Source organism: Triticum aestivum, chromosome 3A (genome assembly GCF_018294505.1).
Source record: "Triticum aestivum cultivar Chinese Spring chromosome 3A, IWGSC CS RefSeq v2.1, whole genome shotgun sequence".
NCBI classification, from domain to species: Eukaryota; Viridiplantae; Streptophyta; class Magnoliopsida; order Poales; family Poaceae; genus Triticum; species Triticum aestivum.
This window is the reverse complement of record NC_057800.1, coordinates 160,958,650-161,030,738: the sequence shown is the minus strand read 5'-3', so window position 1 is coordinate 161,030,738 and position 72,089 is coordinate 160,958,650. Positions and strand designations below refer to the sequence as shown.

General features: G+C 45.8%; 1 protein-coding gene and 1 long non-coding RNA gene across 2 annotated transcripts; both read right to left on the bottom strand.

The window, feature by feature from the left end:
* Positions 1 to 20,162: 20,162 nt before the first annotated feature.
* On the bottom strand, positions 20,163 to 23,067 carry LOC123060807 (uncharacterized). The gene is made up of 2 exons (XR_006428159.1): positions 22,633 to 23,067; positions 20,163 to 20,472 (listed from the first exon to the last, which is right to left on the bottom strand). It is a non-coding gene; the product is annotated as an uncharacterized lncRNA (long non-coding RNA).
* Positions 23,068 to 23,859: 792 nt separating this feature from the next.
* Positions 23,860 to 25,955, bottom strand: LOC123058173 (probable aquaporin TIP4-2). The gene is made up of 3 exons (XM_044480987.1): positions 25,697 to 25,955; positions 24,681 to 24,931; positions 23,860 to 24,558 (listed from the first exon to the last, which is right to left on the bottom strand). The coding sequence occupies exons 1-3, from the start codon at positions 25,821 to 25,823 to the stop codon at positions 24,190 to 24,192; spliced, it is 747 nt and encodes a 248-aa protein (XP_044336922.1). The 5' UTR covers positions 25,824 to 25,955; the 3' UTR covers positions 23,860 to 24,189.
* Between the last annotated feature and the right edge of the window lie 46,134 nt (positions 25,956 to 72,089).

Sequence of the window (72,089 nt, the reverse complement as noted above, 5' to 3'; positions counted from 1 at the left end):
TCATGTTTTAATTGCATTTTGTTTGTGATCCTAGAAATCTTAAGAAACTCAAGTACCCAAGGAGAGAGTTAGATATTTCATTAATTTCCATATTCGAATTTTCTCAAATTTGAAAAGAGGGATCACTTTTGATTTTAATATTTTTCTCTCCAATTTTTCCAATTTAAAAATAAAAGAGAGAAGATAATATGACTTCTTCAAAAAGAGATGAATATTGGAGGAACAAATTTTAAAATCAAATATATATTTTATTTGGATTTTATTTGAATTAGAAAAATATGCATTTTTAGGCCAGAAAAATGTTCACTTTGTTCTAATTTTTTTATTTAGATGATGAAAATTGTTTTGGCATTTTTAGATTTTTTATATAATTTATTAGGATTTTTATTCAGCGGAATTTTTTTTAAGTTCCCGCCCAACTAGGCCGAAGGCCCAGCCGAGCAGGTCGCGGCCCAGCGCCCTGCGCCGCCTTCCTCCCGCGCGCCGCCGTGCCCGGCACGGACACCGAGGGGGAGTTCGAGCCGGACTCCGCCCCGGGCCGGCCCCTCATCCAACCCCCCCCCCCCTGAGGCCTTTAAAGGCCGAGGACCCCGCTGCCTCCTCCCTCACCCCGAGCCGCCGCAACCCGCAGCCACCGCCGCCAAGCTTCGCCGCCACCGCCGTGCCTGCCACCCTCCACAGCTGCAGCCACCGCCGCATGCACTTGCTGCCGCTGCCGCACGCCGCCTCGCCTCGCCGTCTCGCTGGATCCCACTGTCGTTGCCGCCGGTGACTTTCCTCGGTTAACCGGTAAAAACCACCTCGGTTTTTTTCGGTTTTCGCTTTAGATCGGTTTTATTTTAGGGTTAGGGTTTTTCTCGGTTTTTCTCGATCGGTTTTATTTAGCGAACGTTCACCCGAACGCCTCTGTTCGTGAACGTGTCTGTCCGTTCGTCTCTGTTAGCGAACGTTCATTCGTCAGTCTTTTCTTTTTCTTTTATTTTCAGCCAGCGACCTATCCGCGATTATTTTTATTGCATATTAGCCCCTGATCTTCAAACGCTCGCAACTTTTTAACCGTTTGTCCAAATCCAGTGAAACCAATGCCAAAATCTTCGTATCAAACCCCTCTTTCCAGTTAACCAACTTGAACATGATTTTGACAATTTAAAATTTTGTTGCAAGCAGATTTGAATTTGAATTTCTTTTGACTGCAGTTTGAGTTTCGTAGCTCCGATTTGATTGATTCTTTTTGCAAATCGAAGCTCTTCACTTGTACTTTTAGTTTGGATCTTTTCATTCGAGTTTAACCCTTGCATCTATTGCTTGAGTGCTTATGTATGTTATTGTTTGTTTACGATAGAGTTTCTGAAGTGCGAAGCGTGCTACTACGAGTCACTAGGGTTTTCAGATCGTCAGCAAGGCAAGTAACACTTTGATCATACTTTTTCATACTAGTTTTTATGCATTAGTTTAAACCCTCATACATTTCATGGTTAGGACTTGATTTAACATGTGGGTTTTGGGAAGTAGTTGTTGAGGTAGTACCTATTGCCCTTTTCATTCAAACCCTGGGAGTTACTTCTATGTTATGTTTGTACTGCTATGCTAGGCTCATAGACATGGTTTGGTTTGAGTGATTCATGACAGTTGTGAGTATTATTATGAACTAAGGGTTTATTTAAGGTGGCTAATTTAACACACCTCTGGGTGGATTATTTCTGGGCACCTGGGGCAATCTAGTGTTGTCCAAGGAGATATTGGGGAATCCGTGTGATCATCCTATGGTCCGCCCACCCAAGCTCAAAGGGATCATATTGTTATTCATGCTGGAAACTTCCGTGTGCAGCCACAAGCCATTATGGGCTCTGGCATAGTTGAGTAGGTTGTGTGACTTCTTTCAGTGGTAAACTAGCAGATGTAGGGGATGTAGGTGGTACGGTTTACCCGTCGAAAGGGCTAATGCTTCTAAAAGACTGTGTCTCGGTCATCCGTTTCTCAAACATCATGTAGTGTGAGAAATCAACGGAGGAGATCGAGTCTTGTGGGGAAAAGTGCGCAAACCTCTACAGATGTACAAACTAATCATGATTAACCGTGTCCCCGGTTATGGACATCTTGAGTATATCGTGCTTGAATTATTATGTTGATCTCATCACTTTATTTAATTAACTTGTTGGGTTAATGATTACTTTAATTGGGATTGAGATGGGGTTAACATTCTCAATGTTTTCAACAAAATTTGTAGTTAAATAAAATATATTCCTTTGTTGTAGGGAAAAACTAGCTTTATGCAAAAATGATCATAAAGCCTCCATCAGCCAAATATGCATATAGTTATAGCTGCTACTTGTTCATTGCTCTACAGTGTTATTTTGCCAGCATATTCCATGTGCTGACCCGTTTCGGGCTGCAATGTATTATGTTGCAGACTTTTCAGACGAAGAGTAAGGTGCGCTAGGTCGTTGTCTTGCACTCAGCCATGCCATTGGAGTTGATGGACTCATTTTTTAAAGTGCTAGTGATCGACTAGAGGGGGGTGAATAGGCGATTTTTATGGAAGTCTTCAAAACATCGAAGTTTCGAAGACAAACGATAGAAATAAACCTATTACCATGCAGCGGAAGGTAGACTACACTAGGCAAACCATAGTCAAGTATTTAATGGAGTGAAAGCGAAATGACTAATAGCAGCTAGGCAGTAAAGATCAGGTAGGAAGATATTGTGAAGCCAATCAGAACAAGCAGTCACTCAGTGAAGACAAAAGATAAAGCAATCATACAATGACTTCACAAGGACCAACAGTAAGTAAAGGGAAGGGAAGGATAAAACCAGTGACTCGTTGAAGACAATGATTTGTTGGACCAGTTCCAGTTGCTGTGACAATTGTACGTCTGGTTTGGGAGGCTGAGATTCAACTCAGAAGACCTCGTCTTCACCTTATTCCCCTTGAGCTAAGGACACCCAGTCCTCGCCCAATCACTCTGGTAAGTCTTCAAGGTAGACTTCCAAACCTTCACAGACTTCGTTCACCGGCGATCCACAATGACTCTTGGATGCTCAGAACGCGACGCCTAACCGGCTGGAGGATTCACAGTCCTCAAGTGTAATAAGTCTTCAGATCACACAGACAGGAAGACTTAAGTGATGCCTAACACTCTTTGGCTCTGGGTGTTTAGGGCTTTATCCTCGCAAGGAATTCTCTCTCAAAGGCTTCGAGGTGGGTTGCTCTCAAACGACAAAAGCCGTGCACTAACTCTGAGCAGCCAACCGTTTATGGTTGTAGGGGGTGGGCTATTTATAGCCACTAGGCAACCCGACCTGATTTGTCCGAAATGACCCTTGGTCACTAAGGAACTGACACGTGTTCCAACGGTCAGATTTCAAACACACACGGCAACTTTACTTGAGCTACAAGCAAAGCTGACTTATCCAACTCTGGACAAGATTTGCTCTCATAGTCTTCACTCGAAGACATAGGATTTTGGTTAAGCATCACTTCAGTCATTCTGACTGGTTCACTTGGACCCCACTTAACAGTACGGTGGTTCCTATGACTCAACAAAGAAGAAAAAGAACGACGAAAGAACTAAGTCTTCGCGCTCCATAGTCTTCATGCGATGTCTTCTCTTGTCATAGTCTTCAATGTGAATGTCTTCACATACCACCTTTGACTTCAATGTCTTCTTACATTTTTAGGGGTCATCTCTGGTAGGAAAACCGAATCAATGAGGGACTTCTACCTGTGTTATCCTGCAATTCTCACAAACACATTAGTCCCTCAACCAGGTTTGTCGTCAATACTCCAAAACCAACTAGGGGTGGCACTAGATGCACTTACAATCTCCCCCTTTTTGGTGATTGATGACAAACTAGTTGAAGTTTTCAACGGGGAATAAAATATGTGAAATTGTAAAGGATAGGTTATTGTCTTCATAAGTGGCAAAGGCTCCCCCTGAAGATGTGCATATAAGTAATTTGCTTTTGGTATGCAAATGCACATGGCAGGTTGTACTTGTGGAGATCCTCTTCAACTTATGATGACAATTCATCATGCATGAAAAGTATGTGAAGATAATGACATGCATAATGAAAAATGGACGTCTGCAAAATGATCTAAGTGCGGAATTTATCGTCGCACATGCGGAATTTATCATCGCATCACAGAAAAGCAAATAAGTAGCAGACGACCATCGAGTTTGAGTGTTACAACTCAAAGAACCAAATGTATCAAAACGCGAGAGTTGTAAACACTAGGCAAAATATAAAACCACCGCCCATATGGACCCGCTTGAAGACTATCAAACTCATATGCTTCTCCCCCTTTTGTCAGTAAGGACCAAAAAGGTTTGAAGACATAGAGCACCTACTCGTTCCCATGAGGAGTTGGTGAAGCAGCAGGGTCGTCGGAGTTGGTTGGCGGTGCAGACGAACTCGGTGCAGTGGTGATTCGCGCCGAAGGTGGTGAAGTAGCATCGTCTTCATCATCGATGACACGTGCATTCACTGTTGCAGCAGAGGAGGAGAACTCAGAGTCTTCAAGAGACGGAGTACGCCGCAGCAAGGTCCTTCTTGGAGGTGTTGAGTCAAACTTGAAGCGTTCAGAGAAACCATCCTCTTGAAGATCATCTTCAGAACACATAAGCGTCAGCCCTTTCCATGTACGCCGACAAGTTTCATGGGCGACAAAGGCATTCTTGGTGGCAAGGTTGCGAATCCTGTTTACGTCCACCAAGAGGCTTTGCATTTGGCGCTTCAGCCAGTCATGATGCTTATCCTGTTTCTGATGAAGGGCAACCAGAAGCTCTCGGTCATTGAGAACACGGGATCGCTTCTTGGGCCGTTGTGCAATGGTGCTTTCAGTGGCTTCAGTGAGGGCACGATGAGGTGCACGGGTAGTACCAGCCAGAGGATAAACACGAGTGACTGCTGGGTCGCCTTCAATGTGTTGAGAGAAACTTTGCTTATCAGCATTCTGAAGACTAAGGGGCTCCTTGGCAGGCTCTGGATAGATGGCTTCAACTGACATGTCGACGTCAGGCAGAAAAATCCGATGATTGCGAGCAGAGGGCTGATAGGTGACAGCTGAGTGTAGTTTGATCAGACGCATAATCCATGGGGCGTAAAACTTCAAGCCAAAGAGATCAGATCCGGATGCAGCAAGTTGGCGGATGAAGAAGTCTTGTGCATTGAAGCTTTTGCCGTGAAGAATATGGAAGACCAAAGTCTTCATTGCACCTTCCAGCTTTGCATGTGGAGAATGTCCTTTGATGGGCCAGAGAGTTCGCCTTATGATGTGATAGATAGTGCGTGGCAGATACTCAAGGTCTTCAACAAAGAACTCCTTAGGATATTCAGCATCTGGAGGCAAAGGCTTCATCATGCTAAGCATCTGACTCATGTTGGGTTCAGGCTTGTGAAAAATGCTTTCCATAGCAGCACTGTGAAGCTGACAACCAGGTTCATAAAGATCTCCTGGAGTGGGCAGGCCAGTGAGCTCAATGATATCAAAGGCTTTGGCTTCGTGATGAACATTGCCTGTCATCCACTCAAGGACCCAAGTCTTCGGATCCCTGTTGTAGCCACGAATATGAAGAGTGGCATAGAATTGGAGCAGCAATTCTTCGTTCCAGTGCTCCTTGTCAGTGACGAACTGCAACAAACCAGATTCTCTGAAGCAATCCAGCGCTTCTTCCAAACAGGGCAGACCAGTTATGGCTTCAGTGTCAAGACGCATATGGGGAAAAATGCGACCTTGATTGTACAAGATGCATGAGTAATAACTGCGCTGCTGATAGCTCCAGAACCGATCAGAAGATATTCTTGCCTTTGAGTAGGGGTTCTTGGCGCTATTGAAGAAGGTGTTGTGTGCTTTGAAGCCATTGATATTGAACGATCCGGGTGCAGATGCAGTGCCTGGAAACCTAGGCAGCCTTGGCATTGGCTTCTGAACCTGAGGCCTGCGCTCGACGTGATAGTCAAATTGGGGACCAGCAGCAGGTGGAGGAACAAGAAGAGGCCATTTGACAGTGATGAGCTGACCATAGTTGTATGCTTGCTCAATAGTATGTGGCCTTGGTGGCGGAACAGGAGCAGTGGCATCAACAGAGGCGTCAGGCTGCACATCTGTTGCAGGTGCATCATTGGCTTCATTGGCCTCTGGCACAGTGTTAGGTGCAGGCTCCACAGTGTCTTCAGCCATGACCACGTCATTGGCTTCAGTGGTGTTAGTGGTGGCAGCCTCAGGATTCTCAACCTCCACTTGAGGAGCTGGAGGGTCGGGCACTGACACGTTCACTTCAGGAACAACTTCTTCAGTGATGGGGAAAGTAGGGACACGTTCTTCTGCTTGTTTTTCTTCGGCTGATGCAGCCGGATTGTCTTCAGCAACTTTAGCTTCAGACTCGGAAACGTTCACAGTAGGAGTGGCTTCGGGGAACACCTGACGTGCAACAGATTGGTGGTGCACTTCTCCTTCTGAAACGCTCGAAAGAGGGACTTGGGGCCTTGGTCCTTTGCGAAGCCTGCGTAACGCTGGCGACGCCTGTGAAGATGGAGTTGGCTGGGCCTCAAAGTCATCCTCTTCTTGCACTGATGGGGTTGCTTGCGGTTGGGGAGAGCTTGGAGTGTCTTGTCTCTGTGGGTGATCAGCCCACGATGCATCCTGAGCAGTTGGCGTCAGAGGACGACCAATGCTGATGAGTTCGCTGTGCGTAAGCACAGGCGATGATACCAATTGGTGCTCGATCTGAGGAAGGACTTCATCATCTTCAACATTGTCATGGTGACCAATGTCTTCAGCAGCGGTGGGGTCAACTGCTGGAATGTCTTCAGCTTCAGGAGCCTCTGTGGAAGCAGGCTCATGAATTACCATCCGTCGTTCTTGATGCGAAGAGGCAGGACGAGCAACCGAGATGGGCTCAACAATAAGGGGCTCTGTGGGAGCAGCCCGATCTTTCTTGGTTTTGCGCTTCTTCTTGGAGGGAGCGACATCAGAAGCTTCAGGATGTTTCCTCTTTCTGGCTTCAGCCTCGGCAGCCCTTGTCTTCTTTAATTCTGAAGCCACTGTGGGGACCTTAGGCTTCGAGCCTGTCATACTGGCTGGGAAGACAATGGGATGTGCTTCCTGCCTTGTTGCTTCGGGTTCGGCCACAGCTGGCTTCTTCTTCTTCGTTGCAGCCATCCTGGGATCGATGCCAGGACGCCCAAGAGCCTTGCGCTTTTCAGCTTCATTGTAGGCTTGCACGCACTTGTCAGCCAGACTCTTCATGCGCTCACGAGAACCTTTAGCTTCTTCGCGTTTCTTGAGAAAGGCTTCCTTGAGCTCGTGCAGCATAGTCTTGAAGTTCTTGACATCTTGCACGCTGAGCTTTGCCATGTGCTGCTTGAACTGAGCTTTCTCATAGTCGATCTTTTGCTTCAGTTCAACGATGCGCTGAGCTAGAGCTAGCTCAGAAGCAATGGCGCCAGTGAAAGCGACGCTGAGGCCAATTGGAAGTTGCAGATCATCAAAGCTGAGATTGGGGGTTTCAAACCACTCATCAATGAAGTTGTGAAGGATTGCTACGTCAAAGAGAGGCAAATCATTGAAGATTTCTGCTTCTTCTTTGCTCTTGATCAGTTGCTCAAGAGCGTCATCTGCAAGATCTTCATCGCTGGACAGATCAATGGCGTCGTTGCGCAGAATAGCAGCAGCAGTCAGTTCTTGGCTGGTGGGTTGCAAGGGCATCTTTACTCTCGAGGGCTTGGAGATGCGTGACAAATCTTCAGACTGCACACTGTGTTCAGGAGGTGCAGTGGCCAGAGGCTTCGCCTGTAAGACCTTTGGTGCAGGAGCAGGCTTTGAAGCTTTAGGCTTCTTCAGTTTCTTTGGCTTCGGCGGTGCAGGCGCTTCATCAGATTCAGCGTCATCTGCAGGCTCATCCACGGCTGTCCCTTGAACCATGATATGAGTGATGAGACCTTCCAGGTTGTAGAAGGGCCCAACAAGATTGGGTTCAGCTTCGCGTGTGCCATCAGCACGAGGAGCAGAGGGGCCTGGATTGAAGTCTAAGCCTCGTGACTTCTTGTTCTCTTTGGCCGAGTTCCTGGCAAACTGAAGGTTGCGCTTGAACAGATTATCATCGCGGCACCACAGTAATGAAGATGGGTCTGCATCCGCAGGCTGCGGTCCATGGACCATGCAAGGATAGAAGCCTTGTTCAATGGCTTCAGCTCTGGACTTGGGTTGAAGATTTCTGTATAGAATGTCTCCCCATGGTCGTTTGATGGCATTCTTCTCAGCATACTCCTGGGTCACGAACCTGTACTTGAACCACTGTTCTGCCCAATATCTTCGAACCCATTGGATTCGAGTTTTTCGCTGATTGTAGTCCTCCTCTGGATCTATCTTGTACAGCTCATAGAGGTCAGGAGGCAAATCTCTTGAGGTGTTGCCACGATGCTATCTGCCACCCTTTCTTGTAGGTTTCTCTGGTGCCATGAATCTTAAACTGAAGGGCTTCAACACGTTTAAAGGCTTCAAAGGCTTCCGCTTTCTAGTCAAACAGGAACTAGCTTCGGGAGAGTTAATGTGATGCTATACGAATTTTGTAAACGAATGCAGACTATGAGAACCAAGGGATTCTCCCAAAGACATGTACCTGTGACAGCATTAAGGTGCGAGGGAAGGGGAAGAGGTCATATGCATTCTCAGAAGATTTTGAAGATAAATCAGTTTAGAAGACATTGACCTCATAGTGCGAAGACATTCACTCATAGATAGAGAGTTGGTTCCAGATTTGTACGAATCCACGAATAAGTACAAGTGAGGAATCTAACTACTTTGTGAAGCATAAGTGAACATACTAGGCATATTATGAGATGCAGTATGAAATAGATCCAACTTGTGTGAACAGAAACTGCTTGTGGTAGAAAGTGATGAATCTATAGGATCAAAGGGGCCGTAAAAAGGAAGTTTTATTTACCACACGAAGAACTGCTAGACGGAGTGGGAGAGGAGGCCGAGCAGTTCGATCGTCCGTGCCCTAACTTGGCGACGGAGGACACCTACGGCGACGGCGGAGAAGACGATGTCCGCGGCCGGCGTGAAGACGGCGTCGGTGAGGTCGCGGCAGCTAAGCGCTTCGTCGCCGGCGTCGTCGAGGGCTAGCGGTGGCGCTAGGGTTTGTGCGAGAGTGGAAGAAAGGATAATGACTGTGGTGAGGCGTGTATTTATAGGGACAGGGACGGCACAGTGTTATTACACAGGTGCCCCTGGCGATTCACATCTGAAGGACACGTGGCCATCATGCAACATATCGGAGGTTGTTCCACGTTCCCACGCACGCCTGGATTGTCGGGTGGTCGTTCCCACTTCTCCGGGTTTCAGGTGAAGGAATTAGCATTGAAAACGGACTTAATGTTTGTCTCTGTATCTTCTGCTGACTAGGACGCAGAGAAGACATTCGACAGTTTCAATAGAATGCATATGATTTGGACAGATAGAGTTTGAGATAGAAAGCATAGAGAGATTAGGGTCCGATCACATTCACTTAGTTCAAAAGATTCAACAAGGAAGACGTAGCTATAAGTGAATGTTGTAGAGGACAGAACACTAGTATGTATATATCAGAAGACAATCAAGTCAACATAGTGAAGATAATCATGAAGACAAGTTGAAAATGAAGACAAACAAAATGTGAAGACATAGCACATGTAACGCCATGGGTAAAACACTTCAAACAGAAGAATTTGGTGGTGGCGTTACCCACCGTATAGGAAGTATTAGACCCAGACACGGCGCACAATTATCGTGGCGCTCCGAAGTCAAATTCCACGTTAATGTATTCACACTCAGAATGTAAGTCTTCATTGATTGAAGATATACTTTACTTCGTGTGTTGCACATCTAAGTCATCAACGTGCATAAGTGTTAGGATGTGTGCCTGATCACAGGACATTTGAGGATTCCAAGATATTTAGCTCACACCGTAACTTGCAAAACCTCTTCTCATCCAAGGGCTTGGTGAAGATATCTGCCAATTGCTCTTCAGTGTTGACGTGTATGATATCAATATCTTCCTTCACAACATGATCTCTGAGAAAGTGATGACGAATTTCAATGTGCTTTGTCTTCGAGTGCTGAACTGGGTTGTTGGCAATCTTGATGGCGCTTTCGTTGTCGTAGTAGAGTGGTACTTGCTTCAGGTGAATGCCATAGTCTTTGAGTGTTTGCTTCATCCATAGAAGCTGAGCGCAGCAAGATCCAGCAGCAATGTATTCAGATTCAGCAGTGGAGAGAGATACACAGTTCTGCTTCTTTGAAGACCAACATACAAGTGATCGTCCCAGAAAATGACATGTGCCTGATGTAGACTTGCGATCCACCTTGTCACCAGCATAATCAGCATCCGAGAATCCAACTAGATCAAACTCTGAGCCCTTTGGATACCATAATCCTAGTGTTGGGGTGTGAGCCAAATATCTGAGAATTCGCTTCACAGCTAAGTGATGCGATTCCTTTGGTGCCGCTTGGAACCGGGCACACATGCAAACACTAAGCATGATATCTGGCCTAGATGCACATAAATAAAGTAAGGAACCAATCATGGAGCGGTATACCTTTTGATCGAACTCTTTACCATTGTCGTCGGGACCCAGATGATGTTTGGCTGGCATTGGCGTCGTGTAGCCTTTGCAATCTTGCATTCCAAATTTCTTCAGGCAATCTTTGAGGTATTTCTCTTGAGATATAAAGATGTCGTTGCGTTGCTGACGTATTTGAAGACCAAGGAAGAACTTCAGCTCACCCATCATGGACATCTGATATTGCTCTTGCATCATATATCCAAACTCATCAGTGTATTTCTGATTGGTGCAGCCGAAGATAATGTCATCCACATATATTTGGCACACAAACAGTTCACCATCATATGTCTTCGTGAAGAGAGTGGGGTCGAGGGAACCAGGTTTGAAGCCTTTGCTCTTCAGGAAGTCTTTGAGTGTGTCATACCAAGCCCTAGGGGCTTGTTTGAGGCCATACAGTGCCTTGTTGAGCTTGTACACCATATCAGGATGTTTTGGATCTTCAAAGCCAGGCGGTTGTGCAACATACACTTCTTCGTCAATCTTGCCATTGAGAAAAGCGCTCTTCACATCCATTTGATGCAGAAGAATGTTATGATGATTTGCATAGGCCAGCAGTATGCGTATGGCTTCAAGTCTAGCCACAGGAGCAAATGTCTCATCGAAGTCAATCCCTTCAACTTGAGTATATCCTTGAGCAACGAGACGAGCTTTGTTTCTGACAACTTGACCATGCTCATCTTGCTTGTTGCGATATATCCATTTGGTGCCTATTATATTGTGCTTGTGAGGATCAGGACGCTTAACCAGTTCCCATACATTATTCAGCTCAAACTGTTGAAGCTCTTCTTGCATAGCTTGAATCCATTCAGGTTCCATGAAGGCTTCATCAACTTTCTTGGGTTCAGATATTGAGACAAATGCGAAGTGCCCACAGAAATTTGCTAGCTGTGTTGCCCTTGAACGAGTGAGTGGACCTGGTGCATTGATGCTATCAATTATTCTCTCAATCTGTACTTCATTTGCAACACGAGGATGTACAGGACGAAGATTTTGCTCTTGCTGATCATTGTCATCGTTAGAAGGATTGTCTTCAGGCTGAGCATTGTCTTCAGGTTGATCATTGTCTTCAGGTTGATCAGGTGCGGAGATGATAAGTTCCTCTTCAGGCTGAGCTTCAGAAGGTATGATTTCTCCAGTTCCCATAAGTTTGATTGATTCACTGGATGGAACTTCATCTAGCACATTTGGCAGGTGCTCTCTTTGCGAGCCGTTAGTCTCATCGAACCGCACATCCACAGTTTCAACCACTTTATAGTGAAAGAGGTTGAAGACTCTGTAGGAGTGCGAATCCTTTCCATATCCAAGCATAAAACCTTCATGTGCTTTTGGTGCAAATTTTGAAGTGTGATGTGGATCCTTGATCCAGCACCTGGCACCAAATACTCTGAAATAACTGACATTTGGTTTCTTGCCAGTAAGGAGCTCATAGGATGTCTTGTTTAGAAGCTTGTGAAGATAAACACGGTTGATGATATGGCATGCAGTATCAATGGCTTCAGGCCAGAATTTTCTTGGAGTCTTGTATTCATCAAGCATCGTCCGAGCCATCTCAATAAGTGTTCTGTTCTTGCGTTCGACGACGCCATTCTGCTGTGGCGTGTACGGAGCTGAGAATTCATGTGTGATGCCCAAAGTATCAAGATATGTATCTAGGCCAGTGTTCTTGAATTCAGTGCCATTGTCACTTATGATGTGCTTTATCTTGACGCCATAGTTGTTCATTGCTCGATTGGCGAAGCGTCTAAAGACATCCTACACTTCAGTCTTGTAGAGGATTATATGCACCCAAGTGTATCTTGAATAATCATCAACAATGACAAAGCCATAGAGACAAGCAGTAGTAGTAAGAGTTGAGTAATGAGTGGGACCGAAAAGATCCATGTGGAGCAGTTCGAAGGGTTGAGTCATTGTCATGATTGTCTTCGAGAGATGCTTGGCCCTCGTCATCTTTCCTGCTTCACAGGCACCGCATAAGTGATCCTTCTTGAACTTGACGCCCTCGATGCCTATGACATGCTTCTTTCTTGCAAGAGTGTGCAAGTTCCTCATGCCAGCATGCCCTAGCCTCCGATGCCAGAGCCAGCATTCTGAAGCTTTTGCTAGAAGACATACGGCAAGCTGTGGTCCTGCTGAGAAATCTACCACGTACAAATCATCTTTCCAATACCCTTCAAACACTAGAGACTTGTCAGATTCCATTAGAACAAGGCAACGATATTTTCCAAACATCATAATCATGTTTAAATCGCAAAGCATTGAGACAGACATTAAGTTGAAACCAAGGGATTCAACAAGCATGACTTTATCCATGTGTCGATCCTTTGAGATTGCAACTCTACCTAGACCCAATACCTTACTTTTACCAGTGTCAGCAAATGTGATGTGACTTTTGTCAGATGGACATAAGGTTGAGTCCATAAGAAGGCTTCGCTTGCCAGTCATGTGATTGGTACACCCACTATCAATAATCCATTCTGAAGCAGCTGGTGTCATACCCTTGGCACCGCGTGCCATGAAGCAGTAGGTAGGAGCGGAGTAGTCATTGTCATTTGCATCGGTGTCGGTGACAGAGTCATTATCTTCAGTGTTGAAGATGGACTTGGCAACATATGCTGTAGCCAGACTCGCAACGCCAGAATCGGACTCCTCCTCAGACTCCACCTCCGCCTCCTCAGAAGCGGACTCCTCCTCTGAATCCATTTCCTTGCCAACAAACACACGTGCCTTGCCAGATGATCTCTTCTTGTGTGATGAAGACTTTGAGGAGGACTTGGAAGAAGACTTTGAGTATTTCTTCTTCTTCTTGTCGTCAGAATCATACTCCTTGCTCTTCTTTTTCTTCTTGTTCTCATTATCCCACTGCAGACACTCAGAGATGTAGTGGCCAGGTTTCTTGCACTTGTGGCATGTTCTCTTCTTGTAGTCATGAGCAGAAACTTCATCATTCCTTGAGCTTGATCGTGAGGACTTTCTGAAGCCTTTCTTCTTGGTGAATTTTTGGAACTTCTTCACAAGCACGACAAGCTCCTTTCAATGTCTTCAGGATCATCAGAACTGCTGTCAGACTCTTCTTCAGATGAGGAGACAGCTTTTGCCTTCAAGGCACGAGTTCGCCCATAGTTGGGACCATAGATGTCTCTTTTCTCAGAAAGCTGAAATTCGTGTGTGTTGAGCCTCTCAAGTATGTCAGACGGATCGAGTGTTTTGAAGTCAGGACGTTCTTGAATCATCAGGACTAGGGTGTCAAACGAGCTGTCAAGTGATCTCAGGAGTGTCTTGACAACTTCATGTTTGGTGATCTCAGTGGCGCCGAGGGCTTGAAGCTCATTTGTGATGTCAGTGAGTCGATCAAACGTGAGCTGAACATTCTCATTGTCATTTCTCTTGAAGCGGTTGAAGAGGTTGCGAAGGACACTGATTCTCTGATCTCTCTAGGTTGAGACGCCTTCGTTGACCTTGGAGAGCCAGCCCCAGACTAGGTTAGATGTTTCCAAAGCACTCACACGACCATACTGTCCTTTGGTCAGATGACCACAGATGATGTTCTTGGCAGTGGAGTCCAGTTGAACGAACTTCTTGACATCAGCAGCGGTGACACCTTCACCAGCCTTGGAAACGCCATTCTTGACGACATACCATAGGTCGACATCAATGGCTTCAAGATGCATGCACATCTTATTCTTTCAGTAGGGATATTCGTTTCCATCAAAGACTGGGCACGCAGCGGAGACTTTGATTATCCCTGCAGTCGACATAGCTAAAACTTCAGGTGGTTAAACCGAATCACACAGAACAAGGGAGTACCTTGCTCGGATACCAATTGAAAGTGCTAGTGATCGACTAGAGGGGGGTGAATAGGCGATTTTTATGAAAGTCTTCAAAACATGAAAGTTTTGAAGACAAACGATAGAAATAAACCTATTACCATGCATCGGAAGGCAGACTAACTAGGCAAACCATAGTCAAGTATTCAATGGAGTGAAAGCACAATGACTAATAGCAGCTAGGCAGTAAAGATCAGGTAGGAAGATATTATGAAGCCAATCAGAACAAGCAGTCACTCAGTGAAGACAAAAGATAAATCAATCATACAATGACTTCACAAGGGCCAACAGTAAGTAAAGGGAAGGGAAGGATGAAACCAGTGACTCGTTGAAGACAATGATTTGTTGGACCAGTTCCAGTTGCTGTGACAACTGTACGTCTGGTTAGGGAGGCTGAGATTCAACTCAGAAGACCTCGTCTTCACCTTATTCCCCTTGAGCTAAGGACACCCAGTCCTCACCCAATCACTTTGGTAAGTCTTCAAGGTAGACTTCTAAACCTTCACAGACTTCGTTCACCGACGATCCACAATGACTCTTGGATGCTCAGAACGCGACGCCTAACCGGCTGGAGGATTCACAATCCTCAAGTGTAATAAGTCTTCAGATCACACAGACAGGAAGACTTAAGTGATGACTAACACTCTCACTACACCACAACACCTAATTGGGGGCAATTAACTACCGGGAGAAATAGTAGAATAAGGGCAAACCATATGCCGGGAATTTTAGTACTGCCGGTAGAAGTACTTAAGGGCTGAATAACTGCCGGGAGAAGATGAGCAACGAGGGCACCTAAACTGCCAGCAATGACAAACGCTTCTTAGGTCACTCTATCTGCCGGGAGAAGTACCCCTCGGCCCATTATCTGCCAGGGATTGAGTGGCGCGAGATATTGGGCCTAAACGCGCGCTAGCCCCAAGCCCAATTTCCCTTCCCCAAATCCCTCCACCCAGACCCACCGCCGCCACCCAACCACTCCACCGCTGTCCCTTCCGAACCCTAGTCCTAGCCACCCCGTTCTTCCTTTCCCTGTGCGCCGCCGCCCCTACCTCTCTTCCTCCATTGACCTCCAATTCGGTGGAAGCAGCCCAGCCTAATCATGGCCGGATCTAGCCACACTGGTCATCGGTGCTGCCAGATCTGGTCGCCTCCGGGCCTCATCAACGCCGCCCCGGTTGTTCACCTCTCCACCGCCACTTCCCCCATCGCATCTCATCCGTCTCGCCCAGATCCATGAGAGGGTAAGACCTGGAGAGTAGCCGCCTGTCTCTCGAGGAGCTCGTCCCCGGCGGACCCTCCATGGACTTCCTCCATCGTGGCAGATCGACCACGAGCTACATCGACATCGAGCGACATCGAGCGTTCCTCTTCTTCATGGGGCGTGCACCTTCTGGGGGTCTAGGCATGCAACACCTGCTGCTATGGAGGACGGATGGCGCAGTGCTTCTATCATCATCGTCGGGCTTAAATTCCTGTATGTATGGATCAAGATGTCATCCCCTGTTTTTTCCCTTCCATTTCTGTTTATAGAGTACATCAAGGACACACTCACATTCAGAAAGCACCAATTAAACCTTGTGTATCAAATAACCATTATTGTAGGAGAATTATGAAGTAATTTTCATTTACAAACTTATCTAGTATTCTGATAACGTAATGGAACTTTTACCTTTAATTAACCAATATACATAGCAGTACGCATGGTTTAAGCCTTGAGCATTAGTTCAGTTATGCGTACATTCTGTGAAGGTTTGTTGCTCCAATTTGCCATATGGTGGAGAAACCATATAGTTGAGTTTGTCCTTATCAGCTATAATAGCAAAAGTATATGATCCTATTTCAGCTCAAATAGCCAGTTCTATTTCAGGTCAAAGAGTCAGTTTTAAAAACAAAACAAGAAAAGGGTCAGGTATAGTATACGAGGTGAGATGGAAGATTCCTAGAATGTAGGCCATGTTTCGTTTAAAAAAGAAGGCTATGCTACTGATATTTACTTTCAGTTCTTATCCATCTCTCGAAGATAAATATTGCGGGTGAGATTGCCGCCCAAATATGAACAGTTCGGAACCTTCGAACTTGTGCAATGTTCTTCTGCTAACAAAATCTCGAGATTTGGCAATTTTCATCAGTTGTTTCGATTATGCTACATTATTCAATTTTTTTTGTCTTTGTGATATGTAATCTCGCACCTCATCGGCTTTCTTCTGATACAGAATGGCATGTATTTATATGTGTCTTTGAGAAAAATATTGCATCATCATTATTATATCAGTATATGCCACCGGAGAAAACATAAGGTGCAGTTGAGAATTAAAACAAATATTTTACATTTTGTATTGTATTCGATTGTCGAAGACTAAAAGTATAAATACCAACTACACTTTACTCGTTCTGTTGCTAACCAAGTAACCATCATTACAGAAGTTGGCATGTTCATTTGAAAAATAGATAAAAGAGGACAAGGGGATACTAGAAGATACAAGCATGTAAGCAATAGTTCTTGTGATTATATTTACCAATGAACATTATGGTTGATTGCTTAAAAATCTTTGCTTCTAATGAAGCTGGAAGTGGATTCTAAGCGTATGGCAGAAGCAGCAATGCGACCAGAAGCAAGGTGGGGTAATAAGCCTTGTACTCACTTACCTCTTTACATTGTTTAGATCTGTGGCTGTCTCACCCCTTGTAAAGTAGTAATTTTTGAAACCGGTTTTCTCCAAGGCATTAGTTGCACCTTTCTTGTACATGTGTATCCTGTATATTAGCAAAAACTGTGAAATAGCATAATGCCGTGTTGGAAACTTGGAATTCACGATTGCACTTAAAATGGTCGTTATCTTCATGATAGCTCCAAGCTTTATTCTAGAAGCGTACTTTAGTTAGATACTGTCAGCTCATGTTGATTCGGAACTTGAGTGTAGCATGATGAAAAATCGGAAGTAGTATGCTACTTTTGCTTGGTAGAAACATGACTTGTCCTCTTGGCACAGTATACATCTCATTGTACTGCCAGTGCATTTAATTGATTGATTGATTCCAAGGCATTCCTAGTAAATAGTATAGCAAAGCTTAATCACCAAATTGGCACACTGGCGATCAATGTTGATTATGAAGGTAGATTTATTTCAATCTGAAAGAAGAACCTTGCATTAATTGAAGCATCATATGCAGCCTCTGAACTATGGCAAAGTTCACAGTTTTTATTTATGCCTACACTAGAAAATTACTTCACTGGTTATACACCATCAAACCATAATACAGTTATATCTTGCAGCAATACTTATATCAGTAATGACATCACTCAGAATTAAGTGATGGCTATATGTCTCGTGACAAGTTTGACAATGACCTCAAGATCAGCAATATGCTCCTGAACTGGTACCTTATGCATGATTCATAAGTAACATAGATTGGGGTTTACCAACACAGGTGGTCAATTCTTTGCTCGATGAACTTCTCGTGCATACTTTGTTATTTCTTTGCAATTTCACCCTTCTTGATGTAATCAGATTGGTATTGTATATGAGCCAAAGTTGAAAATTGTTTTTAGTCATAAACAGAGTTGATATATTTGCTTTTACTTCTCTGAGTTACTTTGATGCCAGCTTTCATGGTACTAATTGATCTATTTCTTTGCATAACTATATCATGTATAATACTCCCTCCATCCCATAATATAAGAGTTTTTTTAACCTCTTATATTACGGGATGGAGGGAGTAGCTTATAAGATGCATTGATTTCTGTTCTTGTAGCCAGCTATGACCAATGTATGCATAGGTCCAGAATTTGTGAATACTATAAAGAAAACTATAGTATCTTGTCTACAAGATTATATATTGTAATTCTTATGTATATTGTTGCAGGTTTCTCAAATATACACAAGTTTCTGGACGTTTGAAGATCTACAAGTTGTTGGATGTTTGGACGATCTAACAAGTTGGTGGAGTGATAATATATATTACCTTCATCCCAAATTACTTGTCTTGGACTATAACGTGTCTAGATACATCCGTATCTAGACAAACAATTTGGGACAGAGGGAGTATGTAATATGCCTTGTTTGTTGAGCCTGGAGATGTTGTTATGTTTCACTTTGCCATTTTGGTGGTTGTTTTGGCACATAAGCCAGAGAATTCTCATTTTGATTGTGCCACAATTTCTTTTCCTAGAAACCGATGTACTTTGCATTGTGGCACAAGGTTATGTATTTGATTCGTTAATGTTATTGAGTGAGACCTTGCATGTAACATTGATTAAAGTGTATGTATAACTTTTGTGGTCTGTCCTGATTTGCCTCAACATACTGATTGTGTATTAAAATTAGGGATGTGTTGCACAGCTTGTGAAACAACACGTGTGATGGCAGAATACACTGGTCACGGCAGGCAAACTGCCAGGTAAACGTCTTTGCATAGGCAGTCAAACTGCCGATAAGATGTAGTTCCTACTATGTGAATAACCTGTCGGGAAAAAACAAACTGCCGGCAAATACACTAGTCATGGCAGACAAACTGTCGGGAATTGTTTATCTGCCGGGAGAAGTAATCCCCGGCAGCCGTTCTTGTGGCAGTTCTATCTGCCGGGAGAACCACTGTCCCGGCAGTTTGTCTGCCCTTTAAAGAGCCTTCTCCCGGCAGTTTTACTGTCCTTACATCAGTGTTGTGGTGTAGTGTCTTCGGCTCTGGGTGTTTAGGGTTTTATCCTCGCAAGGAATTCTCTCTCAAAGGCTTCGAGGTGGGTTGCTCTCAAACGACAAAAGCCGTGCACTAACTCTGAGCAGCCAACCGTTTATGGTTGTAGGGGTGGGCTATTTATAGCCACTAGGCAACCCGACCTGATTTGTCCGAAATGACCCTTAGTCACTAAGAAACTGACACGTGTTCCAACGGTCAGATTTCAAACACACACGGCAACTTTACTTGAGCTACAAGCAAAGCTGACTTATCCAACTCTGGACAAGATTTGCTCTCATAGTCTTCACTCGAAGACATAGGATTTTGGTTAAGCATCACTTCAGTCATTCTGACTGGTTCACTTGGACCCCACTTAACAGTACGGTGGTTCCTATGACTCAACAAAGAAGAAAAAGAACGACGAAAGAACTAAGTCTTCGCGCTCCATAGTCTTCATGCGATGTCTTCTCTTGTCATAGTCTTCAATGTGAATGTCTTCACATACCACCTTTGACTTCAATGTCTTCTTACATTTTCAGGGGTCATCTCTAGTAGGAAAACCGAATCAATGAGGGACTTCTACCTATGTTATCCTGCAATTCTCACAAACACATTAGTCCCTCAACTAGGTTTGTCGTCAATACTCCAAAACCAACTAGGGGTGGCAATCTCAAGTCCAGGGAGGCGACAAACTGCAGGGGTATTATTTCCAAGTAGTAGCTCATAGGAACGGAATGATCTTACACCTGCATTCCACCGGTTTATTTGTATGAGCATGTAAAAGTACTCCGGTTGGTTTCAAATCTCCAGTTGCCGTTTATGTCACCAAAATGCATTTCTGTATTGTTTCAGCCAAACAGGACTTTACAAGCAGAAACAATTACAAGGGAATATTCGAAAGTTCTGTTGGTGGCCGGTAAAATACCTTTGTAAAAAGTTTACATGGGTATATACTTCCAGAGCTCACAAGCTCTCAGTTAGATCATTTCTGACGTCCACACACCTTTCTTTTCTTGTTTCAATGATGACAGATATGTGGATGACTCGGTAAAAAGGACAATGTAACAAGATAACATGAATTTTTGTTCACCCATCTAATAGGGAGAACGATTCAAGTCGAGCACAGGCAAGTCAAGAGGGATACTCACGAGGATAGAAAAACTACCAAAATAGGCCATTGCCGCCTCAAACTACTTGACCTCCTCTTTTCATATTAGAGGATTTTGAATGGCCACATCGACCATTGCAAGAACATCTATGCTGGTTTGACCATGCAGATTATAGCGTAAAGGCCCACACCAAGCTCAAACCATAGGCGACGAGCCTAACATTCTTCAAAAATCTTCGATAACTAGCTCCTGACCTGAAAAACCAAAAACAAATTTTGTGAACAGAATAAACTTTTCTACAAAGTTTAACATGCATATAGCCCAGAGTTCACATTCTTTGACTAAGTTGTCCTGTTGGAAATTCAACTAGGAGTATATGTATTCATAATATCTTCAAGTAAATTCAGTTGCAGGCACAGAAAATTGCTAGGTGGGTTTAAGTTCATATACAAGAACTTCTAGAAAGCTCGCTAGAACTCATGATGTAGGCGCAAAACCATCCCTCAGAAAAAGAAAAAACACAGCTGTGGGCGTAGCATGCGCTGGACAACTTCACAGCTCTACCATGATTGAATGGACAATGAACCAACTTTAGTCAGAAAATTGTGTTAATAACACCATGAAATTCACTACTTGCAAACATGACCACTCGGGCAACAAGAAACACTGTAGAAATGAACTAACAGAGCCAGTGCCACAGGCCTATATAGGGACTTATTTTAGACGGGAACGCATACAAACATGGCCCAATATAGGAAATGTAATAATGCCGTCACAAGTGGATGCCTAGGGTCGCCTCACGCTGCATTCTGCCCCTACCTCATATGGTGCCTTTTGCATTGAGGTGTCCCCATGGGTGGTGCGATCTCAATAGTTGGTGTGGCTTACATTTGTTTTGAATATATGCCATACAGGAAACAGCAAGCACAAGCATACTCTTCCAATAAATCCAAGATGTAACAAGAGATTTGAATAAATCCATAAGATGTAACAAGAGATACTGAACTGGTACTTACGCTGCAAGTTGAGATGCCGAAGATGACTCGACATTTATCATGGTTGCCCTGGTCGAAGAAGTTTACATGGACCTTATAGAAGAGATCACTAATACTGACCTCATGTAATTGATATTTATTGAGGGCATGCCAGTTTTGGGGTAGCCTATTTTCGCAGCAGCAGCATGATGACATGGAAGTAAGCACCCCCCCCCCCCCCCCCCACCACCACCACAAACACACAAGCATCGAACCACTTAAGGAACAGATTTTTCCATCTTGAGAAGTGAGCAAGAACATATCAAAACATACATCCCAGAATGGAGATTAATCCCCACCCCTTCCCGGTTCAGTGAAACAACAACAGATATTTCATATTTGAGTACTAAGATCGATGTAGAAGTCCAACATCAGGTTACTTCTTGAGCATTGACTCAAGGAGAAGAGACAAAGTGGGCAGTTTTGGCCATCTAGAGATATAACCAAGACAAAATTAATTCAAAATATATATTTGAGAATTGAGAAATTTTTACCATGTCCAAGAATACACTTTTTATCAGTAGAACCAAATTTTTTAACTTTTAAAATTTGGATAAGAATTCTAGCATTCACTTGAGAAGGTGAGGCGCGATGGGCCCATTTTGGCCACTTAGAGAAGCAATCAAGAGAAACACAAGTCAAAACATAAATTCAAACATTCAGATTAATGTGGAAATCCAGCATCACATTACTCCTTTTAAATTAGTAGAAGCATGGTTTTTTTTGTATCAAAATTTGGATCAACCTCAAGCATTCACAAGGCGAGACACAATAGGTCGGTTTGGCTATTTAGAGCGTAACCAAGAACAAAACAAGTTAAAACACACATTTGAGAATTGAGATTAATGCCAGGTACAAAGATTATGTTACCAGTTGAACCATGTTTTTTTTTACTTTGAGATTAGGGTAGGAGACCTAGCATTCACTCAAGAAGGAGAGCCGGGCCAGGTAAGGTTTGACCAGTTAGACAAGTAATCAAGGAAAACAAGTCAAAAACATACATGTAAGATTAATGCCAGGATCCAAGACTGCAATTAGAATACTTAATTTTATCAGTTGAGCCATGCTTTTTGTATTTTGTGAAATTTGAATCGGTCTTGCGTTCACTCAAGGAGGCAAGGCGTAGTGATTTGGGATTAAACTCCGGTGATGTCTCATAAATCAGCTGAACTATAACATCCTAACAAAAAAGGAGCCCGATATTATTGGGCGTAGCCAGGCTTGGGTGGAGACAGAGAACTCCACCATAAGCATTACTGAGTGTTCTAGCAGCAACCTGACACATGAGACATTCAATCGCCCACGTGCGGAAACAACATAAATTCCATGGGGACATTCATCAATTGAATGAACAGCACAAGAAAACTTAAGAGTACGTACCGAGATAGGTCCGGCCGCCGGAGCGGCGGCGGCGGCGGCGGCGGCTGCTGACGGAGCAGGCGCATGCAGGAGTTCTCCTGATCTGGCCAACGGGTGGTAGGTTTTCTTGAGAAAGAATCGCAGGGGGCCATGGCTAATCGACCGATGGGCGTACAAACTACGGTTCCCTGTGAACAAAGCGGGCTAACAAATCTTCGACTCCTCAGAAAGTTGACGTGGGTGTTGTTGGGATGGATCGAATTGTCTGTGCCGCTGCAGATTAATCATACGCGAAACTGAACCTGACCAATAATCCGCCTGCTAGTGGAGCTCCAGTCGTATTAGAATGCCGGATTTGTATCAAGCACGAGAACAGTGGCCATGCCCGCCGCCGCCGAAGGAGTGGGGAATTGGCGAGGGCATATTTCCTGGTTGCGCCAGGTCTCAACTGCTTTCTTTTATTTTTTGAGGAACGACAGGTCTCGACTGCTAACTGGGCCTAGGAGGAAAGTCTGTACAATAAAGTGCTGACAGGGCTTTGGGCCGAACAAATCAACAAGGTGCGGTGCCCAAGAGATAAAAAAACCTGTTGATACTCTTGTAAAGATAACATGGTATTGTCTAAAAAAAAGATAACATGGTAATCACCTTGCAATAAAAAGTACTTTAATGTCAAGAAAAAAGTAGTCGTCTGGTAAAATTGAAGGGAAAATGTTCTCCAGAAACATAGCTGCATCTAATGATCATATGGCAATTTTACGAAAAAAACTGCGTTTCGTAAATTCCTGGAATTTTTTTTTGTAATAGCCACATGGAAAATTAAGGGGAAATAGTTTCTCAAAAAGCATGATTTTTTGAAAATTTGCTTGTAGTCATCACATAGCCATATTTACCAAAAAAATGTTTTCATAAGGCAATGACAAAAAAATACAGAAAAATGTGAAATAGTCACATAATTAGTCTTGGTATGTTAAAAAAATTGTCATGGCTCATCGTTGTAAGATTGACGAAATCACCACTGGCACCTCCGTAGTCGGTGGGAACGTGTCCTCTCAGTAAACGAACATCACCGCTAAGTTTAATTAAATCCAAAAAAATGCGAGCACCAACGCCAAGTCTAGGCTTAGTTCTCGGGTGTAGCCTCTAGTTAAAAAGAGTATTTTGGTCACAATACGTAGTTGACTAGCTACATGAATAGATTAGAAGTTTTTTCGTAAAAAGAAGGATACAAAAAATTATATAACGAGATAGTAATAACAGGTATGTATATTCCACGTATATTTCCATGCACGGGGAGGCCTTATACACTTACAAACTTACGGTGAAAGAAACAATGTTGTTACTTCCACGGCTCATTGGCCGAACGAAACATTGAGACGCACATGCGTGCACGCACGCATATTCTTCACACGACCCATCACGCACAAATCAAGCCAGCCCTCAAACACGCGGGGCAAACACACTTGAACACTCGATGTATCATATACCGTAGATAACAGCTTTTGTCGGAGCGGTTGATCATCCAACGGCCCACAACTTACCGAGAGGCGAGAGCTTCCCCAGGAGAACGAGCTCCTTTCACTCCACCGTTGGAAGTTGCTGGTGCGTCGCCGGGACGGTGAAGATGAACTCGTAGACGGCCACGGCGAGGGGCCCGCCGGCGAGCGGGCCGACCCAGTAGACCCAGTGGTTGGCCCAGTTTCCGGAGGCCAGCGCCGGCCCGAAGGACCTCGCGGGGTTCATGGACGCGCCGGTGAGCGCGCCGCCGGCGATGGTGTTGGCACCGACGAGGAGGCCGGTGAGCAGCGGGCCGAACCCTGGCGCGGAGCTCTTGGGGTCGAGGATGGCGGCGTAGATGGTGAAGAGCAGCGTGAAGGTGAAGACGACCTCCGCCACCACGCCCTGGATCGGGCCCACGCCCGCCGCCAGCGCGTGCACCGGAGTGACCTGCAGCGTGACACGCCGGAGCGTGCACAGATCGTCAACAATGGCACTTACTATTGTGGTAGTAGCTTGAGGTTGTCAGGCTGGCATGCATGTGACAGGTAGGAGGAACGACGGCGACGTACCAGTCCGCCGGTGAGGGCCCTGAGCAGGATGCAGGCGAGGGAGGAGCCGAGCATCTGGGCGAGCACGAAGAAGCCGGCGCGGATGAGGGTGATGTGGCCGCCGACGGCGAGGCTGAGCGTGACGGCTGGGTTCATGTGGGCGCCGGAGATGTGGAACCCTGCGGTTGCGAACACCGCCACCACCAGCGCATGGCCCAGCGCCACCGCGATCAACGCCGCCGACGTGTCGCCTCCGGCTGCGACTGCTTGTCCTGATTAACAATGCACAAAAGAAATCAGCAGCCTGCGGATCCTGAAACGCTGGTTCAACACTGCATTTTCTCAAGACGATCGTGCCATCAAACGGCAAATGCGGGTGATATGGAAGGAACATAATGGAAGGGTATCTTCACGGGAGCACTGGACTGGACATGACAAATCTGAAGCTCTAGGTGGTCGCGACATATCTCTCGATCAGGTGTTCTCTTGATTGAAGTCTATACAATACAGTGCCGCATCACCGACCCAGGAGGTGCTTCAAAGCGAGATGACATGCATGCCAGTACTTTATTAACTGAAATTAAGCTTAATATTAACTTTTTTTTTGCCGCAACAAAGAGGGAGAAGAAACTTGACAACTCAATAATCCACATGGTGACGTGCGAGCTTCGTAAACCAATATAATATGCAAGCATTGGTGCTGTAAATTTTGAGACTTCGACGTGGCAAGGAACCCACCGCTCACAACCTACTGGTTCTACTCTGTCACTTTCTATCTCAACCGATTCCTCAGACGCCTTCTTTGTCATTTTTTTACGATATCCAAACTTCGCGCAGGTGTTTCCATTTTTCTAGGGGCAAAACACACGTGTCGTCCTGTAATTGGTAGGTGTGTGTGCCCCACCTAGTTGTATAACCAACTAAACAAAGTAATAGAAAAATATTGAACGGTTGATTCAGGGGCTGTGCACAGCATGCACGGAACGAACGGATGTAGCCGGCATTAAAGTGGGCGGAGGAGCACTGCCCGCACGTACCTCCGACGATGGCGGAGCCCACGCCGACGAAGACGAAGAGGAAGGTGAGGACGAGCTCGCCGAGCACGGCCCGGAGGCAGCCGGGGTCGGACGCCTCGCGGCGGTGGCCCAGCGCTATCTTCGGCATCTTCGATCGATCCCTGGGGGGAGGCGCCTGTCGATGATCTTATCAGCGGATGGCCAAGACAGAAGCAATCGATCGGTGGATGCCGAGCGCGCTGGATGTTTGTGTGTTTGTGTGTGCTCGTTCACTGGGGGACGCCGGCTATATATAGGCAGGATATATTTTTGTACGGGGGATTTAATTTGGCAAGTCAAAAGGCTATAATGGCGCGCCTCAAATATTCTTCTTCCATGCGGTGCAAAAGAGCTGTGCACGTACGACGTCAGCTGGAGCATGCAGGTGCACTGCACACAGGTCACGCCTGGTGTCTTCCCTGTTGCAGTTGCAGATCACAATGGTAAAAAGTTTTTTTTTTTTGAAACTACAATGGTAAAAGTTTGGAACACGTAGGTCCTCCTCTCCGGCCAGCCCGTTTGATTTGTAAGTAACTAGTACAAAAACATGTACATATTTTTTCTGTCAAAAAATACCATTGCAAGGTAGGGCGTGACTGTACTTTGCACACGGGCCAACCAACTTAACATGGTGAATTGATCGTTGCTCAGATGGTCGGTGGAACCAACCCATCAGATTTCAAGTTCCTAGACTTTACTGGTGCTCGCATTTTTTTGGATTTATTTTTAAGCTTTCTGGTGAGGAGGAGACGTTTCCTTCGACTACGATGCGTATTTGGTGACTTTATCGATTTCAAAATGTTGTGTCGGTTCAGTATCTTGAAGGTGCTCATAGGAGTGTAGTGTGCATGCTTACTTTCATAGGGGGAGTGTGTGTGCGTGTATGTGATCATTTGCGATTGTATTGTGTAAACAAAAAACTTAACATGAAAACACAAATTATTTGTTTTCTCAAATTTATTCCCTCCGTTCACAAATATAAGATATTTTGAACTACGTAGGGACCAAAATGACGAATAAACACCTTAACATGTGTCTATATACAACCGATTCATAAAAAGGTTAGAACATCTTGTGGACTGAAATAAGTAGTTTTTTTAGTATAATTATGATTTTATTCCCCTCTTGTATGTTTTCCACTTTGAAAGTCTAAGATATTCAGTGAAGTTTGCGAGTTGTTCCTGATTCTTTCACGAAGTATCCTATTTTTCTTCATGTTTCCCATTTTCAATTCAATTTTTGGGAATTTATAGAATAAAATTCACTGGCTATCCACTACATGTCTGGATTCACCCCCACAGCAAACTCCACCTTGTAGTACTCAGCAATAGCCTTCCTTGAGGGCGCTAAATGTCAATGACGGGCGACCTCCATGGAGGTCGTTGAAAAAAAATAAAAAACATATTTTAAAGTTTTAAAAATATCTTTAAAAATCATACATGTTTACATGAATGTATTCTACATGTGTGAAATTTTGAAGATGAAATACATTACGGTGAGAGATACGCAAAAAGACAAATCGTAATTGTCAAACGGATGAATAGTATACACTGTTCACTATTATAAATGCAGGATTTCCTCTTTTTGTGTAGCTCTCACCACAATGTATTTCATTGTGAAATTTTATACACATGTTTAATATATCCATATGAATGTGTAGATTTTTTTTCAATTTTTTTAAACTCCAAATGTGATTATCTAATTTCTCAAAATAACCACATCCATGAAGGTTGCCCGCCAAAAGCCACACTCGAGGGCTCTAAATGCCAATCGCGGGGGACCTTCATGGAGATATGGTATCATATATGTGGTTAGTTTACGATCTTTGCTAAAAACTTGATTACCAGTTAAGCTTAGTTAACCATTATTAATACCAATGGTGTTAGGCACCCTATCCGCTATAATTAAATTCAACGGGATAATATGCCGTCGACTGTTATTAATACCAATGGTGTTAGGCACCCTCCCAGTTGTAATTAAACTCAACGGGATAAATATACGACCATTATTGATACCAATGCTGTTGGGACGGCCGGCTATATGCATCGTCTCGACATGGTGAGTCGATCATGGACCAAGAAATAGCCGATGGCTCATCATCGGCTTGGCATGGTGAGCAAAGATGACAGCTGACAATACCGTCGCCTATTGTAGTAACGGTCGACCGAGCATCACCGATGGGAGATTACCGATGGTGCTGTCAGGTATAGTCATAGCGGACGGTATTGTTCAAAAAAAAAACCTATTGAACAACGTGTGCAACCCAATCATTCAAAAAAAAAACCACGTGTTCTTCCTCTAGTGCAACTAAACAATATCTATTGAACAATCTCGCGTTTTTAGCCTCCATAAATCTCAAAATGCAATGTAATTCCAATCCTATATATTTGTTAGTTTTGCGTTTAGAAAAACATGTAAACGAAAGAAGCTCGTAGTGGAAGGCCATGTTCCCCCGTCAATAGCAAGTCTTTGGTGACCCCCCCCCCCCCCCAATCAAAAAACATTTTTGGTGGACATGTATGAGCGTACTCCTTTCATACGGAAATACTTGCCCTAGAAATGGATAAAATGGATGTATCTATAACTAAAATAAGTCTAGATACAATCATTTCAAGGACAAGTATTTCAGACGGAGAGAGTACACACGTGTGTGTGCGCACGTGTTGTACTTCCAAAACAATAAGATGTTGGAAAATTGGCCTTTTCGCTTAGAGGTTACTTGCTCCATTAGCAAATACTTGTCATTTTATAACGTGTGCAGTCAAATTTAGCAAAAACTCACGATATGTGTATGCAAGAACGTGAAGATTAGACAGGTGAAAATAACACCCTTGGTTTTGTTATGGAGAATATTTCCATAACAATGTATTTTACAACTTTTGCGAACATATATGATATAACATGAAGTGGTCAAAGTTGCATGTCGAAGAACTATGTTTTTCCTTAAAACGACATGAAACTTCCGAAATGCAAGTAATTTCTGAAAGCCTGATTCCAACATCGGAGGTACTTGTGTTCGTGCAAATTGGAACATCGTTGGTGTTATAGGGTTGGTCCACATTTGTGTTCAGCTCAAATAAACTTAGGATTTGTCTCCATACAAGTATATGAAATCAAACATTGTAAGTCTGACCAACTTTATAGAAACAAATAGTATCAACATTCATAATATGAAATCAATGTCATGAGAGCAATTCCAACGCGCTGACCCATTTCGTACGCGCGCGTCCGTTTGGGTCGGCACGGACAGAAAAATCGGCCCAATGTGTCGACTCAAACGGACGTGCGTCCGCTTTTCGTCCGCCTGTCGACCAATTTCTGGCCCATTTTTAAGCCAGATTTACGTCGGCGCGAACACGAGACTGACGCGCGTGCGCACCCGCCTACTCCTCCCCCTGGCCCGTTGGTCGGTGGCACACTCCACCATTTTCCTCCACTTTTCCCAAAACCCTCCCGCCCGCGCGCGTTCCCACCGCTCGCCATGGACGACGACCTTGATGCCGACGCCAGCCTCGATGCCACCGCCGGCCTCGCCTCCCTTGCCTCGGCCGGCATCACGTCCACCCCCTCCGGCAAAGGCAAGCCTCGCGCCCCCCGCAAGACCGTCGTCGTGCCCAAGACGAAGAAGAAGCTGACGCCCGAGGAGCGGGCAAGGGAGTCGGCAAAGAGAAAGGGCCGGAGGCACGCGGCGGACGCAAGGGAGGAGGCCATCGCAGCTGCCGCCATCGCCGCCGCCACACAGCGGGAGGCCACGAACGCCCGCGTCGCGGAGGCAACGTGGGAGGCGCTGATGTACCTAGGGTTAAACCCTGGCCATCACAGCCTCGTCAACGCCGCCGTGGCCGCGGCCAGCACCGGCTCATCTGCGTTTCCTCGGATGGTGCTGCCCTAGTCGCCCCGCGCGTCGGCGATGCAGTCGATGCCCGGCTTCCATGTCTACCCGCAGGCCTCCGACTCTCCGGGAGTGCTCGCCCGAGGTGAGCATGGTGGCACCTTCCACGCCCACGCCCATCGACCTTAACGCCACAACGGTGGTAGGTGGCTCGTCATCTGGAGGGGCGAGGAAACGCGCGCGACACATGCCAGCCGACATGCTGCCGGACACACGCAACCTGTTCGATGGAATACCGGCCTCCGGCGACGGTGACTACATGCATAACATCATCTTCGAGGGTGGTGTGGCGGCAGCTGGCGGTGCCGCCGGGGCTGGCTACGATCCCGAAGAGACACAAAGCCAGGATGGCCGAGGGGCGTTCACGCCGTCCACCTTTGATCAAGATCAGGTCGCCTTCATGCATGATCAGGTCGGTGTGGACCTGGACGGCTTCCCGCTCGATCACGTGTTTTCGGAGGACTACATGCTGGAGGAAGAGGATGAGTTGGACATCGATGGGAAGCCATTGTTCCAGGACGAGCTCGCCAACCAAGCCGCCGAGGGGAAGCCGAAGCGCAAGAGCAGGCGGACGAAGGCATACACGACGGCCGAGGACAAGCTACTTTGTGAGTGTTGGAGGGACATTGGGCAAGACCTGAAGATCGGCGCCGAACAAAAGGCATCAACGTTTTGGACTCGTGTCCATCGCGAGTTCCATGAGCGCAAGAAGTTTCTGCCGTACCAAATGCAAAGCACGCGCGGGTGAGTGTCCATTTCGAAGCGTTGGAAGATGATCCAACAAGAGTGCAACAAGTTTTGTGCCACTCTTGAGATCATTGAGGCATGCCCCGTGAGTGGCATCGGCATGCAAGACATGGTATGCTAGCAAGCGGCACTCTTTGTGTCATTCCGTTTATGCTTGCATGTCCATTTCCATATCCATTTGCCAATATGCTTGCATGCAATTCATTTGTAGGCATTCCAAGCTTTGGAGGCATTCAAGGTCCAACACGATGGCAAGTGCTTCAACCTCTTCCATTATTGGAGGGTCATCAAAGACGAGAAAAAGTTCAAGACGCAATATGCCGCCCTCATGTCGCGTGGGGGAAAGAAGGCCGTGGAGGAGATTGGGGACGACGAGAAGCAACGGCCAAGGGGGAAGACCAACTCCAAGGAGGACAAGCGGGATGGGGCGTCAAACACCTTGATCGCAAGCGTGGAGGACATGATGAGTAAGAAGGACTCAAAGGAGGAGCAGCGCCGATGATACAATGAAGAACAATGTGTTGGAGAACGTAGTAATTTCAAAAAAATTCCTACGCACACGCAAGATCATGGTGATGCACAGCAACGAGAGGGAAGAGTGTTGTCTACGTACCCTCATAGACCGGAAGCGGAAGCGTTATAACAATGCGGTTGATGTAGTCGTACGTCTTCACGGCCCGACCGATCAAGCACCGAAACTACGGCACCTCCGAGTTTTTGCACACGTTTAGCTCGATGACGATCCCCGGACTTCGATCCAGCAAAGTGTCGGGGATGAGTTCTGTCAGCACAACAGCGTGGTGACGATCTTGATGTTCTACCGTCGCAGGGCTTCGCCTAAGCACCGCTACAATATTATCGAGGATTATGGTGGAGGGGGGCACCGCACACGGCTAAGAGATCAATGATCAATTGTTGTGTCTCTGGGGTGCCCCCTACCCCCGTATATAAAGGAGTGGAGGAGGGGGCCGGCCAAGGAGGGTGGCGCACCCAAGGGGGGAGTCCAACTCCCACCGGGAGTAGGACTCCCCTTTTTCCTATTAGGAGTAGGAGAGGGAAGGAAGAGGAAGGAGGAAGGAAGGAAAGGGGGCCCGACCCCCCTCCCAATTCGGATTGGGCTTGGGGGGGGGCGCCCCTCCCTTGCTCCTTTCCCCTCCTTTCCACTAAGGCCCAATAAGGCCCATATACCTCCCGGGGGGTTCCGATAACCTCCCGGTGATCCGGTATTGTCCCAATCTTACCCGGAACCTTCCCGGTGTCCAAATATAGTCGTCCAATATATCGATCTTTATGTCTCGACCATTTCGAGACTCCTCGTCATGTCCGTGATCACATCCGGGACTCCGAACAACCTTCGGTACATCAAAATATATAAACTCATAATGAAACTGTCATCGTAACGTTAAGCGTGCGGACCCTACGGGTTCGAGAACAATGTAGACATGACCGAGACACGTCTCCAGTCAATAACCAATACTGGAACCTGCATGCTCATATTAGCTCCTACATATTCTACGAAGATCTTTATCGGTCAGACCGCATAACAACATACGTTGTTCCCTTTGTCATCGGTATGTTACTTGCCCGAGATTCGATCGTCAGTATCTCAATACCTAGTTCAATCTCGTTACCGGCAAGTCTCTTTACTCGTTCCTTAATACATCATCCCGCAACTAACTCATTAGTTGCAATGCTTGCAAGGCTTATAGTGATGTGCATTACCGAGTGGGCCCAGAGATACCTCTCCGACAATCGAAGTGACAAATCCTAATCTCGAAATACGCCAACACAACAAGTACCTTTGGAGAGACCTGTAGAGCACCTTTATAATCACCCAGTTACGTTGTGACGTTTGGTAGCACACAAAGTGTTCCTCCGGTAAACGGGAGTTGCATAATCTCATAGTCATAGGAACATGTATAAGTTATGAAGAAAGCAATAGCAACAAACTAAACGATCAAGTGCTAAGCTAATGGAATGGGTCATGTCAATCACATCATTCTCCTAATGATGTGATCCCGTTAATCAAATGACAACTCATGTCTATGGTTAGGAAACATAACCATCTTTGATCAACGAGCTAGTCAAGTAGAGGCATACTAGTGACACTCTGTTTGTCTATGTATTCACATATGTATTATGTTTCCGGTTAATACAATTCTAGCATGAATAATAAATATTTATCATGATATAAGGAAATAACTTTATTATTGCCTCTAGGGCATATTTCCTTCAGTCTCCCACTTGCACTAGAGTCAATAATCTAGTTCACATCGCCATGTGATTTAACATCAATAGTTCACATCACCATGTGATTAACACCCATAGTTCACATTGTCATGTGACCAACACCCAAAGGGTTTACTAGAGTCAATAATCTAGTTCACATCGCTATGTGATTAATACCCAAAGAGTACTAAGGTGTGATCATGTTTTGCTTGTGAGGGAAGTTTAGTAAACGGGTCTGCCATATTCAGATCTGTATGTATTTTGCAAATTTCTATGTCAACAATGCTCTGCACGGAGTTACTCTAGCTAATTGCTCCCACTTTCAATATGTATCCAGATTGAGACTTAGAGTCATCTGGATCAATGTCAAAACTTGCATAGACGTAACCCTTTATGACAAACCTTTTGTCACCTCCATAATCGAGAAACATATCCTTATTCCACTAAGGATAATTTTGACCAATGTCCAGTGATCTACTCCTAGATCACTATTGTACTCCCTTGCCAAACTCAGGGCAGGGTATACAATAGGTCTGGTACACAATATGGCATACTTTATAGAACCTATGGCTGAGGCATAGGGAATGACTTTCATTCTCTCTCTATCTTCTGCCGTGGTCGGGTTTTGAGTCTTACTCAACTTCACACCTTGTAACACAGGCAAGAACTCATTTTTGACTGTTCCATTTTGAACTACTTCAAAATTTTGTCAAGGTATGTACTCATTGAAAAACCTTATCAAGCATCTTGATCTATCTCTATAGATCTTGATGCTCAATATGTAAGCAGCTTCACCGAGGTCTTTCTTTGAAAAAACTCCTTTCAAACATTCCTTTATGCTTTGCAGAATAATTCTACATTATCTCCGATCAACAATATGGCATACATATACTTATCAGAAATGTTATAGTGCTCCCACTCACTTTCTTGTAAATACAGGCTTCACCGCAAGTCTGTATAAAACTATATGCTTTGATCAACTTATCAAAGCATATGGTCCAACTCCGAGATGCTTGCACCAGTCCATAGATGGATCGCTAGAGCTTGCATATTTTGTTAGCACCTTTAGGATTGACAAAACCTTCTGGTTGCATCATATACAACTTTTCTTTAATAAATCCATTAAGGAATGCAGTTTTGTTTATCCATTTGCTAGATTTCATAAAATGTGGCAATTGCTAACATGATTCGGACAGACTTAAGCATAGATACGAGTGAGAAACTCTCATCGTAGTCAACACCTTGAACTTGTTGAAAACCTTCTGCGACAATTCTAGCTTTGTAGATAGTAACACTACTATCAATGTCTGTCTTCCTCTTGAAAATCCATTTAATCTCAATGGCTCACTGATCTTTGGGCAAGTCAATCAAAGTCCATACTTTGTTCTTATATATGGATCTTATCTCAGATTTCATGGCCTCAAGCCATTTCGTGGAATCTGGGCTCATCATCACTTCCTCATAGTTCGTAGGTTCGTCATGGTCAAGTAACATGACCTCCAGAATATGATTACCATACCACTCTGGTGTGGATCTCACTCTGGTTTACCTACGAGGTTCGGTAGTAACTTGATCTGAAGTTACATGATCATCATCATTAGCTTCCTCACTAATTGGTGTAGTAGTCACAAGAATAGATTTCTGTGATGAACTACTTTCCAATAAGGGAGCAGGTACAGTTACCTCATCAAGTTCTACTTTCCTCCCACTCACTTCTTTCGAGAGAAACTCCTTCTCTAGAAAGGATCCATTCTCAGCAATGAATATCTTGCCTTCGGATCTGTGATAGAAGGTGTACCCAACATTTTATTTTGGGTATCCTATGAAGACGCACTTCTCCGATTTGGGTTTGAGCTTATCAGGTTGAAACTTTTTCACATAAGCATTGCAAACTCAAACTTTAAGAAATGACAGCTTAGGTTTCTTGCCAAACCATAGTTCATACGGTGTCATCTCAATGGATTTAGATGGTGCCCTATTTAACGTGAATGTAGCTGTCTCTAATGCATAACCTCAAAACTATAGAGGTTAATCGGTAAGAAACATCATAAATTGCACTATATCCAATAATAGTACGGTTATGACATTCGGACACACCATTATGTTGTGGTGTTCCAGGTGGCATGATTTGTGAAACTATTCCACATTGTTTTAATTGAAGACCAAACTCGTAACTCAAATATTTGTCTCTACGATCAGATCGTAGAAACTTTATTTTCTTGTCATGATGATTTTCCACTTCACTCTGAAGTTTTTTAACTTTTCAAATGTTTCAGACTTATGTTTCATCAAGTAGATATACCCATATCTACTCAAATCATCTGTGAAGGTCAGAAAATAACGATACCCACCGCGAGCCTCAACATTCATCGGACTGCATACATCAGTATGTATTATTTCCAATAAGTCAGTTGCTTGCTCCATTGTTCCGGAGAACGGAGTCTTAGTCATCTTGCCCATGAGGCACGGTTCGCAAGCATCAACTGATTCATAATCAAGTGATTCCAAAAGCCCATCGGCATGGATTTTCTTCATGCGCTTTACACCAGTATGACCTAAACGGCAGTGCCACAAATAAGTTGCACTATCATTATTAACTTTGCATCTTTTGGCTTCAATATTATGAGAATGTGTATCACCACGATCAAGATCCAATAAACCATTTTCATTGGGTGTATGACCATATAAGGTTTTATTCATGTAAACAGAACAACAATTTATTCTCTTACTTAAATGAATAACCGTATTGCAATAAACATGATCAAATCATATTCATGCTCAATGCAAACACCAAATAACACTTATTTAGGTTCAACACTAATCCCGAAAGTATAGGGAGTGTGCGATGATGATCATATCAATCTTGGAACCACTTCCAACACACATCGTCACTTCACCCTTAACTAGTCTCTGTTCATTCTGCAACTCCCGTTTCGAGTTACTACTCTTAGCAACTGAACCAGTATCAAATACCGAGGGGTTGCTATGAACACTAGTAAAATACACATCAATAATATGTATATCAAATATACCTCTGTTCACTTTGCCATCCTTCTTATCCGCCAAATACTTGGGGCAGTTTCGCTTCCAGTGACCAGTCCCTTTGCAGTAGAAGCACTTAGTCTCAGGCTTAGGACCAGACTTGGGCTTCTTCACTTGAGCGGCAACTTGCTTGCCGTTCTTCTTGAAGTTCCCTTTCTTTCCCTTCGCCCTTTTCTTGAAACTAGTGGTCTTGTTAATCATCAACACTTGATGCTCTTTCTTGATTTCTACCTTCATCGATTTCATCATCATGAAAAGCTTGGGAATCGTTTTCATCATCCCTTGCATACTATAATTCATCACGAAGTTCTACTAACTTGGTGATGGTGACTAGAGAATTCTGTCAATCACTATTTTATCTGGAAGATTAACTCCCACTTGATTCAAGCGATTGTAGTACCCAGACAATCTGAGCACATGCTCACTACTTGAGCTATTCTCCTCCATCTTTTAGCTATAGAACTTGTTGGAGACTTCATATCTCTCAACTCGGGTATTTACTTGAAATATTAACTTCAACTCCTGGAACATCTCATATGGTCCATGACGTTCAAAACGTCTTTGAAGTCCCGATTGTAAGCCGTTTAAGCATGGTGCACTAAACTATCAAGTAGTCATCATATTGAGCTAGCCAAACGTTAATAACATCTGCATCTGCTCCTGCAATAGGTTTGTCACCTAGCGGTGCATCAAGGACATAATTCTTCTGTGCAGCAATGAGGATAAACCTCAGATCACGGATCCAATCCGCATCATTGCTACTAACATTTTTCAACTTAGTTTTCTCTAGGAACATATAAAAATTAAATAGGGAGAAACATCGCGAGCTATTGATCTACAACATAGATATGCTAATACTACCAGGACTAAGTTCATGATAAATTAAAGTTCAATTAATCATATTACTTAAGAACTCCCACTTAGATAGACATCCCTCTAATCATCTAAGTGATCACGTGATCCAAATCAACTAAACCATAACCGATCATCACGTGAAATGGAGTAGTTTTCAATGGTGAACATCACTATGTTGATCATATCTACTATATGATTCACGCTCGACCTTTCGGTCTCAGTGTTTCGAGGCCATATCTGCATATGCTAGGCTCGTCAAGTTTAACCTGAGTATTCTGCGTGTGCAAAAACTGGCTTGCACTCGTTGTAGATGGACGTAGAGCTTATCACACCCGATCATCACGTGGTGTCTGGGCACGACGAACTTTGGCAATGGTGCATACTCAGGGAGAACACTTTTATCTTGAAATTTAGTGAGAGATCATCTTATAATGCTACCGCCGAACAAAGAAAAATAAGATGTATAAAAGATAAACATCACATGCAATCATAATATGTGACATGATATGGCCATCATCATCTTGTGCTTTTGATCTCCATCTCCAAAGTATTGTCATGATCTCCATCGTCACCGGTATGACACCATGATCTCCATCATCTTGATCTATATCAATGTGTCATCACATGGTCGTCTCGCCAACTATTGCTCCTGCAACTATTGCTATCGCATAGCGATAAAGTAAAGTAATTATTTGGCGCTTGCATCTTATGCAACAGAGAGATAACCATGAGGCTTTTGCCAGTTGCCGATAACTTCAACAAAACATGATCATCGTATACAACAACTTATATATCATCATGTCTTGACCATATCACATCACAACATGCCCTGCAAAAACAAGTTAGACGCCCTCTACTTTGTTGTTGCAAGTTTTACGTGGCTGCTACGGGCTTAGCAAGAACCGTTCTTACCTACGCATCAAAACCACAACGATAGTTTGTCAAGTTGGTGCTGTTTTAACCTTCTCAAGGACCGGGCGTAGCCACACTCGGTTCAACTAAAGTTGGAGAAACTGACACCCGCTAGTCACCTGTGTGCATAGCACGGCGGTAAAACCAGTCTCGCGTAAGCGTACACGTAATGTCGGTCCGGGCCGCTTCATCCAACAATACCGCCGAACCAAAGTGTGACATGCTGGTAAGCAGTATGAGTTATATCGCCCACAACTCACTTGTGTTCTACTCGTGCATATTACATCAACGCATAAAACCTGGCTCGGATGCCACTGTTGGAGAACGTAGTAATTTCAAAAAAATTCCTACGCACACGCAAGATCATGGTGATGCACAGCAACGAGAGGGAAGAGTGTTGTCTACGTACCCTCATAGACCAGAAGCGGAAGCGTTATAACAACGCGGTTGATGTAGTCGTACGTCTTCACGGCCTGACCGATCAAGCACCGAAACTACGCCACCTCCGAGTTTTTACACACGTTCAGCTCGATGACGATCCCCGGACTCCGATCCAGCAAAGTGTCGGGGATGAGTTCCGTCAGCACGACGGCGTGGTGACGATCTTGATGTTCTACCGTCGTAGGGCTTCGCCTAAGCACCGCTACAATATTATCGAGGATTATGGTGGAGGGGGGCACCGCACACGGCTAAGAGATCAATGATCAATTGTTGTGTCTCTGGGGTGGCCCCCTGCCCCCGTATATAAAGGAGTGGAGGAGGGGGCCGACCAAGGAGGGTGGCGCGCCCAAGGGGGGGAGTCCAACTCCCACCGGAGTAGGACTCCCCTTTTTCCTATTAGGAGTAGGAGAGGGAAGGAAGAGGAAGGAGGGAGGAAGGAAAGGGGGGGCCGACCCCCTCCCAATTCGGATTGGGCTTGGGGGGGGCGCCCCCTCCCTTGCTCCTTTCCCCTCCTTTCCACTAAGGCCCAATAAGGCCCATATACCTCCCGGGGGGTTCCGATAACCTCCCGGTGATCCGGTATTGTCCCAATCTTACCCGAAACCTTTCCGGTATCCAAATATAGTCGTCCAATATATCGATCTTTATGTCTCGACCATTTCGAGACTCCTCGTCAAGTCCGTGATCACATCCGGGACTCCGAACAACCTTCGGTACATCAAAATATATAAACTCATAATGAAACTGTCATCGTAACGTTAAGCGTGCGGACCCTACGGGTTCGAGAACAATGTAGACATGACTGAGACACGTCTCCGGTCAATAACCAATAGCGGAACCTGGATGCTCATATTAGCTCCTACATATTCTACAAAGATATTTATCGGTCAGACCGCATAACAACATACGTTGTTCCCTTTGTCATCGGTATGTTACTTGCCCGAGAATCGATCGTCAGTATCTCAATACCTAGTTCAATCTCGTTACCGGCAAGTCTCTTTACTCGTTTCGTAATACATCATCCCGCAACTAACTCATTAGTTGCAATGCTTGCAAGGCTTATAGTGATGTGCATTACCGAGTGGGCCCAGAGATACCTCTCCGACAATCGAAGTGACAAATCCTAATCTCGAAATACGCCAACCCAATAAGTACCTTTGGAGACACCTGTAGAGCACCTTTATAATCACCCAGTTACGTTGTGACGTTTGGTAGCACACAAAGTGTTTCTCCGGTAAACGCGAGTTGTATAATCTCATAGTCATAGGAACATGTATAAGTTATGAAGAAAGCAATAGCAACAAACTAAACGATCAAGTGCTAAGCTAACGGAATGGGTCATGTCAATCACATCATTCTCCTAATGATGTGATCCGTTAATCAAATGACAACTCATGTCTATGGTTAGGAAACATAACCATCTTTGATCAACGAGCTAGTCAAGTAGAGGCATACTAGTGACACTCTGTTTGTCTATGTATTCACACATGTATTATGTTTCCGGTTAATACAATTCTAGCATGAATAATAAACATTCATCATGACATAAGGAAATAACTTTATTATTGCCTCTAGGGCATATTTCCTTCACAATGAACGCCTTCATGGAGATCCAAAAAAGGAGGCTTGAGATGGAGGTGGAGAAGCAAGCCAAGATGCTTGAGATGGAGGTGGAGAAGTAACCCAAGATGTTAGAGATCGAGGCCGCCAACGCCAAGACCAAGGCGAAAGAAGTGGCTCTCGCAAGCATGATGACGGGGGTGAAGATCATGAAGGTGGATCTCAACACCGTGTCGCCAAGGAAGAGGTCGTGGTTCAAGAAGATGCAGGTCGACATGCTCAAGTTTGACGATAAGTGATCTATGGCGGCGAGCGCCATCCTTTTTTGTATGCCGGCAAGTGTGCTGGCATGACCACGGCCGCGATGGCGTGGTCGAACTCCCGCCCCTTTTTGTGTGTTGTCATGTGTGCCTGCCGTTGGCAAGTGCGCCAGTTTGACCTGTGTGGCTTTTTTCTGAAACTGGCATTGTATGCCGGCGCTGGCATGGTGCCGGCATGAACTTTGGGCGACAACATGGCCGCTGGCATGATCTATAGCCGCGTGCCTTTTCGAAATTTGCGTGGGGACATGAAATGAGTCGCGGCTGTTGGGCTTGTTACCGGCCCAAATCTTAAAAAGGACGGACGCCGAGCGGCCGGCCGACCCAAACGAACAAAAGGCGGACAAATACGTCGTCCGTTTGGGTCGACGTGTTAGAGTTGCTCCGAGATGCATCATGAATTTAATTTTCATATTAAATAACTTTAGTATTGAAGATGCTGCTATTTTTTTCATATAAATATGATCAAATTTTACAAAATATAACTTCAAACAAACTTTTATTTTTTTTGCATGGAAGACAAATCTTGTATCGAGAGTAAAAAGGACCAAAGGGAGTATCATTTTGTTCGAAAAAAGGCAGCATCATTGTTTTTTTTGCGGGAACAACATAGGTATCATGTCCATCGTCGAAAACAAAAACATAGGGCATCATGTCGTGCCAACTTGCAAAAGACCCCACGTAGATAGTTACCCCTAGAGTGTAGCGCGAGTTTCCCCTTTCCAACAGCAGGTTAAGCTCAGCAAGCTCTGTATTTTGCGGGCTGGCCAAATCCAGGGCGAGCCGGCAGACGTGACACCCAGTGGCCCGCCTCCGGAGAAAAACAATCACGCCGGCGTATGTGTCGATCCAGGGTTGGAGCGCGTCCATCCAACTCCGTTTTATTCTTTTCTGCATAAGTTGCTCTGCATTTGCCCTCAGTTCATGAGCAACCAATTAACAAATTAGATTCCAAACTGCTCCCCGAGGCCCGTGGACGCACTCGATCGCTGTCGCTGAAAAGGCCAAGGTGAATAATAGGCAAAAACTGGCCACTTGCTTGCTCTCGCACGGCTCGGCTGCGTTGTCGCTCCCTGGCACCGCCTCCACATCAGGGCGCGCCGGGCCGCCAATGGCGTCGCCGGGACCCAACTGCTGCTCCCCATCATCACCAGCAAACTAGCATATCTTGAGGAGCGCTGGAACGATTAAAAAGAACACATGTTAGGAGGAGGAAAGCGTCCGCGCGGTCCATTAACTGGCGATTTTGACCATCCGCGCCAGGAAAATATTGCAGCCGCCGAGGGATCGGGTTTAGTTAGCTGGTGACGAACTCTGGTCGGCGTTGGAGTCGTACCCCCCCCCCCCCCCCCCCCCCCCCCCCTTCCTGTGTCGGCGTGACGTGACCCGTCATCGTTGCGTTGCGTGGGCTTGGACTTTGTGTGAGCTTCTGATAGCTCGGCTGTGAACTGCCACTCAACTGCTGGACGTGAGAGCTTCGTCTGTGGCTCTAGGTCAACCTTTTTTGCGCACGGCTTAAATTGCTTGTGAAAGACAAAAAGGAGCAGCAATAAAGAACGGAGCTTTAGGTAGTGGAAAGGAAATGTTTTCTTTTGTGTGTGTAAGTACCATCTGTTTTCCTTTCTTTCAAACAATCCATATTTGTTTTCGTTTTCATGTACCAGCTGCTACAATGATGCCTCGGCTGGGCATCACGTTGTCATGAAATGGTGAGTTATTTATCCAAAATAACCACGCTTGTGGTTAGGGTAACAATTTAGTACTAGATTTGAACTAGCGCACAAAAACCAACAAAACTGCGTCTAATGCGCAATTCGGAGCACTGATGTTGGAATTTGGTCGTGAAAACAGCAAAACCGACAGGTGGGTCCCGCCTGTCAAGCCGACGTGGCAAAGACTAATCCAAGTCGATGTTTGACCCGCTGAGGTGGACGGGGGACCCACTGGTCAACCACTTATCGTCTTACTCCTCTTATTTTCTTCTTCCTCCTTTCTTACTCTGCCATGTGGCGGCTGGTCCGGAGCGGAGCTAAGCGCATGGGCACGTTAGTGGGAGCTGGTCTTCGAGAGAAAAGGAAGGAGGGCGGGAAGGGCCCGCCAACGGTAAGGTGCTAGCGTGGCCAGTAGCGTTGATGACGGTGAGCTGGGCGGTGGCAGAGCTCGGGCTTGCGCGAGCATCGAGTTACAACTTGTAAGCAAGCGAGCTAAGTCGCTAGATGGCCTCACGGGAGCTCCAGGATCTCAGTACAGTGCTCGGGCATGATCAATTCGTGCTCAAATGATGATGGCGGAGAGGCACGGCGGCCGGAGCTCTCAGGCATGGCAGAGGAATTAGTTTCGGCGCGAAATCGACAACGGGGGAAAGGGTTAAAAGGAGAGGGGCTCATGGCGATTCAGTTGAGCAGGCCAGCGAGGTCAGGGGTGCTCTGAAGGTGGTGAATTCGATGGCGATGGCCGGCGGCTTGAGGTTGAAGACGTGGTTGATTCGGTCGTTCTGCGACGTCTCGGCTCTTGTTCGTCGTCGAGGATGACAGCGTGAGGAGGCAAAGCTCTAGGACACTGTGTCTCGGCGAAACTACGGTGGTGGCCACGTTGGTGCGGAGTGGCGTAGATGGCTAGCTCTCGGACGACAACGGGGAGGGGGTTGGAGGATGTGAGCAAGCTCTAGACGAAGGGAAAAGAGAGAGGTGGATCTGGACGTCGACTTAGGCTGCACCAAGCTTGAGCAAGGGCTCGACTGCCATGGCCATGGACCTCTTAGTTCGCACGGACACGGCCGCTCACAAGCTGCTCAACACAATGCTCCATAGGAATAGTGTAACGCCCTCGATGCGGCTATATATCCCACGTGTCGAAGCACGACTTAGAGGCATAACCGCATTGAAAGCAATGTGGCAAGTGAGGTAATCTTCACACAACCCATGTAATAAAATAGGGGAAGAAGATACGTAGTTGGCTTACAGTCGTCACTTCACACAATTACATGAATAAAGCATTACATCATCCAAATACAAACAAGGTCCGACTACGGAACCAAAATAAAAGAAGAACCCCAAATGCGACAAGGTCCCCGATCGACCCCAACTGGGCTCCACTACTGATCAACTAGAACGAAACACCACAAAGGACAAGATCTTCATCGAGCTCCTCCTGAGCTAGGTTGCGTCAACTGCACGGTCTCATCGGCACTTGCAAGCTGGTTTTGGAAGTATCTGTGAGCCACGGGGACTCAGCAATCTCGCACCCTCGCGATCAAGACTATTTAAGCTTATGGGTAAGGTAAAAGGTATGAGGTGGAGCTGCAGCAAGCGACTAGCATATATGGTGGCTAACATACGCAAATGAGAGCGAGAAGAGAAGGCAAAGCACGGTCGAGAAACTATGATCAAGAAGTGATCCTAGAACAACCTACGTCAAGCATAACTCCAACACCGTGTTCACTTCCCGGACACCGCCGGAAAGAGACCATCACGGTAACACACGCGGTTGATGTATTTTAATTAAGGTAAACTTCAGGTTTTCTACAACCGGACATTAACAAATTCCCATCTGCCCATAACCGCGGGCACGGCTTTCGAAAGTTCAAATCCCTGCAGGGGTGTCCCAACTTAGCCCATCACAAGCTCTCACGGTCAACGAAGGATATTCCTTCTAGCGGGAAGACCCGATCAGACTCGGAATCCCGGTTACAAGACATTTCGACAATGGTAAAACAAGACCAGCAAAGCCACCCAGATGTGCCGACAAATCCCGATAGGAGCTGCACATATCTCGTTCTCAGGGCACACCGGATGAGCCAGACGTCGGGTAAGCCAAGCCAGAGTTGCCCCTGGTAGCCTCGGACATCGCTCAGTTGGACCAACACTTAGAGAAGCACTGGCCCGGGGGGTTAAAATAAAGATGACCCTTGAGCCGGCCGACTCAAGGGAAAGAAAAGGCTAGGTGGCAAATGGTAAAACCAATGTTGGGCCTTGCTGGAGGAGTTTTATTCAAGGCGAACTGTCAAGGGGTTCCCATTATTACCCAACCGCGTAAGGAACGCAAAATCCGGGAACATAACACCGATATGACGGAAACTAGGGCGGCAAGAGTGGAACAAAACACCAGGCATAAGGCCGAGCCTTCCACCCTTTACCAAGTATATAGATGCATTAATTAATTAAATAAGAGATATTGTGATATCCCAACAAAATATCCATGTTCCAACATGGAACAAGCTTCAATCTTCACCTGCAACTAACAACGCTATAAGAGGGGCTGAGCAAAGCGGGAACATAGCCAAACAATGGTTTGCTAGGGCAAGGTGGGTTAGAGGCTTGGTTTAACAACATGGGAGGCATGATAAGCAAGTGGTAGGTATCACAGCATAGGCATAGCAAAAGAGCGAGCAACTAGCAAGCAAAGATAGAAGTGATTTAGAGGGTATGGTCATCTTGCCTGAAATCCCACAAGGAATAAGAACGAGTCCACGAAGAAAACAAACGGACGTAGTCGAACGGGTCCTCACAAATGCAACGCTATCGGAACCAACCCGAAGAAGCAACACCGGAAAGAAGCAAACAATCATGGTAAACAACCATCACATAACATGGCATGATGCGCAAAACAAATATGATGCATGTCCGGTTTAAATATGCATGGCATGGCAAAGGGCACAAACAAAACTACAAGTTAAGTGGAGCTCAATATGCAACGAGTTGCATATTGATGGAACACCACATCACTTATTTAGTTCATTCTCGGTTAGGTACTCCACAATATTAAATGTTGGTTAACATGGCAAGAGGTGAAGCATAACAAAACTTTATCATCTAAACAATTAAAATGGGGCCGGATATAACAAATAACAAATCCGGTAAGTCCCCATATGCATTAGCAATTTTTAAAGCAACAACAAATTTTAACCATCTTAAAGTTGTTAACATGATGCGGATGACATGTTCAAGTTTATGCAATTTTTATTAAAGTTGACAAGAGCAATAAGAAGCATTTGTCACCGTGGTGGAAAGAAAAGGGGTGCCACGGCAACGATAACGAAAACGGTGCCACTGCAATGTTCCGGTTCCGGTAACTCGATTGAGATGCCGATGCAAAGGAGAAGTGTGTGGATGCGTACAAAAGATGGTGGGGCACTCCCAGATACCGGGTGTCCCATGAGTTGGCGACAAGGAAACGAGTGACCATTTGGACATGGTGCAAACACGAGCATCTCAAACATCACACATGCATTCGTTCACGGGCGTCGTCTCGATGGTTATACCTTCGAAGTGTGCAAACGGGCCGGTTCTCGTTCGGTGCCAAGTAGAGGAAGTATACGTTCTCGGGACGTGGTGGAAGTAGGGGGTACACGACGATGGTAGAGGTACTCGCGACGGTAGTGGTACGCGTTTTCGTAGAAGGACTTGATGAATCCGAGTCACTTGGGGTCGACGGTAGTCGTTCACGTTTCGAGGAGGAAGTAGAGGTTCTCGCGATCTCGGCGATGGTATTTGTTCACGGCGGTAGTGGAACTTGACGGATCCGATGCCTCCGGACGTAGTGGTACATGTTCGGTTTTCTTCGGAGAGGTACATGGCATTCTTCGGTCATAGGTACTTGACGTTTTGCTACCCGGGTCTTCGGCGACGGTGTTGTACACAAGACGTTGGGGTACTTGTCGGTCCGGTCTTGATGGAGTAGATGTACACGTCGGGGCTTGTCGCATCACCGGGTGTAGTCGTACACGTACGGAGCGGAACTTGGCGTCCTGGTTCGGTGGTGAAGCTGGTACTTGTCGATTCAGGGGACGTCGGTAGAGATACTGGACGCGACACTGTGTACTCGTACACTTGTCGGAGAGGATTTTTCCACGAAGCCCAAAACGAAACAGCCACCATCGGAGGCAACAGAGGCGGAGGCGCACGAGGGTAGCGAGGCGGTGGTCGAGGTGACATGCGCTCGGGCAATGGTACCAAGCGGCAACGGGGCAAGGAGTGGTCCAGCGGGACATGGAGGTCGCCGAGAACCATAAGAGCAGCGGCAAGATGGCGCGGCGGCGGCCTCTACTCGCCGGCGTCGGAGGAGAGGCTGCAGGGGCGCCGGAGTTGGCGCGGTCGGAGGGGCTTGCCTCTGAACTGCAGCAGCGGGGCTGCTGACGATGGCTTGTAAGGGAGGCCGGCGCCATGGAGCTCGGGGTCACGGGGAAGGAGCCGTGCAGAGAGGCGACGCTCGGCGGCCGGGCCGGCGTCAAGGAGAAGGTTCGGTGCGGGGGCGGACCGGACAACGGGCAGGAGAGCAGCGTGCGTGGGGAGGAGATGGGATCGAGATCTCTCTCCTGTGCACGGCGCGCGATGAGGATGGAAGGGATATGGGATCTGGCACGGGAAAGAGCGGTGGGGCGGCAGCCGGCAATAGCTCCGGTGGCCGGCCGGTGTGACGTAGCTGGAGGCGCCAGGCGTGGCTCGCTGGTATTGAAGATCGAAAGGGAGGAGCGAGGGGGTTCGAGCGAACAGGGATGGGGGTCGGGTAACTCCCTGGCGGCGTGAGGAGGAGGGGATCGAGGGAGAGAGAGGGTGTAGCGGCTGGGCCTTGGGCCGGCTAGGTCAGGCCGCAGGTGGGCCTTAAGCAGACTGGCTCGACCTAGATGGGCCGTGGGGATGGTTGGGCCAGCTTGGCAGGAGGTATCTCTCTCTCCTCTTCCTATTTTCTTTAGCAGAAAACAATTAAGGGGAAGAAAAAGGAAAGAGGGAGGTTAGGAAAAGAATTTGCGCCGGAGGTTAATTTCCCCGGACACAAAAAAATGAGCTTGTTCCCAGAAAATAGGAAAGAGCACACGTGTGAAGTTTGAATTCAAACTCATTTGAATTTAAATCAAATGAGTGTGAGAAGGAAGTCGGTATGCGATAGGTCCAAAAATGTTGGGAATTTTGGAGGAGCCCCGGTAAAAGGGAAAAGAATTATTGGGCAAGGTTTGGGGATCAACTCGAAGCACAAAAGGCATGGGGTTATTTTGCAAGTGTGTTCCGGTGAATTCCAACAAATGGAATATTTAATATAGCTCCCTACTATCGGGAGGGTATGTTATAAAGAGAAGTCACCGGGTGAATTCCCTCAGTTTAAATGGATCAAAGGTCCATGCCATTTATTTAGTTGAGTTAAGAAAGAAATGACATGATGGCATGATGACATGGTGCAATGCACATGATGCAATGATGAATGCAAAGAACCAAACAAAACACACGACGAAACCCGAAAACATGGAAGGCATCTGAAGCTCCGGTCTTGGGGCGTTACAACACTCCACCACTACGAGAGGATCTCGTCCCGAGATCTAGAATGGCACCGGAGGGAAAAACGGAAGAGAAAGAGAAGAGGTAAGGCTAAGTTGCTTCTTTGACAAACGAATGAAACCAAAGAACCTTGAGAGGTTGAACAAATTGAAAGAAATAATACAACAAAGATGAACGAGGTTGAAAACACTTCGTTAGAAAGGAGGAACATTACGGGAACCTTGTGGGTTGAAAGACATAAGAAAAGGTTACAATGGACAAGAAGTAGATGCAAGCACTCCGATTGAAACAAGATGCAAGACTTTATAAGACGAAAAGAACTTGAGTAGATGACACAACACTCCGGTTAAAACAAGACAGAGAAGGCATAATAATGATATAATTTGGACAGCACTTCGACTGTAAATGGAAGAAATTGAACATAATCTTGACAAACCGAGATGAGGAGTGAAAAGAGCAACAACACTAGACCTCCGGGAGAAAGAATAGAATAAAGATAATTGAGACAAAAGAATGTAGAAGAAAATGCCAACTTCTGCTACAAAAGAGCTTGAAAAGGTATCCTTAGGAGAAGGGTCGAACGGAGTTGTTGGAACACCAACAACGAAAAGAATAATTTGATATGGTCTTATGGAATACATCTCAAAATTATGAGGTGACAACCTGCCACTCACGGGAAAAAGAATTGGATTGATAAGAACAAGGAGACGAGGAAGTATTTCACCGGGAGGATAAAGAAGAACTTGGGTCCTTTATAAGCGCCATACGTAGCAACAAACCTTAGGGAAGGCTTTAGGTGAAATATAACCCAAGATAATTCCAATGAAGAGATTGATGGATTTAAAATATCTCATTCTTGACAAGATGTGAATCATGAAACACGAACTCAAATTATCAAGAATGACATAATACCACCTCTATTGATACGGAAGAAAGAATTGCACTCCGGATTGCAAGATGAAGAAAGCTTGAGCTCCTTTGAAAAGAATCTCAAAGAACACTTGGAGAAGGAATTATTTCTTTGATGAACCATCATGTAGCACCTTGATGAAGAACTCCGGTAAACAAAAGGATGACGAAAAGAAAGGGAAGTTGAAAACACAAGGTGAAACCTTGTAATGATTGGATGAAGCTTTGCGACGAGATAAAGTGGAACTTGGGGCTCCGGAAGGAAAGATAACACATCTCTAATCGAGAATGTGATATGATGAACCACTCCGGAAGGCAGAAATTGATTTTACTTGATGAAACAAGAATAAGAATTACATTATGCTTATCCTTCACCAATTTAAATTGATGACAAGCAGCGGATTTGGCATATTACTTATTCTTGTAGAGAGGATTAAGATAGATATTGCAAACTTGAAGAGGCCTTCAATGATCCACCGGTAGGATTTGAAAGAACGAAAGAATGGATATGATAATGAAGGAAGAAGAATCTTGATCAAACCACCGCAAGAATTAAAAATGAACGAAGTAAAGATAAAGAAACACCGGGAAGAATTATGAAATGAACAAAGATACTTGTGAGGATTTAGATCCATGAGAACGAAGAGATTACGAGCTGATTAAAGAATATTGAATGATGCACCGGTGAGATTTGGGGAACGAGAGCTGAAAACTGAGAATGAATAAACCTGAATTGAAGGACTCCGGATAAAAAAACTGAGAAGACTCTTGAATTTGCTCCGGATAGTTGAAAAGAATTCTCACAATCCAAAAACAACTATGAGAGGATGGCAACAAGCTAGAATCACGAATCTTGAAGAGAATGGAGCAAGATATGGAGGAAAAAAATTCTTCTTCGGTCTTCAAGTGTTATGAAAGACGATGAGAGACACCACCATGAATTATTGAGGCACTCCAGAAGAAACAAAAGCGAAGAGGTTGAGCCAACTATGAAAAGAATTTGAAAGATCTTGGAGAAATACATATGACTGATGATGAATCATTCTTACGTCAAACTTGGAAAAGAATTACAGAATAACTCCGGAAAGATTAGAAGAGTTAGGTAAGATCCTGGGAAAAGACCTATGGGTTAGGTCCCACTCAAAAGAAACACCGTAGAATGATTTAAAAGAGAGGTAGCACTGGTTGAATTAAAAGGCTTGAATGAGATAAACATCCTCAAAATAGGATTAACGGATCTTGAATGACAAGACGATCCTTCTAAGATATCTTCAGCACTCCGGAACAATTGAATAGCGAGAGGTGAATGATTAAGAAATGCACCGGCATGAGAAAACATTGAAATGAGGAAAGGATATGATCAACAAAGCTTGACTTGAAACCACCATAGATGAAAATAATGAAGAATGACGAACTTGAAGCTCCATTAGAATCTTCCTGAGAATCACCGGATAAGAACATTGATGGAAAAGGAATGGAGAGACTTCACGAGAATATAAAGGATACTTGATTAAAACAACGGATTCCTTGAAGAAAAAGGGTGGGTGGGCGGGAAAAACAAAGGCAACTTGGAGACGGATGAAACAAACACCATTGAGAAGAACTGATACTTGATCTAGCGGATGTTGAAGTGATCGGATCCACTTGAAGAGAGACACACCGGTTGAAAAGGATTGACATGACAGACTCGATGATCGAGAAGGATTAGTATTCACATCGGAGTATGAGAACACCATTTGGGGAAGGTATGGAATCAACATTTGACTTCGAAGCAACTCGAATACCACAACTCAAAACAAAACAAAGGATTGGCTTGCGAAATAAGCCGGAACAAACATATGATAGAGATTTCGTCCGAAGTTTTCGTGGTGGGGCCTACACGGGCTCGATCGTACAACACCATCATGTACAAGGCAGTGCACATGACATACGAAGCGTCCCCGAGTCGGCATAGCCAAGGACTCTTTAAGACACAACGAGACCACTGTAAAACCAACCGTGGATAGGCGGACCACTAGACGTCGAACCCCAATTTCGTATCATATATCTGTTGGAAAGATATCCTAAGAGCTACTTGAATTCCCACTTATAAACTCCCGAAACTTTCCGGTTATGCAATCAGGTGTTGGGGATACAGGGGAAGCATAATATCTCACCCAAACTAGCAAATCCTACATCCAGCTGTATCCATCCTTCAACACATAACCAAGAAACCTTCGGAAATCATCTACCTCAACCTTCGAAAAAGCATCCGTTATACGAGTTATGGCAATACTCCCGAACTCCCGCCCCAGTACTGGGTGGCGTCGAGGTTATCTCACCAACAACTGCATAAAAGAGATTTTCGATGTCGGCGAACTAAACTCAGGTATTCCAGAACTGCAACGATAAAATTGTGACGACAACACCTCAGAGCTCAACTCCCCGGGACACTTCCACAAAACCCCTGACAGGAGGCACCAAGACAATGTTCTCGTCACAAAACCATCGGAACGATTCCAAGATACCCGCGTGATCCTAAATTTTTTTTAGTGAAATTTGAGAAGAGAAGAGTCAAAACTCTACGTCAGGATGCCTTACCAGAGCGATGAGGAGACTGGGAAGTAAAAAGAATTCCTAAACTCTCCGATATATAATTCCTAAATGACTCAAAACATTTTTCTAGACACAACTCGGCTGCTAATAACGATCAAGCAATGGGGCTCCTAAGGTCGGGGAAGGCTCCGATTACCAACTTGTAACACCCTCGATGCGGCTATATCTCCCACGTGTCGAAGCACGACTTAGAGGCATAACCGCATTGAAAGCAATGTCGCAAGTGAGGTAATCTTCACACAACCCATGTAATAAAATAGGGGAAGAAGATACATAGTTGGCTTACAATCGCCACTTCACACAATTACATGAATAAAGCATTACATCATCCAAATACAATCAAGGTCCGACTACGGAACCAAAATAAAAGAAGAAACCCCAATGCGACAAGGTCCCCGATCGACCCCAACTGGGCTCCACTACTGATCAACTAGAACGAAACACCACAAAGGACAAGATCTTCATCGAGCTCCTCCTGAGCTAGGTTGCGTCAACTGCACGGTCTCATCGGCACTTGCAAGCTGGTTTTGGAAGTATCTGTGAGCCACGGGGACTCAGCAATCTCGCACCCTCGCGATCAAGACTATTTAAGCTTATGGGTAAGGTAAAAGGTATGAGGTGGAGCTGCAGCAAGCGACTAGCATATATGGTGGCTAACATACGCAAATGAGAGCGAGAAGAGAAGGCAAAGCACGGTCGAGAAACTATGATCAAGAAGTGATCCTAGAACAACCTACGTCAAGCATAACTCCAACACCGTGTTCACTTCCCGGACACCGCCGGAAAGAGACCATCACGGTAACACACGCGGTTGATGTATTTTAATTAAGGTCAACTTCAGGTTTTCTACAACCGGACATTAACAAATTCCCATCTACCCATAACCGTAGGCACGGCTTTCGAAAGTTCAAATCCCTGCAGGGGTGTCCCAACTTAGCCCATGACAAGCTCTCACGGTCAACGAAGGAATAGACCTTCTAGCGGGAAGACCCGATCAGACTCGGAATCCCGGTTACAAGACATTTCGACAATGGTAAAACAAGACCAGCAAAGCCACCCAGATGTGCCGACAAATCCCGATAGGAGCTGCACATATCTCGTTCTCAGGGCACACCGGATGAGCCAGACGTCGGGTAAGCCAGCCCAGAGTTGCCCCTGGTAGCCTCGGACATCGCTCAGTTGGACCAACACTTAGAGAAGCACTGGCCCGGGGGGTTAAAATAAAGATGACCCTTGAGCCGGCCGACTCAAGGGAAAGAAAAGGCTAGGTGGCAAATGGTAAAACCAATGTTGGGCCTTGCTGGAGGAGTTTTATTCAAGGCGAACTGTCAAGGGGTTCCCATTATTACCCGACCGCGCAAGGAACGCAAAATCCGGGAACATAACACCGATATGACGGAAACTAGGGCGGCAAGAGTGGAACAAAACACCAGGCATAAGGCCGAGCCTTCCACCCTTTACCAAGTATATAGATGCATTAATTAAATAAGAGATATTGTGATATCCCAAAAAATATCCATGTTCCAACATGGAACAAGCTTCAATCTTCACCTGCAACTAACAACGCTATAAGAGGGGCTGAGCAAAGCGGGAACATAGCCAAACAATGGTTTGCTAGGGCAAGGTGGGTTAGAGGCTTGGTTTAACAACATGGGAGGCATGATAAGCAAGTGGTAGGTATCATAGCATAGGCATAGCAAAAGAGCGAGCAACTAGCAAGCAAAGATAGAAGTGATTTCGAGGGTATGGTCATCTTGCCTGAAATCCTGGAAGGAAGAAGAACGAGTCCATGAAGAAGACAAACGGACATAGATCGAACGGATCCTCACAACACGACGTATCCGGAATCCAACCCGAAGAAGCAACACCGGAAAGAAGCACACAATCATGGTAAACAACCAACACATAAACATGGCAAGATGCCAAAACAAGTATGATGCATGTCCGGTTTAATTATGCATGGCATGGCAAAGTGCACAAACAACACTACAAGTTAAGTGGAGCTCAATATGCAACGGGTTGCATATTGACGGAACACCACATCAATTATTTAGTTCTCTCTCGGTTAGGTACTCCACAATATTAAATGTTGGTTAACATGGCAAGAGGTGAAGCATAACAAAACTATATCATCTAAACAATTTAAATGGGGCCGGATATAACAAATAACAAATCCGGTAAGTCTCCATATGCATTAGCAATTTTTAAAGCAACAACAAATTTTAACCATCTTAAAGTTGTTAACATGATGCGGATGACATGTTCAAGTTTATGCAATTTTTATTAAAGTTGACAAGAGCAATAAGAAGCATTTGTCACCGTGGTGGAAAGAAAAGGGGTGCCACGGCAACGATAACGAAAACGGTGCCACTGCAATGTTCCGGTTCCGGTAACTCGATTGAGATGCGATGCAAAGGAGAAGTGTGCGGATGCGTACAAAAGATGGTGGGGCACTCCCGGATACCGGGTGTCCCATGAGTTGGCGACAAGGAAACGAGTGACCATTTGGACATGGTGCAAACACGAGCATCTCAAACATCACACATGCATTCGTTCACGGGCATCATCTCGATGGTTACCTTCGAAGTGTGCAAACGGGCCAGTTCTCGTTCGGTGCCAAGTAGAGGAAGTATACGTTCTTGGGATGTGGTGGAAGTAGGGGGTACACGACGACGATAGAGGTACTCGCGACGGTAGTGGTACGCGTTTTCGTAGAAGGACTTGATGAATCCGAGTCACTTCGGGTCGACGGTAGTCGTTCACGTTTCGAGGAGGAAGTAGAGGTTCTCGCGATCTCGGCGATGGTATTTGTTCACGGCGGTAGTGGAACTTGACGGATCCGATGCCTCCGGACGTAGTGGTACATGTTCGGTTTTCTTCGGAGAGGTACATGGCGTTCTTCGGTCATAGGTACTTGACGTTTTGCTACCCGGGTCTTCGGCGACGGTGTTGTACACAAGACGTTGGGGTACTTGTCGGTCCGGTCTTGATGGAGTAGATGTACACGTCGGGGCTTGTCGCATCACCGGGTGTAGTCGTACACGTACGGAGCGGAACTTGGCGTCCTGGTTCGGTGGTGAAGCTGGTACTTGTCGATTCAGGGGACGTCGGTAGAGATACTGGACGCGACACTGTGTACTCGTACACTTGTCGGAGAGGATTTTTCCATGAAGCCCAAAACGAAACAGCCACCATCGGAGGCAACAGAGGCGGAGGCGCACGAGGGTAGCGAGGCGGTGGTCGAGGTGACATGCGCTCGGGCAATGGTACCAAGCGGCAACGGGGCAAGGAGTGGTCCAGCGGGACATGGAGGTCGCCGAGAACCATAAGAGCAGCGGCAAGATGGCGCGGCGGCGGCCTCTACTCGCCGGCGTCGGAGGAGAGGCTACAGGGGCGCCGGAGTTGGCGCGGTCGGAGGGGCTTGCCTCTGAACTGCAGCAGCGGGGCTTCTGACGATGGCTTGCAAGGGAGGCCGGCGCCATGGAGCTCGGGGTCACGGGGAAGGAGCCGTGCAGAGAGGCGACGCTCGGCGGCCGGGCCGGCGTCAAGGAGAAGGTTCGGTGCGGGGGCGGACCGGACAACGGGCAGGAGAGCAGCGTGCGTGGGGAGGAGATGGGATCGAGATCTCTCTCCTGTGCACGGCGCGCGATGAGGATGGAAGGGATATGGGATCTGGCACGGGAAAGAGCGGTGGGGCGGCAGCCGGCAATAGCTCCGGTGGCCGGCCGGTGTGACGTAGCTGGAGGCGCCAGGCGTGGCTCGCTGGTATTGAAGATCGAAAGGGAAGAGCGAGGGGGTTCGAGCGAACAGGGATGGGGGTCGGGTAACTCCCTGGCGGCGTGAGGAGGGGATCGAGGGAGAGAGAGGGTGTAGCGGCTGGGCCTTGGGCCGGCTAGGTCAGGCCGCAGGTGGGCCTTAAGCAGACTGGCTCGACCTAGATGGGCCGCGGGGATGGTTGGGCCAGCTTGGCAGGAGGTATCTCTCTCTCCTCTTCCTATTTTCTTTAGCAGAAAACAATTAAGGGGAAGAAAAAGGAAAGAGGGAGGTTAGGAAAAGAATTTGCGCCGGAGGTTAATTTCCCCGGACACAAAAAAAGAGCTTGTTCCCAGAAAATAGGAAAGAGCACACGTGTGAAGTTTGAATTCAAACTCATTTGAATTTAAATCAAATGAGTGTGAGAAGGAAGTCGGTATGCGATAGGTCCAAAAATGTTGGGAATTTTGGAGGAGCCCCGGTAAAAGGGAAAAGAATTATTGGGCAAGGTTTGGGGATCAACTCGAAGCACAAAAGGCATGGGGTTATTTTGCAAGTGTGTTCCGGTGAATTCCAACAAATGGAATATTTAATATAGCTCCCTACTATCGGGAGGGTATGTTATAAAGAGAAGTCACCGGGTGAATTCCCTCGGTTTAAATGGATCAAAGGTCCATGCCATTTATTTAGTTGAGTTAAGATGCAAAGATTAAATGACATGATGACATGATGCAAATGCACATGATGCAAAGATGAAAACAATGAACCAAACAAATCACACGACGAAACCCGGAAACATGGAAGGCATCTGAAGCTCCGGTCTTGGGGCGTTACAAATAGAGATGGAATGAGGATGACCATGTAGTCAATGAAAGGTGGGGCCTGCATCTCATCTGCCACTTCAGCCGGTCAAAGTTTATTTTTGTTCTTGGTCTTTGCCACGTCGGCTCGACAGACAGGACCCACCGATCGGTCTTGCTGTTTTCGCAACCAAATTCCATCATCAGTGCTCTATGTTACGCATTAGGCGCAGTTTCGATGGGTTTTTGTGCCCTGGTTCAAATCTGGTACTAAGTTGTTTCCCTAGCTCCAAGTGTGGTGATTTTGTGTAAATAACTCTGAAAAGGCTCTAATGGCATCCCAATGCCAACCCTTAAACCAACCGCAACCGTCCGAACTGCATGGTCCGGACATGTTTTGTCATCCAACACGGGTCTCCATCGGTCCGGATGCATTTTCTCCCATAAACGAGAGACAAACACGGGGGGTGGGGGTGTTTGTGGGCGTCCAAACCCCTTTCCCGCGCCCGCTCATGTTCCCACCCTAAGCTGACTGCCCACATTCATGTCGGTCATAATAATAGATTCATTATCAATAATAGATTTATTATGAAGCTCAAGTGAACTTTCAAGATCACAAGAAGCATCATAATTATCACCCCAATCCTGATCAATAGCACAGTTAATATTCCTTGAATTTATACCAATTCAGTTACAATCATGCTTTTCATTCCATACGTGTATCCCAATATCATTTTCTTTTAACACTTCTTCATTGTTAGCTATCGGTTTACAATATGTAGCAAGTTTGAAAATATTAGCAAGTGCATGAGGATCCATAGTCTTAAATTTTGCTCTTTATTTTCTGTTTTGGTATGTCAATGATAAGGGTAGCATAACTACGCAAATAAAAAGTAGAACAACTAAATGCTAATGTGTGTAGGGCCCTATAGGTATTTGATGATGTGTCCCTGGAAACGACGCCATTTTTTTGCTACTTGTGAGCTGCGTGGGGATTGTCCCCGAAGAGGAAGGGTGAAGCAATATAGTAGCGGATAGTATTTCCCTCATTGAGAACCAAGGTTATCGAACCAATAGGAAAACCAAGCAAATGCCTAGTAAGCAGTACCTACACACACAAGAGAAAATACTTGCCCCCAACGCGGGCAAGAGGGTTGTCAATCCCCTTGAACTCGTTACTTGCAAGGATTAAATCTGGTAATGATAGATAGATAAATTGAAAAGTAAAATAAAAAAAGAGATTGCAGCGAGGTATTTTTTATTTTAGTAATATGATAAAAGTAGACCCCGAGGCGATAGTTTCCATTAGAGGCTTCTCTCTCAAAACATAGCATACAGTGGGTAGACAAATTACTATTGGGCAATTGATATAAAAGTGCATATTTATGATGATATTCATGGCAATGATCATGTATATAGGCATCACGTCCGTGACAAGTAGACCGACTCCTGCCTGCATCTACCACAATTACTCCACCAATCGACTGACTCATGCCTGCATCTATCGTATTAAGTTCATAACAAACAAAGCAATGCTTTAAGCAAGATGACATGATGGAGACAGAATAAAACCAATCAATATGATTAAACCCCATTGTTTTACCCTTAATGTTAACAATACAAATATGTGCCTATCTACCCCTACTGTCACTGGGTGAGGATGATGCAAGATTGAACCCACTACAAAGAACCTCTCCCACTGAAGATAAACAAATCTAGTTGGCCAAACTAAACAGATAGGCTAGAGAGAAATACAAAGCTATAAAAAGTATGCATAATAAAGTTCAGCAAAGACTCCATTACTTTCAATGAACATTCCAAATCATAAACTCACAATTCATTGGATCCCAAAACACATTGCAAAAGAAGATTGCATCGAATCAACCTCCGAAGAGAACATTGTATTGAAGATCAAAGAGAGAGAAGAAGCCCTCTAGCTAATAACTATATAGACCCGTAGGTCTGCGGTGAACTACTCAAACATCATCGGAAAGGCATGAAGGTTGATATAGAAGCCTCCGTGATTGATTCCCCCTCCGACATAGTACCAGAAAAGGCCTTCAGATGGGGTTGCGAAAAAATAGAAGCTTGTGGCGGTGGACAAATTGTTTTGGGTGGCTCTCTATTAGTTTAGGGATTTATAGGAATTAATAGGCTTGGAATTAGGTTAAAAGGAGCTGCGTGGGGCCCACAAGTTCTGGTGGCGCATCGTGTGTGCTTGTATCACTCTCATAGATCTTCTGGCTTCCTCTCGATGCTTCTAGGGTCCCTTCTGTTCCAGAAAAAATCACCGTAAAGTTTCATCATGTTTGGACTTCGTTTGGTATTGACTTTCTAAGAAACAAAAAACATGCAGAAAACATGAACTAGCACTCGACACTAAGTTAATAGGTTAGTTCCCAAAAATTATATAAATTGTATAAAAATTGTGTATACATCATCCAAGATTGATAAAATAATAGCATGCAACAATAAAAAATTATAGATGCGTTGGAGACATATTGATACGTCTCCAACGTATCTATAATTTTTGATTGTTCCATGTTGTTATATTATCATTGAGGGAGTCCTGGATTAAGGGGTCCTCGGACAGCTGGACTATATACATGGGCCGGACTATTGGGCTATGAAGATACAAGATAGAAGACTTCTTCCAGTGTGCGGATGGTACTCTCCTTTGCGTGGAAGGCAAGCTTGGCGATTCGGATATGTAGATTCCTTTCTCTGTAACCGACTTTGTGTAACCCTAGTCCCCTCCGGTGTCTATATAAACCGGAGGGTTTAGTCCGTAGACAACAATCATAATCATAGGCTAGACTTCTAGGGTTTTAGCCATTATGATCTCGTGGTAGATAAACTCTTGTAATACTCATATTCATCAAGATCAATCAAGCAGGAAGTAGGGTATTACCTCCATAGAGAGGGCCCGAACCTAGGTAAACATTGTGTCCCCCCGCCTCTTGTTACCATTAGCCTTAGACGCACAGTTCGGGACCCCCTACCCGAGATCCGCCAATTTTGACAACCGATATTGGTGCTTTCATTGAGAGTCCCGCTGTGACGTCGAAGATAGGCTTGATGGCTCGCCTTGTTATCAAGGACAACATCACCTCCGGAGGAGCCCTGGCCTCAGGCCAAACCCTCCGGCTGGGCGGCTTCACTATGACCGCCCGTTCGGCCGTCGGGCCGACGATGACTTCTCGGGTCATCGAAAATCGCCTCTGCGTCAGCTCAGAATACTCCGAACAGATGGATCCGACGAAGTTATCATCTTTAAACGAACTCCTAGATCGCATCGCCGCCTTGGGAGTTGTTACGGACTACGATCGGATTGGGCTTAAATCCGATCAGAGAGAAATTGAATCTCCGCCGATCACCCATCAGATAGCGGTAGTGGAGGAGCAATATGACAAATCTTTCTCTATATTGAGGACGAACTATGTTCGGATTTCCGAGCTCATGGAGCCGGATACCCGCCTGCGGGAAGACATGCCCATACTCCGAACCTAGAGTCGGACTGTGGGCCTAAAAAATTGGTTGATACCCCGGAGCCCGAACTATTAAGCTCGGGAGTTTCTCAAACTCCGGATCCCAGATTGGGTTAGGGTTCGGACTTAAATCCACCCACCCACCCGGATACAAGCGATCTTACCCACATCAGACAACAGTCCCAAGAAACGGTCCATCACTTTTGGGCCAGATTCCTCCTTGTCAAGGACAAGATCAAAGACTGCCACGATGAAGACGCAATCTCATTATTCTGCAAAAATTGCATGGACGAGGGAATCCTCAATGCAATCAACCGCCATCATGTATCACACTTCACTGACTTGGCAACCACAGTACAGAAGTACTGCGCAATGGAAAGCGCCTGGAAAACTCAGGCAACCTCTTAGGAGCCACCGGTTTCCACTAAACCCCTTGTCCGGACAAAAAGGATGCACCCTCGTAGGTCGCGTGATCCAATAACAAAAAAATCGAAGCCCATCACGGGGCGCGGAACTGTTCTGGAGGGATGGCTCAATAGGCCATGCAAAATAAACAAAACACTGGATACCGTACCAACCCAGAACCTTAGGGCATGTTGGATACTCTGGCAGGTGGCCAAGAGCGGCGAGGATCTCCTCAACAAAAACACCGCAGAGCAACATCCCATAGAAGACAACAACCCTACAGTATTGACAATCTTCGAGACTTTCGCCTCAAACAATAGGCGCAAAAGGGCACTCCGCGGCCTCGCCGTAGTCTGCCAAGTTGCAGCAATAAACCCTTGGAACGACACAGCCATAACTTTCAATGCCAGTGACGAACCAAAATTCAGAATAGTCCGGGAACCAGCCGCATTGGTCCTCAGTCCTATTGTGGACGACTTTCGACTTACCAAAGTGCTCATGGACGGCGGAGCGGACTAAACCTCATTTATGAGGAAACTGTCAACAAAATGTAAATAGACAGGAGCCGCATTGAGCAAAGTAGCATGACCTTTCGAGGAATTATTCCCAGTCGGGAGGCACGATGTACGGGAAAAATCACACTCGATGTGGTATTCGGCACACCAGAGAATTATTGATCCAAAGAAATAACCTTTCAAGTGGCCCCTTTCAATAGTGGATATCACGCCTTGTTAGGGTGAGATGCATTTGCAAGCTTCCAAGCTATACCCCATTACGGGTACATGAAGCTCAAGATGCCCGGGCCCAATGGAATCATCACTCTTGCCAGCGATCCGGACATAGCACTCCGCGTGGAAAACAAAACCGCCGCCTTGGCCCTCGAGGCATTTTCTGAAGCCCTCGCGGCCGAAGAATTAATCGCATTGCGCTCCACGGTGGATAGGGACGATGTGATACTCGATAAGCGACCCAAATCCACCTCTTTTAAACCAGCAGACGAAATAGTCAAATTCCAGGTCCACCCAACAAACTCCACGAAGACAACATCCATCGGGGCACAGCTGGACCCCACGGTCGACGCCGCACTGCGGGCGTTCCTATGCAAAAACTGGGACATATTCACCTGGCACCCTTCGGATATGCCGGGGATCCCACACAGGCTGGCCAAACACAACCTAAACATACTGAAGGGATATAAGCCTACGGCGCTTTTCCGAACCTAAACAACAAGCCATGGGAGAGGAGCTAGCCAAGTTACTCGAGGCTGGATTCATTAGAGAGATAAAACACCCAGAATAGCTAGCAAACCTGGTAATGGTACCAAAGAAGGACAAATCCTGGCGCCTATGTGTCGATTTCAAAGACCTTAACAAGGCCTGCCCTAAGGATCCCTTTCCCCTCCCCCGCATCGATCAGATTATCAATGCTACCGCAGGACACGACTCACTGTGTTTCCTCGACGCATACTCCGGATAACATCAAATCAAGATGAAGGAGCCGACCAAGCCGCAACAGCACTTATCACCCCACACGGGCCTTTCTGCTTCAACACCGTGCCTTTCGGGCTCAAAAACGCCGGTGCCACCTATCAACGCATGATTCAAACATGCCCGGAGAAACAAATCGGCAAAACAGTTGAAGCATACGTGGATAATGTAGTCATCAAAACTAGGCACGTCGAGTCCTTAATAGACGATCTGCGTCTCACATTTGACAACCTCCGAACATATGACATCAAGCTCAATCTGGAAAATTGTGTTTTCGGCGTTCCCGCTGGAAAGCTTCTGGGGTTCATCGTTTCCAATAGAGGAATTGAGGCAAACCCAACCAAAATCTGAGCTTTGTCACAGTTGGCTACGCCAACAGACCTTAAACAAGTCCAAAAACTATCCGGCTGTGTGGCAGCTTTAAGCCGCTTTATCTCCAGACTAGGAGAAAAGGCGTTGCCACTCTATCGCCTTCTCCGACGCACCGGTCACTTCGAGTGGACGGACGCGACAACGGTGGGACTGGAAGAAATAAAGGCTCTTCTCGCAAGCAATCCAATCCTAGCTGCGCCGAACGTTGGCGAACCCATGTTATTATACATATCGGCCACACACCAAGTCGTAAGCGCGATGCTCGTCGTCGAACGAGAGGAGGACGGACACAAATTCCCGCTTCAGAAGCTGGTATATTACGTATCCACCGTCCTCACACCATGCAAATCCTGGTACCCTCATTACCAAAAAATAGCATACGCGGTCTTCATGGCATCCCGAAAACTACGACACTACTTTCAAGAGTGCTCAATAACGGTGGCCTCCGAAGTACCACTCAACGACATAATAAACAACCACGACGCAATGGGACGGATTGCCAAGTGGGCCATTGAGCTCCTCCCATTTGACATATCATACAAACAACGCCGGGCCATTAAATCTCAGGTACTGGCCGACTTCGTCGCCGAAAGGGCAGAGGCCGAACTCCCTAAAGAGTATGGCACATATTCCAATTGGTTCATGCACTTCGATGGCTCCAAAATGCTGGCAGGCTTAGGGGCAGGCATTGTCCTAACATCCCCTACTGGAGATACATTTTAGTATGTCCTCCAAATATTATTCACGGGCTCCAACAATGCAGCCGGATACGAAGCCTTATTGCATGGTCTCCGGATGGCCATCTCCATGGGCATACAACGCTTGGAAGTGCGCGGGGATTCAAACCTCGCAATATCTCAAATAAATGGAGATTTTGATGCCAAAGATCCAAAGATGGCGGCTTACCGTAATGCCGTTCTCAAAATGTCGGCTCGGTTTGAGGGGCTCGAGTTTCACCATGTGGCTCGAGAAAGTAACCAAGCGGCGGATGTCCTTACTCGCATCGGCGCTAAGCGCGACCCTGACCCACCTAACATCTTCTTAGAAAGGCTTTTCAAGCCATTCATGGTGTGGCACGGGGAGAGTGGCAAGACCAATCTGGATCCAACTACAACCCTAGACTCCAAACACAGCGACGTCACTGGGGGCTCAGCCACCGAAATTACACCGTCAACCCATCTCATCATGGCAGTCATTGCCCCATGGACCGAACCCTTCTTGGCCTACCTTAATAGGCGAGAACTCCCTGAGGATCAGAATGAGGCACGCTGCATTGTGCGGCCTCTAAATCCTACAAAGTTCACGAGGGAGAACTCTACAAGAAAAGCGTTACCGGAGTACTTCAAAGATGTATCTCCGAGGAAGAAGGGCGACAGCTCTTGGATGAAATTCATGGCAGTCTCGGCAGTCACCACACCATGGCTCGGGCCCTTGTAAGCAAGTCCTTCCATATAGGTTTCTATTGGCCGATGGCCCGAGCAGACGCACAGGACCTTGTCCAACATTGCGTCGGATGCCAGCTTTTCGCCAACCAAAGCCATATGCCACCCACCGCTCTACAAACAATCCCCATCACTTGGCCTTTTGCGGTCCGGGGGCTTGATATGGTCGGACCCCTTAAAGGAGGAAGCCATAAGAAAAAAAATCCCTGTTGGTCATGGTGGATAAATTCACCAAGTGGATAGAAGCCAAACCAGTTAAAACGGCCGTAGCTGGGCCAGTGATAGACTTTATATCCGGTGTTGTGCACCGTTATGGTGTTCCACACAACATCATCACCGACAACGACTCCAATTTCACAGTCGATGAGGTGAAAGCCTGGTGTGCTAATCTGGGCATCAAGCTCGACTACGCCTTCGTCTATCACCCACAAACCAACAGTCAAGTCGAATGAGCCAATGGTCTTATTATGAGTGGCATTAAACCCAGATTAGTGCGGTCTTTGAAAGAATCAGACAAGCACTGGGTGGAGGAGCTCGACTCCGTACTCTGGGGGCTGTGGACCACGCCCAATCGTTCTACAGGATACACACCTTTATTCATGGTGTACGGCCCAGAGGCTATGCTACCCTGCGACATTATTCATGACTCAGCTCGAGTGCGCATGTACGAAGAGAGAGAGAGGCCGATCTTGATCGGCATGATAGCTTAGATGCCCTGGAGGAGGAGCGCGATGTTGCAAAAGCCCATTCCACATTATATCAACAACAGGCCTGCAGATATCAAAGCAGAAAAGTACGGGCCAAGACTCATAATGTTGGCGAACTCGTTTTACACTTGCCGGAGAATAAAAAGGACAAACTCAAGCCCAAGTGGGAGGGTCCCTTCATCATTGACGAAGTCCTCACCGGAGGAGCGTACCGCCTGCGTGATGCATCAGACAATCGCCTGGAGCTGAAGCCATGGAACGCGGCCAGACTCCGAAGATTCTATGCCTAGCGCCGGACTCTTCGTTCGTCTCCTTTCTCCCTTTTATTTCCATTCTTTATTTTCCTCTCTTTTCACCTTTTCTTTTTTTAGCCTTAAAGCTCTCATGCGGCTAAACCGTACACCTACGACGCATACATTTTCGAATATGTATGTTAATTATGCCTGGGGGCTTCCTGTACAGAAGCTTATCATTATTATTATTTTCCGAGCATCAAGCTCACCGCATATGTGTCTTTTCTGCGTATGCACCTTTTCTTCGCCATTATATGCATCGATATGACTTAAGTTTTGGCCAAGCTGGGTTGCCTGGCTCCTGTGCTTATGCCCTACATTCCCGTTAGTTCGGCTAGGGCATAAAGGGAGCACCTCTGCGATTGTTACTGCCGGGTCATCTCGATGTGTACCTCAGACTGGGTGAAGCCGAAAGCTAGCGTTCTTAAGGGAATATTCGGTCAGCGGTCTAAAGTGTTTTTATTTGTCACATTATGAACCCCCAGACGTTATGTATACTGTGGTTTCTCGAACACAGTTCGGACATGCACATTAACGCATGCTGACCCAGGGAAAGGAACCCTTAACGTAACTATTCTCTCTGGAAGATGTTTCTTACTATCAAAAATGTAATATAACATAGCTAGCCGGATACTTGTCTGTTCAAGCAACTATGACCCCTACGCCTGGTTTCCACGCATACCCCAGTATATCTTACCGAGCGGGTATTCGGAAACACTCTGCACCTTCGGGTCCAGAGGTTGAAGCGAAAAGGTCTGCCATGACAATCATTTTATAATCCGACTAGGGACAAATTTGTCAATTGAAGTACATAGTCACTTGGACTCAAAAACTTCTTCCTCTATGCCATCCAACAGGCTATCTAGCCTACAATTCTGTTGGGAATACTTGGCGGCTACTTGCACCTAGTCATATACCAAACTAACATGATTTTCTTTTCCATTTAACCCTAAAGGTCCGACACGGTCCATGTGATTTTGGTCAAGCTTGGTATACCGAGTTTTCACCATCGCCCAGGCCTCTCGCGCACCTTCCCGGCAGGCCGATATCTTCCATAATCGGAAGCGCGGCCGTGCTCCCTTGAATAGTTGTACAAGCCCCTCCATACTTCCTGGAGGGGAGTCGGATAGCCATAAGGCCTTGGCAATGCTTTGCATCACCTGCCAAGCTCGCTCGTGCTTTTGCGACAGCTCTTGTAGCAAATCGCTGGACGATCCGGACACCTCCTCTTCGGGACGGCCTGTCAATATACCTACATACATAATTCTGTCAGTTTCTTCCCTAGCTGAATTACATAGGGGTAAGTTTAAACACATACTAAATATACCGCCTTGCAACTTCTTATTCTCCTTCACGGAGTCAGCCAGCTGGGCCCGCACATCTTTCAACTCTTCGCCCAGCTTGGTGTGGGAATCATGGAGTTTTTTCTTCTCATTCACGACTCGTGTCAATATACGTTCGCCCGCAGCCAATTGCCTTTGGGCTTCTGGACCTCCTGCTCGTGTGACTTCCGGTGCCTCTTCCAGATGGTCTGATGACTCTGCCATAAGATTTGCACCTCTATTAATAATCCTGGTATATGATTATGTTTTCTCGATAACGGGAACATTACCAGACGCTCCCTTCTTGGATTTCTCCAGTTCGGCGGTAGCAGCAGTTAGCTGGGCCTGACACTTTTTCATCTCTTGAGACAACATGCTGTTCTTCTCTGTAAGCACCTGATCATACAATGATCCTTAAATCATTTGTACCAACTATTTCAAGTCTCGGGGGCTACTGGTATATAATTATCAGAATTATGCAAGTATGAACTTACCTGCATATCTTTCAAATACTGGTCTGTGGCTTTGGAAAGCCCATCTCGAGCAGCTCGGATGTATGCATCACCCGAGTTGAAGGCGTTGAAAGCCTCTTCTGAAATATCTGGGTCGCGGGGAGCGGCCCGCCGGCGCCGATGATTCATGGCGCTTTCCACTTTGGACTTTGTGACGTCCGAATCCTCCGCAGAAGGACAATCCGGTGTCACTTCCATGTTAGCCTCGGTCCTCAAGATAGGGTCCGGAATCTGGCTCGTAGAGGCATGACCGGCAGGATCCCCGGACACAGTCCGATGAATGTTTTTCCTGATAAGACACAGCGGATAGCGTCATACTCCAAGATCACAGCTGATACGTCTCCAACGTATCTATAATTTTTGATTGTTCCATGCTATATTATATTATGTTTTGGACATTATTGGGCTTTATTATACACTTATATATTATTTTTGGGACTAACCTATTAACCGGAGGCCCAAGCCAGAATTGCTGTTTTTTTGCCTATTTTAGGGTTTCACAGAAAAAGAATATCAAACGGAGTCCAAACGCAATGGAACCTTCGGGAACGTGATTTTCGGAATGAACATGATCCAGAGGACTTGGACCCTACGTCAAGACATCAACTAGGAGGCCACGAGGTAGGGGGCGCGCCTACCCCCCTGGGCACGCCCTCCACCCTCGTGGGCCCCCTGTTGCTCCACCGACGTAGTACTCCTTCCTCCTATATTTACCTACGCACCCCAAACTACCAGATACGGAGCCAAAACCCTAATTCCACCGCCGTAACTTTCTGTATCCACGAGATCCCATCTTGGGGCCTGTTCCGGAGCTCCGTCGGAGGGGGCATCGATCACGGAGGGCTTCTACATCAACACCATAGCCCTTCCGATGAAGTGTGAGTAGTTTACCTCAGACATACGGGTCCTTAGTTATTAGCTAGATGGCTTCTTCTCTCTTTTTGGATCTCAATACAAAGTTCTCCGCCTCTCTTGTGGAGATCTATTCGATGTAATCTTCTTTTGCGGTGTGTTTGTTGAGACCGATGAATTGTGGGTTTATGATCAAGTTTATCTATGAACAATATTTGAATCTTCTCTGAATTCTTTTATGTATGATTGGTTATCTTTGCAAGTCTCTTCGAATTATCAGTTTGGTTTGGCCTACTAGATTGGTTTTTCTTGCCATGGGAGAAGTGCTTAGCTTTGGGTTCGATCTTGCGGTGTCCTTTCCCAATGACAGTAAGGGGCCGCAAGGCACGTATTGCATCGTTGCCACCGAGGATAACAAGATGGGGTTTATTTCATATTGCATGAATTTATCTCTCTACATCATGTCATCTTGCTTAAAGCGTTACTCTGTTTTTAACTTAATAGTCTAGATGCATGCTAGATAGCGGTCGATGAGTGGAGTAATAGTAGTAGATGCAGAATCGTTCGTTCTACTTGTCACGGACGTGATGCCTATATACATGATCATGCCTAGATATTCTCATAACTATGCTCAATTCTGTCAATTGCTCAACAGTAATTTGTTCACCCACCGTAGAATACTTATGCTCTTGAGAGAAGCCACTAGTGAAACCTATGGCCCCCGGGTCTATCTTCATCATATTAATCTTCCAATATACTTAGTTATTTTTATTGCCTTTTATTTTACTTTACATCTTTATCATAAAAATACCAAAAATATTATCTTATCATATCTATCAGATCTCACTCTTGTAAGCGACCGTGTAGGGATTGACAACCCCTTATCGCGTTGGTTGCGAGGATTTATTTGTTTGTGTATGTGCGAGGGAATCGTGCGTGGCCTCCTACTGGATTGATACCTTGGTTCTCAAAAACTGAGGGAAATACTTATGCTACTTTGCTGCACCACCCTTTCCTCTTCAAGGGAAAACCAACGCAAGTGCTCAAGAGGTAGCGACAGCCATGGAGCATATGTAAAAACTATACCTCTTCGATGAAAGCTTTGCCATATTTCTATTTGCCTTCCTCTTCGAAGGCCTGCCTGGCGTAGGGGCCGCTTTCTTGCGCGTCGCTTTGGGCGTAGCGTGGCACGCCGATAGCCTTCCCTGTAGAGCATAAGATAGTGCGGTGGGTAAGGTGGAAAGAGGAAATTCCTTTGAAGGATAAGTCTCCTGATTACTTACATGCGATGCAGGGAGAGGGCCGGGATAGTCTGCAATGATGGCCACCTCTGTGCCGTCATAGCTCACCTGGTAAAACACTCCTTCCTCGAGCTCCATGAATATATGTGGATCCTCTTCGAATCCGGGGTCAAGGGCCCGGTTGTGGTCCTCTGGCTGTGGTGCGGGGCCATGGATCTCCTTGGTGATTTTCCGCCGTTCCTGTTACAAATGGATGGATTAATATTTATGGGAAGGGACTCAGGGGTAAATGGAGTAGAGTAGTGGGATGGAAACTCACCCAGCTGGGAGGGTTGTACATGGAAAATCCATGTCTGGGCTTAATGCGGATGAACTCCTCCTTCTCCCCTTTGTATAATCCGGACATTATTTTCGCCCAAGCAGCGGGAGTGTCTGGACCCTTCTGACCGCAGCGGGTGGCATCATCTTCTCTGTTGAAGTGCCACATAGGACGCCCTCGATATTGGAGTGGCTGAACCCCTCGCATTATGGATATCGCCATAACCTCGATTATTGATAATCCAGACTGAGCAAGCATCTTTATCTTGCTCATCAATTGGTGGACTTCCGTGCTATCTTCCTCCCTGAAGCTCCGAGGATGCCAGCTGAGGCATTTCTTCAATGGAGCACTTGAAAATTCAGGAAGACCCATTCGGATTGGACCGGGAAGGGAGACGTCCTCGATATAGAACCATTCAGAAGGCCATTCTTCGGATGCCTTCTTCGGTGTGCCGGACAGGTTTCCGGTCCCAGCGATACGCCATATTTCGGCGCCGCCCACTTGGAATATTGACCCCTCTTGAATACGAGGGACGAGGCAGAACAACTTCTTCCATAACTCAAAATGGGCCTCACAGCCCAGGAATAGCTCGCAAAAAGCAACATAACCCGCAATATGCAGGATGGATGCAGGAGTGAAGTTGTGTAGTTGGAGGCCATAGTACTCCAGAAGCCCTCGAAGGAACGGATGGATTGGAAATCCAACACCTCTCAACAAATAGGGAACAAATCATACTCGTTCCCCCTGGACGTTTTGTGGAACTTCTCTGCCTACTCCCCACCGTCGAAGGAAGCCAATCCGACTCGAACAAGGACTAGATCTACGGGGGGAAGAAATCCCTATGTCTGCAGCTTCACCAGTTGGTCGTGGGAGATGTAACACTTTTCCCAATCACCATGTTTGGGGCCGTGAGGGCGGGAGGAAGAGCTGGGAGCGCTAGCCATGTCGGGGTGGTTTCTGCTGGCAAGCTCTAAGGATTCCGCGCTTGGTGTGGGCTGGATCTGAAGATCCCAATCTCTTTAAATAGACGACTTTCTTGTATGGTCAGGGTGGTAAATGCAAAAATGCCCTGGCTTCTCGTATTCGCTCGACACGTGGAAGCTGAAATCATGAAGGTGTAGAAGCCGATGAGCGCGACATTAAATGAAAAGACGGATAACGCGCTTTAAGTCAGGTACTTTGAAGTATTCACAGAAGGAACCCGCCTTGCAATGCCGAAGACAATCCGCGCACCGGACTCATCGTCATTGAAGCCTGGTTCGAGGGCTACTGCGGGAGTCCTGGATTAAGGGGTCCTCGGACAGCTGGACTATATACATGGGTCGGACTGATGGGCTATGAAGATACAAGATAGTAGACTTCTTCTCGTGTTCGGATGGGACTCTCCTTTGCGTGGAAGGCAAGCTTGGCGATTCGGATATGTAGATTCCTTTCTCTGTAACCGACTTTGTGTAACCCTAGTCCCCTCCGGTGTCTATATAAACCAGAGGGTTTAGTCCATAGACAACAATCATAATCATAGGCTAGACTTCTAGGGTTTTAGCCATTATGATCTCGTGGTAGATCAACTCTTGTAATACTCATATTCATCAAGATCAATCAAGCAGGAAGTAGGGTATTACCTCCATAGAGAGGGCCCGAACCTGGGTAAACATTGTGTCCCCCGCCTCCTGTTACCATTAGCCTTAGACGCACAGTTTGGGACCCCACACCCGAGATCCGCTGGTTTTGACACCGAGAATCATTCTTGGATGTTTTACAATCATTTTATAGTCATTTTATACCATTTTTTGGTACTAACCTATTGACACAATGCCCAGTGACAGTTGTTGTTTTCTGCATGTTTTTTACAACTCAGCAGGAAATCAATATCAAACGGAGTCCAAACGCAGCGAAACTCCTGGAGGATTTTTTGGGCCAGAAGACATCCAGTGGGCCAAGAAAGCACCTGGGGGTGGCTCGAGGGGAGAAGCACCCACCAGGGCGCGCCAGGAGGCCCAGGCGTGCCCTGGTGGTTGTGCCCACCTCGGGCGCCCCTGAACCGCCTCTTTGCTCTATAAATACCCCAATATTCCAGAAACCCTAGGGGAGTCAACGAAAATCAATTCCAGCCACCGCAGAGTCCAGAACCACCATATCCAATCTAGACACCATCATGGAGCGGTTCACCACTTCCATTGGCGCCTCTCCAATGATGCGTGAGTAGTTCTTTGTAGACCTACGGGTCCATAGTTAGTAGCTAGATGGATTCCTCTCTCTCTTGATTATTAATACGTCTCCAACGTATCTATAATTTTTTATTGCTCCATGCTATATTATCTACTGTTTTAGACATTATTGGGCTTTATTATCCACTTTTATATTATTTTTGGGACTAACCTATTAACCAGAGGCCCAGCCCAGAATTGCTGATTTTTGCCTATTTTAGGGTTTTGAAGAAAAGGAATATCAAACGGAGTCCAAACGGAATGAAACCTTCGGAAACGTGATTTTCTCATCAGATAAGATCCAGGAGAATTGGACCCTCCGTCAAGAAAGCGACGAGGTGGTCACGAGGGTAGGGGCGCCCCCCTAGGGCGCGCCCCCTGCCTCGTGGGCCCCTCGAAGCTCCACCAACGTACTTCTTCCTCCTATATATATCCACGTACCCCCAAACGATCGGGGACGGAGCCAGAAACCTAATTCCACCGCCGCAACTTTCTGTATCCACGAGATCCCATCTTGGGGCCTGTTCCGGAGCTCCACCGGAGGGGGCATCGATCACGGAGGGCTTCTACATCATCATCCAAGCCCCTCTGATGAAGTGTGAGTAGTTTACTTCAGACCTACGGGTCCATAGTTAGTAGCTAGATGGCTTCTTCTCTCTTTTTGGATCTCAATACAATGTTCTCCCCCTCTCTCATGGAGATCTATTCGATGTAATCTTCTTTTTGTGGTGTGTTTGTTGAGACCGATGAATTGTGGGTTTCTGATCAAGTCTATCTATGAATAATATTTGAATCTTCTCTGAATTCTTTTATGTATGATTGGTTATCTTTGCAAGTCTCTTCGAATTATCAGTTTGGTTTGGCCTATTAGATTGGTTGTTCTTGCCATGGGAGAAGTGCTTAGCTTTGGGTTCGATCTTGCGGTGTCCTTTCCCAGTGACAGAAGGGGCAGCAAGGCACGTATTGTATCATTGCCATCAAGGATAACAAGATGGTTTTTTTTATCATATTGCATGAAACTATCCCTCTACTTCATGTCATCTTGCTTAAGGCGTTACTCTGTTTTAACTTAATACTGTAGATGCATGCTGGATAGCGGTCGATGAGTGGAGTAATAGTAGTAGATGCAGAATCATTTTGGTCCACTTGTCTCGGACGTGATGCCTATATACATGATCATACCTAGATATTCTCATAACTATGCTAAATTCTGCCAATTGCTCAACAATAATTTGTTCACCCACCGTAGAATACTTATGCTCTTGAGAGAAGCCACTAGTGAAACCTATGGCCCCCGGGTCTCTTTCTCATCATATCAATCTCCATCACTTTATTATTGCTTTGCTTTTACTTTGCTTACTTTGCATCTCTATACCAAAAATACCAAAAAAATATTATTTGTCATCTCTATCAGATCTCACTTTCGTAAGTGACCTTGAAGGGATTGACAACCCCTAAGCGCGTTGGTTGCGTTGAGCTATTGTTTTGTGTAGGTACGAGGGACTCGAGCATAGCCTCCTACCGGATTGATACCTTGGTTCTCAAAAACTGAGGGAAGTACTTACGCTACTTTTCTGCATCATCCCTTCCTCTTCGGGGAAATCCAACGCAGTGCTCAAGAGGTAGCAAGAAGAATTTCTGGCGCCGTTGCCAGGGAGTCTACGCAAAAGTCAACATACCAAGTACCCATCACAATCCCTATCTCCCGCATTATATTATTTGCCATTTGCCTCTCGTTTTCCTCTCCCCCACTTCACCCTTGCCGTTTTATTCACCCTCTCTCTTCCTCTCTCTCTCTCTCTATTTGCCTCTTTTGTCGTTTGCTTTTTGTTTGCTCGTGTGTTGGATTGCTTGTTTGTAGCGATGGCTCAAGATAATACTAAATTGTGTGACTTCACCAATACCAATAATAATGATTTCCTTATCACTCCGATTGCTCGTCTTACTGATGCTGAATCTTGTGAAATTAATACTGCTTTGTTGAATCTTGTCATGAAAGATCCGTTCTCCAGGCTTCCTAGTGAAGATGCCGCTACACATCTTAATAGCTTTGTTGATTTGCGTGACATGCAAAAGAAAAAATATGTTGATAATGATATTGTTTTATTGAATCTATTTCCTTTTTCGCTTAGAGGTCGTGTTAAAGCTTGGTTTTCGTCTTTGCCTAAAAATAGTATTGATTCATGGAACAAGTGCAAAGATGCTTTTATCTCTAAGTATTTTCCTCCCGCTAAGATCATCTCTCTTAGAAATGATATTATGAATTTTAAGCAACTTGATCATGAACATGTTGCACAAGCTTGGCAGAGAATGAAACTAATGATACGTAATTGCCCTACTCATGGTTTAAATTTGTGGATGATTATACAAAAAAATTATGCTGGATTGAATTTTGCTTTTAGAAA

What these genes read in the sequence shown, in the direction of transcription:
- LOC123058173 (XM_044480987.1), bottom strand. Translation starts at nt 25,823, where the DNA reads ATGCCGAAGATAGCGCTGGGCCACCGCCGCGAGGCGTCCGACCCCGGC. An exon ending in GGGCTCCGCCATCGTCGGAG is followed by an intron (nt 24,932 to 25,696) that starts GTACGTGCGGGC and finishes ATTGTTAATCAG; the next exon opens with GACAAGCAGTCGCAGCCGGA. An exon ending in GGGCCCTCACCGGCGGACTG is followed by an intron (nt 24,559 to 24,680) that starts GTACGTCGCCGT and finishes GTCACGCTGCAG; the next exon opens with GTCACTCCGGTGCACGCGCT.